Source organism: Arvicola amphibius, chromosome 17, assembly GCF_903992535.2.
Source record: "Arvicola amphibius chromosome 17, mArvAmp1.2, whole genome shotgun sequence".
NCBI classification, from domain to species: domain Eukaryota; kingdom Metazoa; phylum Chordata; class Mammalia; order Rodentia; family Cricetidae; genus Arvicola; species Arvicola amphibius.
Genome location: NC_052063.2, coordinates 40,781,355 through 40,853,443, shown reverse-complemented (window position 1 = coordinate 40,853,443; position 72,089 = coordinate 40,781,355). Strand labels below are relative to the sequence as shown.

At 41.6% G+C, this 72,089-nt stretch overlaps 1 protein-coding gene across 1 annotated transcript; it reads right to left on the bottom strand.

Annotated features, from left to right (window-relative positions):
- Positions 1 to 31,785: 31,785 nt before the first annotated feature.
- Cand1 (cullin associated and neddylation dissociated 1) lies at positions 31,786 to 68,909 on the bottom strand. The gene is given in 23 exon segments (XM_038314539.2): positions 31,786 to 32,283; positions 32,285 to 32,326; positions 32,328 to 32,354; positions 36,747 to 36,854; positions 37,688 to 37,852; positions 37,933 to 38,102; positions 39,900 to 39,995; positions 40,871 to 41,042; positions 41,044 to 41,187; positions 41,189 to 41,263; positions 41,265 to 41,416; positions 41,419 to 41,470; positions 41,473 to 41,525; positions 41,528 to 42,373; positions 42,624 to 42,765; positions 44,700 to 44,998; positions 47,254 to 47,399; positions 48,570 to 48,675; positions 49,206 to 49,462; positions 50,768 to 50,891; positions 51,534 to 51,688; positions 59,037 to 59,180; positions 68,653 to 68,909. Coding segments are annotated over 23 exon segments (3,699 nt in total). The 5' UTR covers positions 68,721 to 68,909; the 3' UTR covers positions 31,786 to 32,127.
- Between the last annotated feature and the right edge of the window lie 3,180 nt (positions 68,910 to 72,089).

Genomic DNA, 72,089 nt, shown 5'->3' with positions numbered 1-72,089 from the left:
CCCCTCCATGAGACGGGAAACACAGAAAGCTAAGAAATGGGCTTTATCCAGCTGCCAAAGCCACAGCTTTAATCCTACCTATATTGCTTGGTAAATTAAAGACTTGTCTGGTCAGAAAAAGAGAGATATACAGTAAAGAGAGATTTTTTTAAAAAAAAAAAAAAGCTCTAAATGGTTTACAATGTTTTAAAAATATATGCAGGCTAAAGGTTAAAGTTCTTAAAAGTAAAACAGAAAAAAAGGAAGTAGCTAGGGTGTGGAGGTACACACCTTTAATCCCAATACTTGGGAGGCAGAGGTAGATTGACCTCTGTGACTTCAAGGTGTGGTAGCATACGCCTTTAATCCCAATGCCTAGAAGGCAGAGGCAGACAGATCTCTGTGAGTTCAAGGACAGCCTGGTCTACAGAGTTATTCTAGGTCAAAGATATACAGAGAACCTGTTTCAAAAAGCAAAAAGTTAAAAATAAAAGTAAATGAACTAGAGGTTAAAATAAAGCCACATAAAGATGGAAAATACACAGAGAATCTTGATACTGTATGCTACTATGCTCTCTTTGAATTGTTTGAGTGCTGAGGAAGGAGCAACAGCAGCTAAAAGATATTTGTTTATAAATGTTGCTGAACTAATCCAACATAGATATTTTGAAAATACCTTGACTTCAGAATTTGGATCAAAGGATATGATACTTTGGAAAAGAGATTCTTTTGTTTTTACAGAAAATGAGACCCTGTGGATTGCTTCTATCCCAATATGGTATGATAGACCACGCCCTCCTGAAAGGTTGCTGTGAACACCCTCAAAATTTACTTTGCTCAACTGCCAACTGAGATGAACATGGGAGACAGGTTATACCATGAAAGACCTAATTAACAGCGCCCCCATTCAGCAGGAAGCAGTTTGGAGAGAAATAACTATGTCCGTATTCCCAAATATTGCTTATAAATGTTCTTTTACATTTAAAGGGGGATATGATATAGATATGAATAATTTGCATTGGTATAGATTTTAAGGTCAATTTTGTTATATGAATATGTATTTCTGCTCTTGATTAAAGTATTGTGATTATGTAATTCATTTAAAAATGTAATGTATAATTAGGAAATATAGGTTGTTAATGGATAATCATTGATAATAGTTAAGCTTGTAGTCATGTTAGATTTTCTAGATATATAGAGATATATTTCAGTTAGATAGGCATTCCTAATATCTTTCAAAGACTACAAAATATGGCATTTAATGTTTTAATAACTTAGGACTGTTCATGACAGTGAGACATGTCTGCTCCTGGCAGCACCAATCACTTCAAGAGGAAGATGGGCATCAAAGAGGCTCCTTATGGAGTTGGTTAGCCATTTGGGCAAGAAACTGCTCTTGCCTGGGCTGTTGCATAAACTGGACACAAGAATCCACAGAAAGAGGACTGCTGAACTTGCCTAAAGGTGAGATGGTCTTTTGGGGTTCCTGATTCATAAAAGAGTCTGTGAGACATTCTGCAAGACACAGCAGATACTGACTGAACTGCCTTTGAAATTTCCTGCTTCATGGAAAAGTATGCTGGATACTATGGGCCTTTAGGCCAAAGATGGATGCCCCAACAGTACAAAAGAACTTTGGGTGACTGTCCAGGCAGCAAGATGTCTCTGTCATGTCTAGAATTTTGGAAGTAGCTTACTTCTTGTTCACCTAGGTAATATTGTGTCCTTCTGGAGTCTTTGATGGAGTTGAAGAATAGATAGATGTTATAGTTTTCCTTAGTTATAATAAAAGATAAAGTAGATATAAATACTATAACTGTAATTCTTACTTGATAACTGTTTTATCATATGTAATTTTGCTATGTTAAAGTTAAAGCCGTTTTTTGTTTAAACAGAAAAAGGGGAAATGATGTGGGAGAGTCTTCTGTTTGTGTTGATTTCATTTGTTAATAAAGAAACTCCCTTGGCCCATTTAATAGGCTAGCCCTTAGGTGGGTGGAGTAGACAGAACAGGAAGAAGCAAGTGAGGTAGATGGCTCAGTCAGATGCCACGCCTCTCCTAAGTGAGACAGATGCCTCAAGCAGATGCCATGCCTCTCCTCTGAGAGAGTCACCATGAAGCCAGCCACCAGGTCAGACATGCTGAATCTTTCCCAGTAAGACACCACTTCATGGTGCTACACAGATTATTAGAAATGGGTTAAAGCAAGATGTGAGAATTAGACAATAAGAGGCTGGAACTAATGGGCCAGGCAGTGTTTAAATGAATACAGTTTGTGTGTTGTTATTTCGGGGCATAAGCTAGCAGGAGGCTGGGAGCCGGACGGGAATGCAGCCCGCAGCTCACCACTACACCCATGTGTTTTAAGGTATTGATAGACTGTGTGGTCTTTTTCAGAGCAGTTTCAATCTGGAGCCAGAAGTCTTACAGATTTTAAACCATACCAAATTAGCAAGATGCACAACAGGACAGGTAAAGGCATTCAAAACAGTCAGAAGCAAATGTATGTGACCACCTTTTTTCCATACATATGAAACAGAAAGGAAACAAAACTCTTCCCAGGAAACCATGTCAGATGACCAATTTAAAAATCCTAAAATAAGGGCTGGAGAGATGGCTCAGAGGTTAAGAGCACTGGCTGTTCTTCCAGAGGTCCTGAGTTCAATGCCCATCAACCACATGGTGGCTCACAACCATCTGTAATGACATCTGGTGCCCTCTTGTGGCCTGCAAGCAGACATACAGGCAGAACACTATACATAAGAAAGAAAAAAAATGGTCCTTTAATTGGGAAAAGTGACCGGGTTGAAGGTTCCAGGATCCCAGTGTGCCTCAAACTGCTGGCTGGCAGGAGAAAATGCCAGGAGAGCCTGCCGAGACTCTTGCAACATTATTGTTATTATCTGGCTTAAGATGGACCTTGGTGGGTGGGTCCAAACCACGGCAGGTGAGCGACAAAGACACCACACAGACAGAGTTTACATGGGGGTTTTATTGGGCGAAGGGAAGGGAGCCAGGGAAGGGAAGAGGAGAGGAGAGAGAGAATGGGAGCACAGAGAGGCATCGTGGGAAGAGGAGAGAGGGAGAGGGCAAGAGAGAAAGGTGCAGAGAGGCAAAGAGCCAAAAAGAGAGAGATGGGTGGGTGAGAGGAGGAGGAACAAGAAGAAGAGAAGGGAGTAAGCAGAATTCCACCTTTTAAAGGGATGGGCACAGCACATGTGCACAGAGACCACACAGCACGCCAAGGTACTGCCTGCTAGGCACACAGGCAATGCACTCTGCCAGATCCCCAGGGGGTGGGACCAGGTGTGCCTGGATGCTAACAGTTACCACTTGACACATTTGTTAATTTGATCATTGCCTCTTTCATCAGATGAAACTATTGCTTTCTTATGATCATGCTATTATTAAGTTCAGTCCTGTGTCCCCATGCTCTGTAAAAGTGCCAGGCTCATAAGGAAGGGCTCAAGGCATTTTGTGAATTGAACAAATTATTTTAAATTGCTATTTTTCCATCTAAAGTTTTTTTTCAGCCTAATTATTTTCAGTATCTTGTCTTTGCACATATAAGCAATGAAACCAATGGTTTCTGCTCTCATAAATCCAAGAGGTTCACCCACAGGAGCCCCATGAAAATAAATTGGAAGAAGAGAAAGTCCCCAAGGAGGAGTTTCCCCTAAACAGATTTCCCCTGGAACTTCAAAACCTCTTCAACAGGAGTCAAAAACCCAGGCAGTACCAGTTCAGAGGCAGTGGCTCCCAACCAAAGAAACAGTCAGAATGTAATGACAGTCCTGAACTTATTATTAGTCTCCCAAGGCTGGTTAGGCAATTAGGCCTAGGTCTGCAACTCTCTATTAACATGTTTAATGCACTATCACTCAGAAGCAATAAAACAGAGCAGGTTTGGTCTGTTTCTAAGGAATTCAAAATTAACCAGTTTTCAAAGCTCTGCTCAGTGTTTCATTGTGTCTTAGTTTTATTGCTGTGAAGAGACACCATGACCGTGGCAACTCCTAAAAAGGAAAATATTTAATTGGGTGGCTTAAAGTTCAGAGATTCAACACATTATCACAAGGTGGGACGCAGTAGTGCGCAGGCAGACATGGTGCTGGAGAAGGAGCTGAGAGTCCTACATCTTGCGCAGGCACCTGAGACACTGGGTGTGGTCTGAGCATATATGAGACCTCAAAGCCCACCTCTACAGTGACACACTTCCTCCAATAAGGCCACATTAACTCCGACAAAGCCACACCTCCTAACAGTGCCACTCCCTATGAGCTTATGGGAGGAATTACATTCAAACGACAGCAGGACGGCATAAGTTTCAAAGATTTAATCTGTTATCGTGGTGGGAAGCATGGTGGCATGCAGGTATGCATGGTGCTGGAGATGGAGCTGAGAATCCTACATCTTGTGCAGCCAACAGGAAGTGAACTGTAACACTGGGCATGGATGAAGTATATGAGACCTCAAAGCCCACCTCCACAGTGACACACTTCCTCCAATAAGGCCACATTAACTCCGACAAAGCCACACCTCCTAACAGTGCCACTCCCTATGAGCTTATGGGAGGAATTACATTCAAACGACAGCAGGGCGGCTTAAGTTTCAAAGATTTAATCTGTTATCGTGGTGGGAAGCATGGTGGCATGCAGGTATGCATGGTGCTGGAGATGAAGCTGAGAATCGTACATCTTGTGCAGCCAACAGGAAGTGAACTGTAACACTGGGCATGGATGAAGTATATGAGACCTCAAAGCCCACCTCCACAGTGACACACTTCCAAAAACAAGGTCACACCCCCCTTCAACAAGGCCACACCTCCTAATAGTGTCACTTCCTGTGGCCAAGCATTCAAACACAAGAGTCTATGGGGAGCCGGGCGGTGGTGGCGCACGCCTTTAATCCCAGCACTTGGGAGGCAGAGGCAGGCGGATCTCTGAGTTCGAGGCCAGCCTGGTCTACAAGAGCTAGCTCCAGGACAGGCTCTAGAAACTACAGGGAAACCCTGTCTCGAAAAACCAAAAAAAAAAAAAAAAAAAAAAGAAAAAAAGAAAGAGTCTATGGGGGCCATACTTATTCAAAGCACCAGAGGTGTTTTGTTTCAACTTACTCACAGTACATACTACTAGAATTAATTTATTTATTAATTAGCCTGTTAAAACTGTGTAAATCTATGAAGTTGTCCCAATTCTATCTCTCCAAATATTTTAACGGAGTTTGAAAACCTGACTACGTAATATGTTTATAGCCTTGAGAAAAGCAGCACATGTCCTGCACATGCCATCTGCACCATCTTGGAGCTCAGAATCCTCACTAATGATGCTCCTTTTCTGACTCTGCCCAGAGCTCTGCTGCAAAATCTTCAGGGAATAGGGAAGCCCACAACAGCATAGCCTTGATTCAGAGGTCTTCAGTCCACCCTCGTGATCGTCACACTGAAAACACAATATTCCACTATTAAGAGCATTGTATTGGGGCTGGAGAGATGGCTCAGTGGTTAAGAATGCTGGCTGTTCTGTCAGAGAACCGGGTTAAGTTCTCAGCACCTTACATGACAGTTCACAACTGTCTGTAACTCCAGTTCCAGGGGATCTGATACCTTCACACCAATGCCCATAAAATGAAATTCAATAAATTTTAAAAAGAGCATTTTGTTGAATAAATTACAATATTACTGTAACCGTAAAGGAAAAAAAAATAGGGTAACAGACTATATATTCCATGCCCACAAATCATAAGAGAATGTACACTTTGCTGAGAACAATTCATGTCAGAACAGAAATTCCTAAACCTATGGATTGCCTGTAGTGTGGTTCTTTTCTTCCTCTCATCTCTGGTGAGGCAGGCAGGGCAGTTGGAGTGCTGGTGTCTTATTCCCTGTTCTATTACTGTACAGACACATGACCAATGCAACTCTTATAAAGAGACACACATTTAATTGGGAACTTGCTTACAGCTTCAGAGGCTTAGTCTATTCTCATCATGGCAGGGAGCATGGTGATACACTTGACACTGAGAAGTGGCTGTGAGCTTTACATCTGAACCCACAGAGGCAGAGAGATAAACGCTGGGCTAGCAATAGAAACCTCAAAGCCTACTCCCTGAGATACACCTCCTCCAACAAGGCCATATCTCTCAATCCTTCCAACCACCCCTGCCAACTGTGGACAAAGCTACAAATGTCTCAGGCTATGGGGGCCACCAATCTCATTCAAACAGCACTACTGGATGGCCTGGATGGCACAGTGCTCCATAGTAAGCAAGAAGTAACTGGGATATATATATATATATATATATATATATATATATATATATATGCCCCATACTCATCTGTTTTATACCCCAGGATTTGTAATGGTGCTGAAACGAGGCTTAATATTTCATACTTCTAATGAGAACATTTCAACATAGTCAAAATTCCAAAAAAAGATAGAAAAGAGCCCATCGAACTTCTTAGAATGGATTATGGAGGTCTTTAGGAAATACTCATCTGTAGATACCGAGGTCAAGGAGAACAGGTCAGCCATGATCATGGCCTTTGTTAATCAGACCAACCCTGATATTAGGCACAAGTTACAGAAGACAGAAGGGCTTGCAGATAAGAGCATCCAGGAGCTGTTAGCAGTAGCTCAGAAAACTGTATAGCAACCAAGAAACCTCAGAAGACAGACAGATGAGGGTCATTGCTGCAGAAAATGCAAAGCAGACTCAAAGTATGGTAAGAATTCTCCTAGCAGCCACTGCAGGAGATCCAGATGAAAATAAGCATCAGCTGAGATGCCTAGTCAGAGACCCCTACTCAAGGGAGCACCTAAGCTGCAAAAAAAACAAAGTGCTTATTGCAAGGGTGTGGGACATTGGGCTAAATAGCACCCAAAGAAGTCAACATTCGGTATTGACCAAACCCCAAGGAAACCTCGCTGAAAAAAAGTCTTGGGTATAGGGAACTACAGGTATGAGTCAACATTCATGAACTACCCAAAGAACAGTGGATCTTGGAATAGGCCAGGTATTCCACACATTCCTGGTTCTACCTAAGTGCCCCTATCCCTTATTAGGAAGAGACTACTAAGGTTGGAGCTCAGATCATATTTAATAAAAATAGAGTCTCAATTACAAGTCAGGAGGGACAACTGATCAAATTCCTCCTCCTCCAGCTTGAGGATGAATATAGATCACACCAGGAGCTGCCACTTGCCCCTTAGGACAAGACCACAAGGATATCCAGTATCCTGAGGCATTTGCAGAGACTGGGAGAATTAACTTGGTGAAACATCGTACCCCAGTACTCACTGAGCTCAAGCCTGATGTCACTCCCATCTGGGCATGACAATAGCTCATATCTCAGGAGGCAAAGGAGGGAATCACCCCTCATATTAGGTGCCTCATAGAACTGAGAATACTGGTCCATTGGAAGTCAGCCTGGAATACTCCCTGCTCCCCATTAAAAAGCCAAACTCAAATGATTACAGGTCTGTGCATGACATTAGGGAGGTCAATCACAGGGTTATGGACATTTGCCCCACTGTGCCAAATCCATACACCTTTTAGAGCTCACTTCCTCCCACCCAAGCCTGGTATAACATACTGGATCTCAAAAATGTTTTCTTCAACCTGCCTTTAGCCCCAAATAGCCAGTCCTTATTTGCATTTGATTGACATGACCCTGAAAAGGGATACAATGGACAGCTGACTTGGGCTGAGTTCCCCTAAGGGTTCGAAAACTCCCTAACCATCTTTGATAAAGCCTTACATGAGAACCTCAGGGAATCCCAGAGGACACATCTACAGGTCACTCTCCTGCAAAATGTGGATGACCTCCTGATAGCAGCAGACACTGAAGAAGACAGCAAGGTAAGCACTGGTGATTGCTTGGTGCAAAACACCATGACCAAAAGCATGTTTAAAGTAAGTGTTTTTCACACCAATATAAACCTTAAATAAGACACACATATACACATACATTATTCTGGGTCAAGGATGTGGATGAATACTCAAAATTAAAACTTTGCAATGGCCTAGGTTTTAAAAGATGATTGCGTGGATATCCAAAACACAGTAAAGCTGATTCTTACATTGTTTTCCTAAAGGCAAATTAGACTTTACCAGGCTGAATACCCAGTAGGACAGCAAGTGAAGTCCTGAGTGAGCTCAAAGTACGGTACTAAAGTGGTTGCAAAGTCTAACAACAGTTCAGTCTTTTGGAGGTCAAGAGACACTTTCATAAAATTGTGTTATTTACCAAATCTTCTCTCATGGTGAGTTTATACTATAGATTACTAGAGTACTTTCAAAACATGAAGCACATGTACTACTGTTGAAGGAAGGCCACTTGTTGGTTCCCAGGCATTTAGCCCCAAAATAATCACACAGAAACTGTATTAATTAAATCATTGCTTGGCCCATTAGCTCTAGCTTTTTATCATCTAATTCTTATATCTTAATTTAATCCATTTCTAGTAATCTGTGTATCACCACGTGGCTGTGGCTTACCGAGTAAAGTTCTGTCTGGTTCTGGCAGGGCTACAAGGCTTCTCTCTAACTCCTCCTTCTTTCTCCCAGCATTCAGTTTAGTTTTCCCTGCTTAGCTCTGTTCTACCTTATCAGGCCAAGCAAGTTTTCTTTATTCATTAATGGTAACCACAGCATACAGAGGGGAATCCCACATCATACTACTAATATGTAAGATTCTTTAAGCTCCATTGATAAATTTTAAAAATCAAGATGACACATGTTACCAAGTAGGTAAGAAAGCATATCTACAGATAAACTTATATATGACTAAGCAATCTTTGGCATGACACATGAGGGCAGTAGTTATCAATCTTCCTAATGCTGTGACCCTTTAATACAGTTCCTTATGCTGTGGTGACCACTTTTATAATTTAAAAAAAAAATGCTGCAAGATCCCCAGTGGCAGTAGGCAGCAGAAATGCTGTAGGTCTCAAATGGTGGTAGTGGGCCATGTGGCCGCCTGGGAACAGCCAGTCCCAGGCAGAGAGAGCTGCCAGTCCCAGAGTGGTGGCCCAAGTGGTGGTGGCAGGCCATGTGGCAGCAGGCAGCAGCCAGTCCCAGGTAGAGACGGCTGCTGGTCCCTGAGAAGTGGCTGGTCCCAGGCAGGGAAACACATGGCAGGCAGGCAGAAGACAGAGACATGGATAGACACGACATACAGAGTGAGGTTGAATATTTATTCAGGGGGCTATGAAGGGGGAAGGGAGAAAGGGGAAGAGAGAGAGAGAGAGAGAGAGAGAGAGAGAGAGAGAGAGAGAGAGAGAGAGAGAGAGAGGAAAAGGAGAGAGGAGAGAGAAATGGGGGAAGCAGAGAAGTGGGGAAAGAGGCAGAAGTGAAGCTTCCTCTCTGAGAGGAAGATGGAAAAGAGAGCCAGCTCAGGATGGAAGCTGAAGATCAGCCTGCCTCAGCGTATGGGGGAGGGAGTGGGCATGGCTTGTTTCTTAAAGGGACCAGGGACCCAAAACCATAACAACCACCAACCATAAAATTATTTTCATTGCTACTTCATGACAGTAACATTTCTACTGTTATGAATTATAATGTAAATATATGATATGCAGGATATCTGATATGCAGGATATCTGATGTATAGCCCCCCCCAAAGAGGTCATGACCCCCAGGTTGAGAACCACTTCACTAAAGTCAAGAGCAACTCCCTAAAGATGAGAGGGGAAATTGGAAATAAATACAGAAGAGAGATTTGTTTTCTATTAGATATCCCTTTTTAAGTTTACTTTTTGAACTTTCTGCTATGAAATGATTACCAATTTAAAAGAACAGTGAATTCCCAAATAAAAATTTCCCTTGTAAAAATAGAGTCTCAAATGGAGCTCCCACAATTCATGTGAAATTAGCACATCTGAGTCCACGAATCACACACATGACACCACCACCTATAACCATCTAGAGATACGGAAGATATTTGTTCATGCTTTCACCCATCTCTTCACTCAACATTTATGGATTTGTGGAGCATATTATCATGCATGTATGTTGATGTTACAACAACTCAGTGCTTAAAACCCTCTGCCCACTTGGAGGTTTTGTGTTGGTATATAGATGGCCTGTAAAGCTTTCAAGGGCAAACCTAAATTTAGGGCAACTGTAACTCAGTTAATCCTCCCCTTGGAGGGCAAATGTCTTTTCAGAAAACTGCAAGCCGAGCTGCTAGCCTGAGGGAAAAAAATGCCTTTAGGTGTGCCTTTTGGGTCAGTATCTTCACAAGGTAGCTTCAAACCTTTATGACCTATAAAGCTCTAGATAAGATTTACCACTCCCAGTAATCCTCCCTTCTTCACCATCCACTACCCTCCCCACACCACCACCCCCTACTCTGTCCTTGAAATACACCAAACTGTAAGGCAAAGTTTCTCTCATTTCTCAGTAAAACAAATTCAGAGTCTGTGTGTCTCCCTGTAATGATTGCTCTTTTCTTCAAGGAGCTGCATGTTTTAGCTTTTGTGCTACTGGACAAAGCAGTTTTGTTTTCTAGGGAAGACACAGGGAAAGTGATATACAATCATAGGTAATATTGTGCATGATAAGGTGGTTAAGGTTGTTGTAGTTGTATAAGACATAGGGTAGTAACAAGATCCAGAAATGAAAAGATTAGCTTGAAAAGATACACATAAATTAGGACAAATGATCAAAGTGGTTATCTGGCTGAGACGTTACACTTTGGAAGACAGTGTTCTAGGCAGAAGGAAGAGCCAGTGCAAATGTCTTGAGGTGGCACCATGGGGTCATAAGGAGGCTAAAGAGATGCAGCCAAGTGGAAAATAGCTGAAGTCAGAAATGTAATGGACAATTAGATCCTGGAGGGTAAAGGCTATGTTATGCCCAGATAATGGAGTCCCCCCCCAAGAAACCAACTAGGAGATCAAGTCCTGTATATAAAAGCAAAGAGCCTTTATTCTTACACAAGCTTGCAAACTCACACTTTCCATATGTCCAATGAATTGCAATGATCATCGAGCCCCAAGCTCAGTTGGGGTGGGGTTTTTATAGTAGCAAAGGTAGGGGTGAGAGATTTCTAAAGTTCAGGACCCCAAATTGGCTGACATTTGTCTGTGGGTGCCCTGTGAAAAGCAATGGGTGTGTGCTAGCAGGTGATCCTATCTACAATGGTTGGAATGTTAGAAATTTTCTTCCGATGGTCTGTTCCTGGGTGGAGCCAGTTTATGACTTGGAACCCAGTGCTGCCTGCTATGGCACCTGTGTGGCCTGGACCCCAAGTGTGACCAGCCTACCCTGGGCCCCACAGCAATATAGAAAGTTCTGCTTTTCTAAGTATAATGAAAAGCTCTAGATTATGTAGTGGTATGATCAGATTCACTTTCTAGAAAACCATTCTAATTTCTTGGCTGAGACCAGTTGTGAGGGGTGAGTTTAAATGACTGAGCTTAAGTGATCTATAAAACAAAAATGCCTCTAATATGTAAAACCCCCCTGCCCAAGGACAAACAGCTTCCTGAAATTCTGGGGATTGTGGCTCATGTAAGACAACAAGCCACATGTTTTCACTTCTGTAAACAAGGTGGGTTGCCCCAACTGCCCAGGATCTGCTTGATCATACATAGGCAGGAAGTACTTCAGGATGTATGCTCCACTCCCCATTGGACAGAGGTAGGAAGTATGTGGCCTTGAAGGTATTGCCTTTATAAGCACCAAGCTAATAGTCATGGCCATTCTCTGGGAATCCTGGGTATGGACTTGGCTAGTGTCCGTCAACCTGGCCAGTGTTTAATAAAGCTTGCTTCAAATTTGGCTCAAAAATTCTTGTACTGGTCTTATATTCTCATCCAGTGTGTTCAACACTCTTATAGGAGAGTGAGCAAAATAACACTAAAAATAATTGGAAAATAATTACCAAAACCCAGGCAAACCAGATGTGGTTAAAACTAACTAGACCGGTGTCAGGAGACATACAGAAAAGCTATCAGAATAGTGGGACATTCCTACAAAAAAAAAGAATGATTCATAAGTTGTATATGCTATGTTAGAGGACAAAGGGACTTGAGGATGACTTGAAGCCTCCAGACTTGTAATTAGAAAATGACGCTATCATATTTACTGTATGAAGGACCCTCTGGGATGAGAAGTTACAAAGGAAGAATCAAGAATTAGTTATATGTCATTAAATTGGAGATGCTTGTAAGATGTTGATATGATAATGTCAAGTAAGCAATTGGATAGACAAGATCAACCGTGTATGAACTGTGTCAGCCTTGGTCAAAGTGATCCACCATTGTGTCCAGACATCTGCTTCCTTCAAACACCCTTGTGGGCATCTGATTAACTGCTGTTTTGAAATTCTTGTCTGCTGACAGTCACTATTTTAAGATTCCCATATACCCCAACCAATGAATGCAAAAATTGTATACTTTTACCCAATCATGACACATCAAGGCTTGTGCCAACCCTGCTGGGTTTTTTTTTTTTCCTTTAAAATTCCCTTACCCTGAAGCCTTGGTGTAATTGTCTGTCCTGTCCCTTTAAGAGACAAGTGCCACCCAGTCCCTCCTCCATCCACTGAGGCAAGCTGATCTTCCTTCCACTTCTAGCCCAAGTTTCTTCCTTTCCCTCTCTCTCTCCACAGAGGCAGAAGCTTTCTCCCCTTCCCCCATCCTCTCTCTCTTCCTCCCTCCCTCCCTCCCTCCCTCCCTCCCTCCCTCCCTCCCTCCCTCCCTCTCTCTCTCTCTCTCTCTCTCTCTCTCTCTCTCTCTCTCTCTCTCTCTCTTTCTGCCTCTCTCTCTGCTCTGCTCTCTTCTCTGCTTCCCCCTTTTCCTTTCTCCTCCATAACCCACCAAATACTCACTTTCTCTGCATGGTGTGCCTAGTAGGTCCCTGCCTGTGACTGGCTGCCTTTGTGGCCCACTGTGGTCTTGTGACTCAGCCAGGCTCTCTCCACATTCCCTCCCACCAACCGGTGGGCTGGAAGAGGACATGTGGAACCCTGAGCTCAAGAATCAGGTTTCTTTACAACAGCTCTGTGTTCTATCTGCCTGAACACTGACCTCTACGCTAACCAGTGGCTTTGGTGGTGAGTTTTCCCCTTCCAGTCAGCCAACCACAGCCTTCACGGCTATGGTTGAGCCCTTCATTCACATTCACCTCTGTTTGCTTCCCATAGCTGAAACATGGCCTGACTACCCAGGGTTGGTCCTCCTGCGCTAGCACTGCACACGCTTTGTGGTGCATTCCATTTGGGGCCCAGGGTCCCTTGGTTTTTCTTTCTCTTTCTCTTTTCTTTTCTTTTCTTTTCTTTTCTTTTCTTTTCTACCACTTGTAAGTGGTCCCCACTGTGTGAGATAACTCACAGCGGCTTCTAGCCTCTGGCTTCCAAGTCACCTGGACCCAGAGTCAGTCAGGCTACATCAACACACTTTTGTAGAGAAGAGATGTTTTCCTATAGGTGTCACTGTTTCAGTAACAACCTACCTTTAGAGAGGAGACATCCTCCTATAAGCCCTGCAGTGATCACTCACTGGTTTTGTAGGTTTTCACATTTTTACCTTCGGTATAAATACTCAAACTATCAGTCACCTGCCTGTAATTGCTCTACCAGTGTCCTGCTGGCTCTGCTTTTCCTATTATCAAACTATTCCTGCCATCACTACCACTGGTCCTGCAGAAACGACAAGATTAGTTGGATCCACGAGGCAGCTGTTTTCAGTTCCAGCCTTCCTGCTGCAGCTTGTGGCATGGTGGCTCAGAGACAGGACGAATAATGCCTCTAGGTCTTTCTTGTTATTATATTTAAAACTTCCACAGCTCAAAAAAAGTGGCTTCTCCATACATTACATGACCGCCACAATTTTGATGAGGTCAGGTGTCCTTACTGCCATCTTAACTGAGGTCAGATGACTTCACTGCCGTCTTAACTGAGGGCCAGATCAGGTGAACAAGTCCTGCCATCTTTACTGAGGTATTCCCTAGCTGGTCACCCGGTGCTGACTCTGTTACATGTGTGTTTTGTGCAATGGCATGCCTTTGGTAGGGTCCACCAAGAGCATCCACTTTGCCCAATTCCTGCTCACTGTGTGTGTGCATACATGAGACTTAAATCCACTTATGTTTACTATTGAATTGATTGTATCTCATTCCAGACTACAAAAACAATAAGTCTCATGTTTTAAACTGGTATGTACTTTTAAGTCTCTTACAAAAATACTTTATATGTAATATAGTAAGCTGTTCTCTACTATCTTCAGTTCCACCTTAAGCTTCATTGCAAACAGTTTTTTCCTTCTTTGTTTTTCATGAGTATAAATATCACCTGTTAAGTTGAGAGCAAGTACAGCCAAGCTTAAACCCAGCTTTCTAGGCAGATTCTATAACTCATCTAAAACTGGTAAACAGCCCTCAATTGCTCAGAGATCTGAGGAATATGACATTTAAATGGTTAATTCTTCACCCACAGGCTCTTCTGAAGCCTGGCAGGCCCTGTGCTAAACAGCAAAAGAAAAGTACAACCCCCAGTGACCATGGAGGACCCTGAGGAGTAGCTTTAGGTGCCAACCAAGTAAGTTCTCTGTTATTTTTTAATCATTAACTCAAGTAAAATTTTATCCTTCTCAAAGATCTCTGATGCAGTTTGATAGCTGAGAGATTTTGTCAGTTTAAAAGAACAACCTCACAAAACAAATTTCAGCAAAATACAAACACAAGTTGTTAAGGTGTGTATCTGCAAGTTATAAAGGTGTGAGGACAAGTGCACGCTATCAAATTTCTCTCTCACGCTGCCTTTCATAGTTTTAAAGATACTTTTCATTATGCAAATATATCTGTGACAGTCATTCTGATATAAATGTGCTACTGTTTAAAACTTATGTTTTCACAAACCCAAAAATTCTTGTAAGCTCCAGGGTGCTAAGTTGAAGGATCCACCTTAAACAGGTCAAATACTCCCCTCTCAATTTCCTGATCCTAAAAAATGTTTTTCCTAAACTTAACTTTGTCTTCTGTTCTGCCAATACCTTAAACAGGTGTAAGAGACACCAGACATTTCCACACCACAAACACTGGATAGGAGCAAAGAGACCAGCTACCCCAGGATGTGACCAGCACCCAACTTTCTCAGGTTCTTCCCCTCAAAGATGATACCCACAAATAAGCAGGAAGCAATCTTGAGAATCTGCCATCCCAATTTCTTTAACCTGTTGTGCCTAACCTCCCACCTTTTTATTATAAAAAGAAATGGGAATGTAATGATCTGTCATGTCCCTTTAAGAGAAAAACCACACCCACTCCCTCCTCTGTCTGCTGAGGCAAGCAGATCTTCCTTCTGCTTCCAGCCTTAGTTTCTCCCTTTTTGTCTTCTGCCTCTCTCCCTTCTCCCCACTTCTCCTCTTCCCCCACCCCTGTGTTTCTTCCTCTGTGTCTCTGCCTCTCTCTGCTCTTCTCTCTTCTCCCCTTCCCCCTTTCTCTTTCCCCTCCAGAACCCACTAAATAAATACCCATTTTCTCTGCATGGCAAGTGTAATGTTCCCTGCCTGGGACTGGCTGCCTTTGTGGCCCACCGTGGTCTCATGGCCCACTGCCCACCTCTGCCAGTGAGGGAATGGTGCCATTTTACTGTTACCAGGTCACTTGGGACCATTCTCTCCCACCCACTTTTATCAGAGTGTTGGATTACAGTTCACGTTAGCTAATTTGTAACCAATAAACCCCATTGTGTTTACAACAGATACCGCCTCCGTGGTGATATTGTTTGGGGGTTCCATGACACAGGCACAGCAAGATATATGTAAATTATTAGGAGGTGAGCAGTCCACAAAGGGAGTGAGTATGAGACCAAAAGCCTTATTCCTGGTACTTAAACACTAATAAGAAAATATTATGAACAACAAGGACCAAGGAAGATCTCTTCTGACCAAAGTGGTGGTATCACAAATGCATTCACTTTTTAATAAACTCATTAACCCATCACACATTTTTTGCTCTCTGCATGTTATTCTCCAATAAAATTTTAGCCCTCTTTTCTATTCCTTTGCTATTTCTTTTCCTCAATTTTCTCTCTTGAATCATAGAAAAATTAACTTTAAAGGGGCCCTACCATTTACGGGAAAGGGGTGAAGGGGGTTGGTCTGGGGGGGCAGAGAATAGCACCTGATCTTCTATTTTAGTCGGTGGTGGGCATGGATTGGCACATAATTGAGGTAATGAGTAGTTGGTAAAATCCCATATTAGGGAGCGAAGATGGGATAACAGTGGCAGGTGATCAGGAAGGGGAGAGGTTTTACGGGAGAAACCAGGAGTTAAAACTGGCCACCCATACATGCATTCAAAGGACAAGATGGAAAGGAGGTTTTTAGGGAGAGCCTTAAGCCTAAGAAGAGCCAGAGGCAAAAGTTTTACCCAGTCAAGGTGAAGTTCCTATGACATCTTAACAAGAACATTTTTTAAGGAGCAGTTAGTTTGTTCTACCTTCCCTGAAGACTGAGTATGGTATGGTGATGTGGGAGAGTCTTCTGTTTGTGTTGATTTCATTGGTTAATAAAGAAACTGCCTTGGCCCATTTGATAGACCAGCCCTTAGGTGGGTGGAGTAGACAGAACAGGAAGAAGGAAGTGAGGCAGATGGCTCAGACAGTCACCATCCCTCTCCTCTCTGAGACAGATGCAGGTTAAGATCTCTCCCAGCAAGCCACCCCTCGTGGTGCTACACAGATTACTAAATATGGGTTAAAGCAAGATGTGAGAATTAGTTAATAAGAGGCTGAAACTAATGGGCCAGGCAGTGTTTAAATGAATACAGTTTGTGTGTTGTTATTTGGGGGCATAAGCTAGCCAGGTGGCTGGGAGCCAGGCAGGAATGCAGTCCGCAGCTCCACGCTACAGAAATATGGGATATGAAAATGTCAGGTAATGTTAAGAGCCTTAGATAATGTTTGAGAGATCTGGGAGGTAAATTCTGGGCCATTATCCAACTGAAGAGAGGTTGGGATTCCAGATGGGGGGATAATTTCTCGGAGAAGAACATTGGAAACTGGGCCCTCTTGTTAGTGGTGGAAAATGCTTCAATCCACCCAGACATTGTGTCCACCAAAACCATGAGATATTTAACTCATCTGACTGTGGGCATATGAGTAAAATCATGCTATTAGTCAGTTCCTGGAAGGGAGCCCCTGGCCTGGTGGGTGGGGAAAGTGAAGCTACAGTATTTGATCTTGGGATCTTTTTTGACAAATTTGACAAGAGGCAGTGATAGCTTTTAAGAACTCTAAGTCCTCAGGGGTGGGTTGGAGGTGAGCCTTAACAAAATGAAACAGAGATTTACTATTAGGATGAAAGAGCTGATGTAGGTAGGACAGAATTTGCTGGGTGTCAGGGGGTGTCTGTGAGAATGCAAGCAGTACTGTATGACCCCCTGAGGTGACTGAGATAGGTTTGGGCTCTGGAATGCTGTTGTTCTAGCTTCTTGGTCAGCCCAGTTATTTCCCTTGGAAATAATGGAACTGTCAGTCCGATGAGACTGACAGTGAATAATTCCTATAGCTTTGGGCAGATGGGAGGCTTTTAATAACTCCATAATGTAGCCTGAGTTAGTTATGGATCCTCCTTTCATTGTAAGAAGCCCACACTCCTTCCAGATAGCTGTGTGGGACAGAAGGATATGAAAGGCATATTTGGAGTCTGTGTAAACATTTAAAGATTGTCCCTTTACTAACTGGAAGGCACAGGTAAGGGCTATAAATTCAGCCTGCTGATTAGTGGTATGGGCAGGGAGTGCCTGTACCTCCACCACCCCAGAATCTGACACTATGGCATAGCCTTCTTATAGGTCCCCTCACATAAAAAGGAGCTACCATTTGTGTACCAGGTATAAGTGGCCTGGGACAGTTTGCCCTCCTGTATATGTGAGGGGTGGGGCAGTAGATCCTCTAAGGTTTCTATGAAGGATTGAGATGGGGAATAATTAATGTGAGGTTGAGGTAGGAGATTTGAGATATTAAGGGGTGGGCAGGATTGGAAAGTGAGTGTGGCATCTTCTGCTAGTGCCACCTGGAGGGAAAGAACTTGGAAAGGAGGTAAGGTTTGTAAGCCTTTGTAAGTTAAGAGATGGGACAGATTGAGAAGACAGTGGTAGGTGACCCAACGGTTAGTTTATTTGACTCATGGATAAGAAGCTCAGCAGCTGCCAAAGTGCATATGCAGGGTGCCCAGGCCTGAGTGGTGAGGTCCAGCTTCTTTGACAGGTACACTACAGGTGCAAACGAAAGTCCCAGCTGATGTCCTAGAACCCCAAGGGCATATCCTTCCTTCTCTGTTACATAGAGGGAGAAAAGACAAGTTAAATCTGGGAGATGAAGAGCTGGAGCCTGGATAAGGGCTTGCTGGAGTCTCTGAAAGGGTTTGGGGGGGCTCATGCAGAGAGCTGAGAGTTGCCTCATATAAGGGGTAGGTGAGGAGAGAAAAAGAGGAAATCCAGGAACGTATGAGGCCAGCTATAACTAGGAATGATAAAACCTCTTCTTTTGTAGAAGAAACTGCAAAGGACTGAATCAGTTTTTTCCTGTTTACAGTAATAGCTTTTGGGGTTGGGGTTCCTGGAGGGATATTGGATAGAAGTGTGTAAGTGAAGGCGTAAATCACAAACAACCCCACACCAGTTTGGAATTATGATTAATAGAATGGGTATTTATTTAAAGGGGAAAAACTTACAGATCACCGTCCCAGACAACAGCCCTCTGCGCAATCAGGAAGGAAGCCTAGTCGCTGGAAGCAGAGCCGGAAGCCAGAGAGCAAGCGGAGGGAAGTGGCCGCATTTTTAAAAAGAGAGACCACGCCCCAATGGGCTGGTATCTCAGCGGCTATTGGCTGAAGTTAATCTCAAGTAAATACCTGAGAGGAAGATAGTTGGACCTTAGAAGGTGAGACTCTATAGTACTTTTTGGACAAGAAATTTAAAAGAGCAAAGATATCAGTTTTCCTAATCTCTAGGGATGGACTGCAAAATAAAATATCTATATACTGTATGAGTTTAGATTTAGGGAAAGACAGTGAGAATAGATCAGAAGCTAAAGCCTGACTAAATAGGTGTGGGCTGTTCCGGAATCCCTGGGGGAAGGACAGTCCAGATGGGATGTGTGGAGAGGTGAGAGTCAGGGTCAGGCCAGGTGAAGGCAAAGGTATTTTGAGATTGAGAGCTGAGAGGAATAGAGAAAAAAGCATCCTTGAGGTCTAGAACTGAGAAGTGGAAGGTTCCTGGAGGGATGTTGGATAGAAGTGTGTAAGTGATGGCGTAAATCACAAACAATCCCACACCAGTTTGGAATTATGATTAATAGAATGGTTATTTATTTAAAGGGGAAAAACTTACAGATCACCGTCCCAGACAACAGCCCTCTGCCCAATCAGGAAGGAAGCCTAGTCGCTGGAAGCAGAGCCGGAAGCCAGAGAGCAAGCGGAGGGAAGTGGCCGCATTTTTAAAAAGAGAGACCACACCCCAATGGGTGGGTATCTCAGCGGCTATTGGCTGAAGGAGCAGAAGGAGCTCCCGCAACATGTAAGGGTTAGGTACTACAGGATGAAGAGGGACCACTGTGGAGTTAATGAGCTGGAGATCTTGAACCAGGCAATAGGTTTCATTAAATTTTTTTAACAGCAAGTATAAGGGTGTTAAAGGGAAAAGGAAGAAGAGGTGGGGCGAAATAGCTATTTTCTTAGAAGCTCAGAGATAATAGACTTAAGTCTCCTAAGGCTCTGAAGAGAGAGGTGGTACTAAGCTTGGGTAATGTGCTTAGTAGGATCTTATAATTGGATAATGATTGGGGAATGGTGTTTAACAACAGAGGGGTTTGGGATGTCCCAGACTTGGGGGGTCCACCTGAAAGGCTGGTAGAGGAAAAGACACATTGGAGCTGGGAGGTTGAGAGGCTAGAAGGAGGAGGAGGGGAGCTTCTGGTGAATCTGGGATAAGGTGAATGGAAGGAACAAACAAAATTGAAGCTCCTACTTTTGCTAAAAAAAAAAATCTCCTCCCATAAGAGGTACCGGGTCGATTGGCATGACTAAAAATGAATGAGTGAGATAAATACCCCTAAAAGCAGAGTTAAGTGGTGGGATCTGCTTAGGTAGATAAGGCTGTCCCCCGACCCCAACAATAGGGAAACTAGAAGGAGAGGCCCCCAGAATTCCCTCAGTACCGAGTATGTGGCTCCAGTGTCCATGAGAAAGAAGATAGGCTATCCCGATACCGTGACGTTTAAGCATGGCTCTCTGTTACAGATGATGGTTGTGTTTGAGTCAAAGGAGGCCGGGCAGCCTCACTCGTCCATGGCCAGACCTAGAAGACCAACTTGGGAATTTTCTGGGTTTGATATCTCTGTGCCATGATGTGCAAGAGGACAATTAACTGCCCAATGTCTTTCCCTATGGCATCTTTGACAAGGTCTCACGGGACCAATAGAGGACTAGGGCATGCTCAAGCCAAATGACTAGTTTTACCACATTTGAAACACAGGTCTGGTAGTTCTTGAGTCCCGGGGGCAAGGGAGCAGCATGGACAGTATGGATCAGGCAGTCTGTCACCTTGGCCAGTTGGGGAGCTATGGCTCACATGTGACAGTGATGATCACAGGCTTTGCCATTCCTTGCATGGTATACCTTAAAAGCCAACTCTAAGACTTCTGCCTATGGGGTTAAGGGGCCTTTCTCCAAACATTTAAGTTTAGCCTTAATGTTGGGGTAGCACAGAAAAAAATGAGTCATGAGTAACTTTACCTTCTGTGGTTTCTGGATCTAAGTTGGTATATTGTAATAGAGCTTTAGTGAGACATTCCAAAATGTGGAAGGATTTTCCTTCATATCCTGAATAACCTCTGAGAGCTTATTATAGTTTACTGGCTTAAGGGCAGCCTTACAAAGACCTGCCAGAAGGCAAGTCAAAAATTGGTTCCTAGCTAAAATTCCACCTGGGGTATTATAGTCCAGTGTGGTTCCTGCTAGGGGACCACCTCTGACCCTGGAGGGTTGGTTGCATGAGTTTAGTGAATCTCATCTGCATGTAGTCTGGGCTGCTCCCAAACTCACCTGCACTCTTCAGAAAGTAGGTTATTAGATAAGATCATATAGATATCATGAAAGGTGAGACTATAAGACTGGGTAAGATATTGGAATTTTTTTGAAAGAGGTAGAATTAGATTTATAGGATCCCAGTTTTTATTCTATATGGGAGAGTTTTGAGAGGGAGAAGGGAACGTGTACCCTAACCAATCTATGCCGGCCACCTCTCACAATGGGAGAACTGCAGCCTGCTTGGCTTGGTTAGGGCTGGGTTCCATAGCAGCATGTGAGCATGTGAGAGGAGGGGTAAAGGTGGGTGCTAGAGCTGGGTGGCTGCTGCAGCCTGGCACCAGAGAGGAGGAATGATCCAGCAGGGATAATGGGGTAGTTAGTGTGGAGGGGAGAGCTGAAGAGGGCAGCGCAGGCTGCATGGCACAGGTGTGAGCAGAGAGAGAGTGGCAAGGCAGGCAGCAAGCTAACAGGAGGTGAAGAGGCGGATGTATCTGTCTGCTGAGGTGGGAAAGGTGGGGATTCATTAGCTGGGTCCAGAGCAGAAGTGGAGTGTTCTTCCATCTCAGATGGCATAGTCAGGAACACGTGAGCGAGTGAACAATTTGCAAAGATAGAGGGCCTAGACATAGAGCTTAGTATAGAAAAAGGCTTGGATATAGGGAAACGCCTTCCATCTGCCTGTGCACTGACAGTAGTTAGAAAGCTCCCATCGATTATTGGAATCAAAGGTGCCATTAGGCCGCCACTTTAGATTGTTACCTAAATGATAATGAGGCCATTTTTTTTAAACAAAGATGGACAAGTGTAAGTCTGTAAGTAGGGCATTAAGTCCTGGGGTTTTAGGGCCTCTAAAAGGCATCCCAAGGGGGAGTTTGGATTGATGGTCTTTGAGGGCTTGTTCCTCATAGCTGAAACAATGAAAATCCCCCAGAACAGTAACACCACAAGGATTATAGGAGAAGTCCCCTCTCTATAGGTGGTGTGTAAAACAGCAACACCACGAAGCCTATAGGAAGACATCTCTTCTCTACAGGCAGGGTGTTGAAGCCTAACTGGCTCTGGTCTGGATGACTCAGAAGCCAGAGAAGCTAGAGACCGCTCTGAGCGGTCTCTCACAGCAGGACCACTGACTGGTGGTCCAAAAAAGAAAAAAGAAAAAGATAAAGAAAGAAAAATCCGAGGACCCTGGGCCCCAAGGTGAATGCACTGCTCAGTGTGTGCAGTGCTAGCATGTGTGGACTACCCTGGGTTGTCCAATAGGGTTTTAGCTGTGGGAAGCAACCAGAGATGAATGTCAGCGAAGGGCCCAACTATAGCCATGATGACCATGGTTGGGGGCTTTCCCCCCATTTCTAGGAACACCAGAAGATTTCCTGGAGCTCAATGGTCAATTTCTCGGGTTTGGAGAAGCTGACGAGAATGGGGAAATCCACCAACTGAAGCTGGTGGTGTGTGTAGAGGTTGCACTCAGGAAGATGGAACACGTGGTTGTCGTGGGGAAAAATACCCGGTTCCAGATTCTGACCCTGGGAGAGGGGCCAGAGGACCTACTGTGTCTCATGGCATCAAAGAAATTACCTGGTGTGAGTGAGAAGAAAGCATGAAACACACAACAAACCTTCTTAGGAGTTTATTAGAGGAGACGTGTACAGGCCTGGTGAAGTCGGTGTGCAGAAAGAGGGAGCTGAAGATGGCTCGTCCAGCTTTTAAATGCTGCCTAGCACATGCACACAGGGGAAGACATAGCCATGCCATATGCAGATGACGGAGCTCACACATGTGTGTAGGGCTTATGTAGCTGTGTCATACATAGGTGATGCAACCATGCTGCACGTGGGTCATGCAGGACTTTTTAAGGTCCCCGGGGCAGCTAGGTATGTTTTCCTGAGGGCTTGTCTGCACATGTGTGGCCCTGGAACCCAGAAGTGCCAGCCATGCTGGTTGGCTAGAATCATAACAAGGAGTACTGTTTCTCATTCTTTGTCCAGGATCATGTTTTCCCATCTCCTGAAAAGCTGAGTAGTCTTTCTTCAAGTCTTGGAAGCCATGGAACTCAGAGTAGACAGAATTCCCAAAGTCTTAGTCATTGTGTGGAAGCACAAATTGCTACCTACTAGCTGTGCATAACTGTCTGTGACGGCTAAATTTAGTTGTCAACTGATGGATCTGGACTCGATTAAGAGGATATACCCATAAGAAGATTCTTCCTTCTTTCCTTCCTTTTTCTTTCTTTCCTTCTCTCCCTCCCTCCCTCCTTCCCTTCTTTCTTTCATTTGAGACAGGGTTTCTCTGTGTATCTTTGGACTCTGTTCTGGAACTCGCTTTGTAGACCAGGTTGACCTCGAACTCATAGAGATCCACCTGCTTCTGTTTCGAGTGCTGGGATTAAAGGCGTGAGCACCACTGCCTGGCAAGATTTTCATAATTAGGTTAACTGAAATAAGAGGTCCTACCTTAAGCACGGGCAGCACTCCCCTGGAGGCCCAACGGAGTTTCATCAGAGCCTCTGAGAGTTTTAGGTTGGTCTGGCTTCACACTCCAGACATAAGAAGGACCAAGGGAAAAGCTTTTGCCTTTTGCCTGTTTACTTCCCATCTGTTGGCAAATTCATCAGTTTCTGCCACTGCTACTGCTTCAATCCTTTGCTTGCATTAGAAAGCAGATGTTGACTTTACAATATAGACCAAAGATCAGTGACTCTTTAGGAATCTTCTGGACCTTCACCACCACATTGATACTGTTGAAGAATCCATCCTCATGGACAGAGCAGTTCCTAAGTTTTCATCCTGTCTAGTGTGAAGCCAGTCATTGTTAGACTACCTAGACCATATCATGAAAGCATACCTAAAATACTTTTCAACATATATTCATTCTATTGGTTCTGTTCCTGTAGAATAGATTAAGAAAGTAACAACACATGGACTGAAAAGAAGGCTCAGAGGTTGAGAGGCACTTGCTGCTCTTGTAGAGGAGCTGGGTTCCCAGTACCCACCTGAACAATAGTCCTTAATTCCAGTTCCAGAGAATCCAACATTCACTTCTGGCTCTGTGGGTACCAGGAACACATATGGTACAATATATGCAAACAAAACACCTAGACACATAAAACTAAATTACTTTTTAAAATCCAGACATGAACTGTAAGAATGGAGATGTGTCTGAGAAACCAATGTAGTGATCAGCAGCATTTATGAGTTTACAACAGACCAAAGAGCATGAACAGATGCTATACTCCAGCAGCAGAAAGTCATTGCCATTGTTGTTCCATGAACAAACCTGATTATAGGCTAGGGTTGGATTTATCAATAGTGCTTCTACCCATCTTTCAGTTCCTTTAGTCATGGTAGATTTGACCATGGAAGGCAGAACTGGTATTATAGATCCAGACCTATTTAGTCAATTCTTAAGCAGGAACCAGTGCCAACCACTCATAAATGGAAACTCAGTGCCTATTTTATTATGTACTGCATAGGTTGGATTGGCAAGTCTTGGTGAGAGGTCTCTATCATGAAGCGGTCTCAGGTTAGCCATGCAGGAGGAAGAAACCACAGTTTTAACTTTTGTACACATCCCTGACCCTGACCTGAGGGAGGCTTTGCCAGTTCCCATGGGTCTTAGGCATTGGGGTCCTTGTCAATAATGCACTCATTCAGGGCATCATCAGCTTCGCGCAGGGCTTCCTTCACTCCCCACAGTAACAGAATTAAGGCTGTAATTGCATTGGTGAAGTGATGAGCTTACTGGGTTTGGCTGAGTATGGAGCAAGGGTTAAGTAGTAACACTTAAGGGAAGCAGCCGAAATCCAGGAAGAGAACAAGGAACTCTGCACAAATAAGTTATCTAAAACATCAGGAAGAAGCTAGGCAGGAAGAGGAAGAGGACCGCAGGTCCGGTGATGTTTCAGTGGACTGATGCTCACACAACTTGAAGGCTAGAACAATGCACTAGTTAAGTCTTTCCTGTTGATACAAAACGTCATGGCAAACTTTCATCAAAACCACTACAAGAAAGATCTTGGAGTTAAACAGTTCAAACAATCAGATGGAAAATTCCAATACAGCTTGTAATGGTCAGTTGAAACTGTGGGTGGTTTCAGTCAGAAGTGTTTGAGATCTACAGTACATGATGACTGTAGTTTGTGAAGACAAAACTTCCCTCCAAGATGTGCTAGCTTTAATCACTTTGATATACATACATACATACATACACACACACATATATTTACACACACACACTTTGTGAAACATTAATATATTCCATTCTATTTTTTCAATTTATGATATAAAATTTACAAAATTAGGAAGAAAGAAATAAGGTAAAGATTTGATGTGGGATTCCTCTCTGTATGCTATGATGTTTTATTACCATTGGTTATTTAAAAAGTTTTGGCCAGTCAGTGGCTTAGTAAAGTCAGGCGGGAAATCCAAAGAGATATAGTGAGAAAGTAGGCAGAGTCAAGGAGATGCCATGTAGCTGCCGAAGGGAAAGACACCAGCTGCCAGTCAGAACATTACCGGTAGGCCACAGCCTTGTGGCAATACACGGATTAATAGATATGGGTTAACTAAGATGTAAGAATTATCTAGAAATATGCACAAGCTATTGGCCAGTATTGTAATTAATATAGTTTTCATGGTGTTATTCAGGTTGGGCATCCGGGGAAACGAATAAGCAATCTGTCTGCTCTTGTAGACAGAGATTAATACAAGAGACATGGGTATGAAATGTAAATGAAGGTACCTAAGCATGCTAGAAACATGTGAAGTGCCAGTCCTCTCAGGGAGACAGTCATTTTGTTTACATAGAAATGAAACTGGTGTGGTTGCCTTGGAAGGAGGGCAGAGGGCAGTTTAGTCTATGGTGATGGAGAGGGAGAGGGAGGGGGGAACGAGGCAAAGCATGAACTGCTAGAGGCAGGGTGATTGGCTGAAAGGGATTTTTGAGGGACACATGACACTCTGCTAGAGTGTACAACTGATCTAACCCTTCTCCCTCACTCAACTGCCATCTGTTTTTAACCAACCTTGAGAATGAGCTATTGGATGTCAGCATGATATGCTCACCTACTAAAATGAGGTCAGACGTGCTGTGTCATTTCAAGTCAAAGTAGAGATTATGTGATTTCTCACTTCCCTCTACTGCAGAAACCAGCATGTCTCAAAATGGCATTTTTGGTTATCCTGGGTCCCAAGTGGGCTGGGAACAGATCCCTCCCTCTTCCACACTGCCAACACCAGTGTTCCTAGAAGAAAGCATGCTTGTTCTGAAGTCCAAACTATATTGGGTTAGCTTATGCTGCCCTACATTACTCCAGCAACGTCCTGCCTCATCAGCAATGCCTTGCATTCTTTCTAGTCCATTTTCTAAATCACAACTCGTCTTGCAAATGCAAATGACTAGCTTTGCATACTTTCCCTAATTTGCCACTGTCCCTGCAAACTCATGGTCTTTAACCTCTGCCCATCCCACTTTCACTACACCCCCATTTAACTAGTCACATTGACCATGCCTCTATGCTTTTGCCAATGTCAGGCTACATGCAATAGATTTCTCTTGTGTATCCCTAGCTCCAGAATAGAGCTTCTCTGCCCTAAACCACACCCAATTTTATACTTGCCCCCACTACCATGCTATTTACTAGCATCTTTTTGTGGCTGAGCCGTTCACCTGACGGTCCACAGGAGTAACAGCAAGGGGGTTTTCTTTCGGAACAGGCCCTTATTTATTTTCGGTGTTGCCTGCTCCCCTGTGATTGTCAGTGTGCACGCAAGCTGTAAGAGCCCCTGCAGCACATTTCTCAGAAGCAGTGCTCATCTGGGCAGCCTTGTAAGCTCATCTAACTTCTGGCTTCTTAACTTTGTAGAGATCTGATGTTGGAAAACAAAGTGTTTAATATTTTAAGTATAGATTTATTTTTATAATTTGTTACATTTATTTTATGGGGGTATCCATGCACACAGGTCATGGTATGCATGTGGGGGCAGAAGACAGTGAGCAGGAACTGTTTCTCTTTCCAACACGTGGACCCATCCCAAGAATCAAACTCAGGTCAGCAGACCTTTACCTAGTGAGCCATCTGGCAGCCCTAAATGTAATTTCAACACAGAAAACCTCTATGCAAAAAGTATTCAAGGTTACCAAGCCCAGTTACCATTCTGCTTGTCAAATTCCTGGATAAATTAACCTCATTAATATTTCATTACTGTGCAAAAAAATCATTAAATTATCATCGTTGCTGATGGTATTTCTTCCAAGCAAACTGAGTTTCAAAACTTACTCACTCAGTGGTCTTATTTCAGAGATAATTTGTGGCAGTTTTTCAGCCATTTTGCCCTACCATCTTCAGTCTTCAAAAATTCCAAGGAATATCAAGATTCATACTAAATCACTTTCTCTCTGATCCTGAGCTAATTCTAGAAAAATAGCAAAAAACCTGTAATAGTCAATTTGACTTGAATAACTGTTGTCAAATATGCTTTGGAAGCATGAAAAAGTTACCAATTTGGCATAAACAGGAAGTTACCCATATTGACTAGGAAGCAAATTAATGAGCAAACTTAGGAAAAAGGTTTTTGATTTTAAATCTTTCTTGGCTGGGCAAATGGTGGCTTAATCCCAGCACTTGGGAGGTAGAGGCAGGTGTACCTCTGCAAGTTTGAGGCCTGGTCTACAAGAGCTAGTTCTAGGACAGGCTCTAAAGCTACAGAGAAACCCTGTCTCGAAAACAAAACAAACAAAAAACAAAAAGAAAACCTATTTCTTGGGCTTGGGTGTTATTAAGAACAAGTGGCATTAGTTCCTTTTGGTCACCAAAGCTTACAATGCTGCACACCAATTGTCAAACACCACATTACACTACCAGCCCTTGATAATTACATTTCTGTTAAATATGCCATGTTATATCCAGAGGAAAGTAATTACAATGACTTCCTGAAGAATCATTGATTTAAAACACTGGACACTGTTGTAAGAGAAAGCTGTTTTCACTGAACCAGGCTAAATGGCACAATCAGTTGATTATAAGCAACAATGACTGTACAGTAAGATGAAAACTCAATACATAGGAAGAACTCTTAGTAAAGACGAGTTTACCCTTTTTCAACAGAGACACCTTCTTAACTGCTGCTGGATATAGTGGCTAGAAATGAGAAAAATTCTTTCTCAGAAAGAATGGATCTCAACTGAGACAATCGTGTCCCCTCATCTGGGGACTTGGAGCAATCTCTGCTGGCCGCCAGAAGGCAGCAGGCAGGATGGGGTTATCTCACAATACACACTCAACAAGTGTAAACTCTTAACAGGTCAACAACCAAAATCTTTATCTAAAGTAACATTTCTGGTCTACTGCGGTATAAATTCTGAAGGAAAACATGGATTTTATTTCTAGAATAAGGAACCAGGAGTTTATTTCCAAATCTCTTAGGAAAGCCTTTCTAGTTTACATATGGCAATGATTGCAAGCAAATACAAGTCTTACACTAGGCGAACAGGCACATACACATTTAGCTGCCTCACCTAAGCAAGCAGTTGCAGTTTTGTTTAAATGTGAAAAAAAATCTGCGAAACAAGCAAAGTAACTTTTCAGAGTAATAGCTGATCACAAGTTAGTAAACACGGGGCTCCAAGGTGTCGCTAGGAGTACAACTCTAGTATGCTTTTCAGCCACGTGCGAGCATCAATGAGCATCAACTATTCCCAAAGTCTCTAAATATGCTAATCCCAACATTCCTTCATTTGTAAAGGATTTGTTTCAAGTAAGTTTTCTTCCTACTCTCTCTCTCTTGAAGACCTGAGCAAAACAAACATTCCAAACCACCCCAGAGACCTGATATTAAAGGTCTGAAGGATCCAACATAGAGCTTCAATCTACTAAATAAACCTTTCAGATTCTGTCTCATTGATACTGTAGGTCTAGCAGAAAACAAGCCACACATCACCTCTTGGTCATTTTCAGAGTTGTTGGTAAAATGCCAAAGGAAACTAAATGTCCTTTTGGGATACCATGCTAGCTTCCAACATAAACAAAACCATGTTAACTGAAACCCGAATGTCCTAACCATGATACAGGTCTTCCCAAAATCGTTATTAGTATTAGCAGAAAAACAAGCTACTCTTGTACTGAAAAGGGAAAAACAAATAATTTCCTTTTGTGTTTTTCCTAAGAAAGCAGCTTTACCTGGTGAGCACTGGGTAGCTGCTGACATACTTCTACTGTTCCATTTTTCAACCGAACATCAATTTTCCACTCCAGAGTTTAAAGACTGTAAACTTCAAAGTGAAATCCAGGAGAAATCTACAATTTGAATTTTTCTTAAAAGCTTTCACATCTAAAATCAAATTTTGACAACTTTAAATTTTCTCCCCCCCACTTTTTTGTTTCTGTTTTTCAAGACAGGGTCTCTCTGAGTATCCTTGGCTGTCCTAGAACTCATTCTGTAAACCAGGCTGACCTCACACTCAGAGATCCACCTGCCTCTGCATCTCAAGTGCTGGGATTAAAGGCGTGCACTTCCAACGCCTTGCTTTCTCAATTAAAGTGAGGCATATACTTGCTCACATAAGCCAAAGTGGCTCTGAAGACTCACGACCAGATTAAAGAAAGCTTCAGCAGCTAAGACTATACACTTGCTCACGTATGCCAAAGTGGCTCTGAAGACTCACGACAGATTAAAGAAAGCTTCAGCAGCTTTTTTATGGATGTCAACAGGTTCAGCTTCAATCAAGACTTCTTATCTGAGGCTGAGCTAGATACAAAAATATTAAAACATCCTATAGAAGTTAACTGTGTATGCCCTTGTGCTGTTATTTTTTATGCAAGGACTGTGTGAATTAAAATGGACTCATTTGGTTGCTCAGTTATGATTAATTTATGTAAATATACAAATATTGAACAAAGCTATCATATTCCAATCTTTTAAGAGTTCTAGCTCCTAGTAAAGCAGCAGCTTTAGATATCACTAATAAAATATGAATAGTAGCAGTCAATCCTACTAAACTTATAATAAACATGTTAGACTTCTTCCTTCCTAAATTTATAAGACAGTCTAAACCCAAAACTCAATACATATTGAGCTTTCTTTTAAAAAATTCCAAATAGATTTAAGCTAACTCCAATATATTCATAAAAATTGCCAACAGCTTACTCTCACACAACTGATGTCTAGGAACCTCCCTGACAGAGAAAGCCAGGCAGAAGCCCTTCCCTCACATCTGGACTCCATTCCCTTCTGCTTCCACCTCAGATGTAGACCACATCACTACATTAGTGTGGCTCAGTACTTCACCCCTGAGCATTCCTGATTCCTCTGCTCTGTATGTATAGGAACTGTGACACTATATATAAAATAGCTATTAAAGCAGTATTTTCTTCAGAAAAGAATTTATCAACGTATGAAAATGAGCTGACTTGCAAGACTCAAAACAGACAAACAAAAACATAACATGTACCTTGAATTTAAGACAAACCAAGGGAAAAAACAATGAAAGCATATAGGCTTAACTTTAGGTAATTAAGACAGTCACAGAACACATGACTCAAAATTATGTTCAGACCTAGAGCCTGAGGAAAGCAATACCCAAATCTTAACTATATCCTCATCTATACCATAGTAATGCATAGTGTATAATCTACTAAATGAGTTTTATGCAAGTTACAATATAAAATTGTTACCTACTCTATTTTGACAGGGCACCAACTTCATATAATGTTCCAAACCAATATAGAATGGAAATCGTACCAATGCCTTCTGCAGCACCTGGCATTCAGAGTGCCAAGTTGTTCCCTTATGTGCATTCCAGCTCTTATAGTACATAGGTCCAATAACTGGAAAAGTGTTTTCATTCACAGCTTTACATCTCACGGTGCAGCCTTCAGGCTGACTGACACTGATCACCCGATCTAAAAACTGCCCCCCTTCAATGCATGTAAACATCATCTGCACGGCATGAAGAGAAGTCTTTATTTCAGAATAGCTCTTCCTGTCAACAAGAGCACCCCGATCTGGAGGAGGCGGCTATAGAGGGAAATGAGCTCGAGGGATGTCAGATAAGACCAACTACAACAGGAAAACTGCAAAAGCTTCGCTCCCCAGCCAACAGCCAACACTCACCAAAGACAATACGGAGCTTAGGACAAGAGACAGGCTGGGGAGGTGGGGCTGTAACTCAACTACAAGAAAGCTCCATCTAACAAAATGAGTAATAGGCAGCTTCAGAATTTCCTAAAAATGAAACTTGAAAGCGCAGGTGAGGTTCTTATCCTTCAGTAACAAAGGCAGAACCCAACAGGAGTGACAGTCTGGCTTCGAGAACTAACTCGGTAGGAACACACCACCAAATGGAACTAAGAAAACTAAGTACGTAAACGTGTAAGATAATTTCAAACAGGATAGGGCTGCAAATTGCTGTGACTTGATTTGCGGAAACAGTTCCGACATTAACTCCCCTCTCAGCACTGCATTGATGCTTATTTGAACTGGCACTGAGAATAATCTGTACATGCTGTGTTACAGATAATACATATTTGTAAACCTGTTCATGCAAGATCAGTGCGCACAAGGGATATTGTTAAGCCTTATACTTAAGAGTGATACTTTATCTTTGCTAAGATGCCAATCTCTGAAATATAACATCTTAAATGGACATTCTTATCTGCCAGTTAAAATCAACTTACGTTGCTGAAAGAAGAGGATATACAAGAAAACAAACATGGTTTTTGTGTTGCAGAACTGATTTTAAATGAGAGAATTTATAAAACAAGAAATCCATGGTCACAAAATTTTAACATTTTAATCCTACACATTACAGGGCAAAGAGATACTGGACCCTATTTCCACATTTCAATAAATCCTAACTTTAGTTCCCATTCAAATGTTGCCCGAACCACTAAAAACATTAGTGTTTTACAACGTCCTGGATTATGGAAATACAGATTTCTGAAGTAAATGCTATAAAACAAAAATGGAAGAAAGCTGAACAAACTCTCCATGGAGGAAAACAAATGGAACATCCCGAAGCTTCTAGACACTTCTCTTCCGTGTCAATGGTCAACTTGTCAACTCAGTGCATTGTGCGGTCAAATGTAATGGTCCCCACGTGAACACACATCTAACTAGTGTCCATTGATTCCAAATTAGTGGATGAAGAATCTTTTTGGATACTTTCAAAGATGGCTGCCAGCTCAGGGTTAGAGCTGATCTGTGACTGGAATTCACTCATTAGCGGGCTCTTCTCTGCCTCTGGAATGGTTAGCAACGCTGCCACTTGCCCTCATAGCGGATCGTTTTAACTCGTCTTGCTTTTCAAAACTCCTGCTTGACAGAGTTTGCCTTTACCTGCAACACAATAGTAAAATCAGGTTACATGCTGTAGCATTAACAAAACGTATACAGACAGGAACTCCTGGTCCATAATGTAAAGCCACGCTCTCATACCCCAGAAGACACACTGCACTTCAGTACAGTACACAACAAATCTTGAGGTACTACCTCTCTCTTAGTATGGGGACACAAGCCCTAATATAAAAAGACTGAAATATCCAGCCCTATAGAAAGAGAGAAGAACTTTGGCCCTACCAAGAAAACAAATACTTAATTTCATCTTCTTGAACACTAAATAACATTTCCATGCATGCCTTTATTTTCACCTTGATTAAAACACTAAACTTGTTTCATCTTCAAGGTTCAAAGTCCTCATTCTCCAAGATTCATTTCATTATGTGTCAGTTATTAATCCCTCTCTAATAAGAACTAAATCGTATCTTATCCCACACTAACATAACTTCAGTCCACTTTTTACTTTTGTATCTTTTTTTGGTATTTTTTCTATGTTTTGTGTTTTTCCTAAATTCACATACAAAACGGAAAAACATTTTTCTGAGTCTAGCTTATTTTGTATACCATGATTATCTCAGGTCTACCCATTTCTCTAGAAATGATATAATTGGCTGGGCAGTGGTGGTGCACGCTTTAATCCCAACACTTGGTTAAGGGGTAGAAGCAGGTGGATCTCTGTGAGTTCAAGGCTAGCCCGGTTTACAAAACTAGTTCTAGGACAGTTAGGGCCAAAAAAAAAAAAACAAACAAACAAACAAAAAAAACCTGTCTCAAAAAATATATACAATACTGCTATTCTGCACTGTGTGTATCTGTATAACACATACATACTACATACCACACTTTAAAAATCCATTCACCTCATCAGCACCTACACTGATTCCATAGTTGGCTACTGTGAACAGTGTTATAATAAACATAGTATGTATGTATTTGTACTATAGGTCACGGAAGTTCATGTCACTTTAATTGTTCTTGAAAATCAGCAAGACTGATTTCCACAGTGGCTGAACTTACTTACATACCTATCAGCACTACCAGAATTCCCTTTTCCTTACACTTACTAGTTTGCTTCTCGTTGTTTGATTTTCTTGAGAATGTGAGATGGAAATCTCAATACAGTTTTGATTTGTATTTCCTTAATGACATTTTTATTACTTATTGATCACTTGTAAAATTTCATCTGTAAAGTACCTGTCCAGTTCATTACTCATTTATATACGGAATTATCTGCTTTGTTGGTTTGTTTATATTCTGGGTACCAAGCCCACATCACGTGAACAAGGAGCAAAGGTTTCCTCCTGTTCTACATGCTATCTCTTCACCCCATTGTTTTGTCTGCTGTGCGCAATGAAGCCTTTTAATTTCATGTAGTCCTATCTGTTAGTTTTTGACTTTAAGAGTCCTACTCAAATAAATCACTGTCCATGTCGATATACTAGAGTATTGCGTTTCCATTCATGGTTTAGGATCTTTGATCATACTGACTAGATCTCTGTACAGAATAAGAGTAAGGGATCTGCTGGACAATGTTCTTCCACGCCTTTAATCCCAGCCCTCCAGGAGGCAGGCAGGTGGATCTCTTTTGAGTTTGAGGCCAGGCTGGTCTACAGAGCGAGTTCAAGGACAGCCAGGGCTGTTAACGAGAAACCCTGTCTCCAAACAAAAACAGAAAGACAAAACAAAAAACCAACCAACCGACCAAAACAACCAAATCCCAAACAAACAAAAGCGAGTGAGGACTCTAATTTCGGCAAGCAAACAAAAATAAAGCCCAGATGGCTGTAGCTGTGCAGGCTTCTTCTATCTGTGTCTGACTGCGGTGCCAATTACCACACTGCTGTTGCTGCTGTGGACTGTTGATTGTTTCCAACGTTGATGCTTTGCTCAGAAGGACTTTGGCGATTGAGGGATTTCTATTTGGTCATCCTGATTCTTTAGTTTTGCACCGAGGCATATGAAAGCCCACTGCGGAATCACTGTTCTCTGCTAATGGTCTAGATCCTTCAAGTGTAAAACCACATCGCCGTCACATAGGGACAACGGAAACTAATACTTTTTGTTCCTGTTTCCTCCCTTTTTGCCTATTATCTAAGATTTCAGGAACTACACTGAGTAAGAATGTTAAGTGTGGAAATCGTGTCTTATTTTTTATTTAGGAGGAAATGCTTTCTTTATGCTTTTTCCAATAAGTGTAATTGCTATCAAGTTGCTACATACTGCCTTATTAGACTGTAGAATGATCTTTGGTTTTCCAGTTCTACAGACTTTTATCACAAGAGATGCTTGGTTTTGTAAAAGACTTTTTCCTGCATCTACTGAAGTAGTTATGTATTTGTTTTTCTTTTTATTTATGTGCAACATTATATTTATTGATCTGTGTATATTACTTGTCTGTACAGTTATAATAAAATCAATTTGACTTTTTTTTAATGTGTTGCTTAATTCTCCCAAGTGGATGAGAATTGCTGGTTCTAGGATCATTGAGAAAACTGTCGACAGTTTTATTTCTGTTGTCTGTATCTGGTTCTAATAGCAGAATTAACACTGCTCTGAGTTAAGAAGGCTTCTACCCTCAACAGCACTTTACTAGGATATGTGGAATACAGCAGAGTCCAATATAAGATACAAATTCATAGCTATGAGTATCTACAATGGAAAAAAAAAACTCAGAAATTTCCGATAAGCTAATGATGTACTCCAAAAATCAAGATGTGGAGGCCAACCTGGGCTACACCATAAGTTTCAGGTCAGTTTGTGCTAAACTTGCGAGTTTACGCCTCAAATATCCAAAAGATTTAGAAAAACAATAATAAACAAAACCTGGAAAAAAAGTAAGAAATAATAAAGGTCAGAGTGAAATCAGTGAGGCAGAAAATCAAGAGATTCCCAACAACACAGAAATTAATAAGCTAGCAGAGATGCTTTTTGAAAAGATAAACAAAACTGACAAAACTATTTTCACGAGGAAGAGATGAGAGCCAAGTTAATTAGACTTGATACAGAATAGAAATATTAAACAGCATTGAAATCCAAAATGAGCATTATGGAATCCTGTAAAAAAATATACAAATAAATGGAAATTCTAAGTTAATGGATGTATTTGACCTATAAAACTGAACCAAGCTGGGCAGTGTATTACATACTTTTAATCCAGCACTTGGGAGGCAGAAAGCAGGCAGATCTCTGTGGGGCGAGGCCAGCTGGGCTGACAAACAAGTTCCAGAACAGCCAAGGGCTACACAGAGAAATCCTGTCACAAACTACCCCCACCCCACCCCCAAATAAAGAAACCGGAACCAAGAAGACATGCAGACCCGTGGGGTTAGCATGTGTCACCTGACATGGTCTGGTGCTGTGGTGGGACAGAGAAGCCTCCGAGTCAACTGTCCGTCAGACTGCACTATAAGCAGCTGTGCAGGCATCAGAAAATGCCTGTGGCTCCTTTTCTTAACTGATACTTAGAAGGGCCCATCCCACTGTGGGTGGTTGGTGCTGTCCCTGAGCAGGGTACTGGAGTAAATAAGAAAGCAAACTGCGCAAGTCAAGAGATGCCGTCAGTAAGCAGCACTCTTCCTTGGCCTCTGCACCATTCCTGCCCTAAACTCCCTGTAATGGTAGTCAACAGCTGTAACATGAAATAAGCCCTTTCATTCCCAAGTTGCTTTTGGCCAGTCTTTATCATCACACAAAAGAAAGCAAATTAAAATGCAACGAGGTTGAAGCAGTAACTAATAAAGAATTTCCCAAGAAAGACCAACCCTAGGACTGAAGTAGATGAACTTCTGATTTCTGAACCAGTTCCTCAAAGGGTGTCATGCAACAGATAAAGGGAACAAAAAGTAAATGTGAAAAGTCAGAGAAAAATAATAAGCTAGGAATCTGGAGTTTTTAAAGTATCAGAAAAAAAAGATAAACACTTTTCTTTAAAAAGGAAAAGTTTTATCTTCTTTTATCTGAGACAAAAGGGTTACTCTGTGTGAGTCCGTGAGTGTTCCTAGAACTCACATAAGTCCAGGCCTGGCCTCAACTCAGACCATCCATCTGCCTCTGCATCCACGAACTACTCCGTATTAAAGGCGTGTGCGCCACACCACCCACTTGACTTTTTTATGTTTTAAAAGTAATTTATGAAACAAAAAGGACAGTAGGCATATGCCTGTAAGCCCAGAACTTAGGAAGCCTAAGATAAGTTACACGAGTGGGAAGCCATCTTAACTAAAACACAGGACTCTGGTCTGCCCCAGAAATACCAACCCACACTATGTAAATTGCAATATATTAAGAATTTAAAAAATTTAATGGTCACAAAATTTTAACATTTTTATCTTAACACAATTCCTTTCCACACCCCTAATTCCTATGCCAAATGTAGCCTAGGGCAACAATTACCTTCGTTGTGCACGTAGCACGCAGTGGCTCAACCAGTCGGTCCAACCTTTGTAGTACTGCACTTGGACAAAGGGTAGAGAGTCGCACCAACATTAAAAACGTTAGCATCTATAAGGAATAAAAAAGATTCAATTTTTCTAATGACACCCTCTGACACACTTTTTAAATAGAAAACTATATACAAATTAAAGCATCATCGTAATTTAGTCTGCCACTCAGAATGAGATTCATGGAACACCTTATCTGAGGTGAATGCAAGGGAAGTGCAGCTTCCATGTGTCCTACAATATAAAACTAGAACGCTGCTCTCAGTTTTGAGTGCAATCTGAATCACCTGGGTGAAAACACCCACTCCTTAGCGAGGGTTATTGCATCTGCAGAAGGCAGCAAACTCGTTCACATGCAATGTAAGTAAAATTCACTGAATTAGATACGTGTTCAACTGGATGCAAAACTTTATAGAAATTTCTACTTTCTCAGTAGAGTTTGGGAGGGCAGATGATTACTTAAATGAGTCCATATAAAACCCGAAAAATCTATATTAAAATATTCTTTCTTCCTTGGACTATAAAGGCCTACGATTGTATAATAAAAGCTGAAATTCAGGTACTATGGCTCAGTAGCCACCTTTGCTCTACCAGGCCAAAGGTCCCTCCCTGTTAAAGAGTATCACGAAAAGAATATGATTCATTTACTTGATTGTTTTTAAAATCACTCATCTACTGACACCGAAAGAGAAACAAACGACTAATGGAATAAATAAGACAAGACACAGAAGCCCTAAACCTAAAAGGCAGCGTGACTCCTCCGAAGACTCCGCGACTGCTGTCTGTGTGTCTTGATAGATGGCTTCATCTTTCTTACTTATATACATCTAAGTAAATTATATACATCAAAGTCGATTAAATAAATCCTTCCATAGATACTCACAAACATCTTACCTTAATATCATAATGGTCCTTCAAACCATCTTCAACATGATTTAGAAATTCAAAGATATCCAGTCTATCAAGACAGCTGTCCAGAAGTGTATACATACACTCAAAAGCCGCTTTTCTGATGTCCAGACCATCATCAACCGTGTGTTTAAATGGACCCATTTCTACCTGTAAGAACAAGAAGGAACATGTAAGCAGGGGACAATTAAAGACACGTGCAGGTAACAGATGTGATCTAGCTCACTCACCTCTCTTATGAGTTCCTTTCTAACTTTTGTCTCATTGTAAAGATGAGGAAGAACAGAGTCCAGAAGGTCCCTTATCAGCGACGGTTTGTTGTGGGCTGCAGAATTGAATGTGACCAAGGCCACTCTTCTTACATTCAAATCTGGGTCTTCCAAAGTTTTTAGAAAATCACCTGAAAAATTGTTAAGAGAAATGACGTATTTGTGGTAAGCTTAGAACACAATTTACACATTATTTTTTTTCTAAACTGCCTTAGCTATTGTGGGTCTCACTGCTATTTCTTCAATGAGGGCCACAGAGAAGCAGATGTAAGATTAAGAGAGGCATTAAGTTTATTTCAGCAGCATGAAAACAAACCATCATGATGAATGTGTGTACATTTTCCACTGATAACTTACGTTTGGCACCTAAAAAGCAGAGTAATATAAAACAGCACCTAAGATCCATCATTCACTACTTTTTATAGAACTTTATAAACAGATGAGTTGTTCAGAAGCAATGGAGCCAGTAGTCAACAAACGTAACCTTTAAATTCCTTACACTTTACTAAAAGCAGCAAGAAAGTAAGCTAACCAGACTCAGCAGAAATACAGATCATCCAAGGACAGAGAACTGCACCTCCTAATGCCATCTGAGTCTTCACTGAGAATTACAGGAATTAACAAAAGCACAAGAGTGTGACCTGCCAGGATAAATGTCAAATATCCAGCTACTACTTACACAGATTTTAAAGTCTGCTATTATGAAAATGTGCAGAAAGAAATTAAGATGAAAACTTCCTTGAGATCACACATGTGCTGTTTCAGATCATTTTACATATTAACTGTGAAGCTCTGGGCAGGTACTTTTAGAGCCCAATTTCCCAATCAATATATGGAGATGATGCTTTCAGGATCCCCGAGCAGAGCGAAAGCATGCAGTGTTGAACGGTGTCCGGCAGATAGTAACTTCCTCTATACAATCCCAACTCTATCGCCAACAATCTTTCAGTATACAGACACCAAGTCAAGTTGATGCGAAACTGCACGATCGATTTCAAGCAGAGCAAACTGATAAGTGAGGGGGACCACAGACTATAGGTCCTGCATCTGGCAGCATCTTCCCCGCATCCTATAGCTCACAACGCAAGTGTCTGAATACATACTTCTATAGGGAGGGAACAGGTATCTTCTAGGTCTTGCAGGACTACTCATTTGTATCTCTATCACCTAACTCTAAACTGACCCCCTTTCCTGCACACTGAGAAATCGACTTAGCCATTCCTTGTGCCACTGTCACCTGTCCTTAAGAAAACACCAAATTACACCCCGAGGAGTTTGAATTACTATTAGCATTGGCATAACCAATGATTAAAACAGAAAAACTATAAAAGTCTAATTCCAGAAACTATCTTAACAAAAATAGGGATGGCTCTAGTGTTTCCTGGGCTTTCCTCTCGATACTTCTGAGAATCAGACCACCCAGCTTTCGCCTTTTTGTTCTTAGGTTTGTGTCATCTCATATGGGAACTTCTCTATGGATCCTGAGTTAGAGGGTTCCAAGAAATCATCAAAAATTGAGGTTCTAACAACACCAGTAAGATTCCTTTATATGGGGCTGGAGAGCTGGCCCACTGGTTAAAAGGACTGGCTGTTCTTCTAGGGCATCTATTTGCTTTATTTGTTACAGCCATTTTAGGCCATCACCAAAATACGGTGATCAAGGAATGTAACTATAGGCTGCCACATTTGGCGACTTCCGTTATAAGCAAATCATTTGGTAGTTCTGATAAAGAAATGCCTATATAAATATAATTGCTAAACTTGTAAAACTATATATTATGAATGATCTTATAATGAAACAATTACCTTGGTGCGCTTTACTTCCCTAGTAATAAAAATGTTCACAGTGATGGCTACTGAAGCAACAGCACCTTCTGAAATGCTGCACTTTCCCAAGTGGCTCAGCAGTATCTGTTGTCCCCACTTACCTATACAGTTCTTCAATAGTGGATCAATAGGCTGAGGGTGATCAGAAATAGTAAACTTCACAGCTGTAACCACTGAGCTCCGGGCATATGATGACCCTAATCAAAAACAAATTGCAAGTCCATCAGCATGCACTCCACTCATGCCCATGAACGACACTGTAAGTCCCCAGAGGTTGTCTTCTCGCTCTCAAGATACGAAATCATGAGTTTCCTACCTTAAAGGAACAATCTTACTGGATTTTAGAAGAAAACTTGTCTGCTATGAAGGAGCGAGCAACAGAGGACCTAGCCCTCACAAAAGGAACTGGTTAAATCCAGGAAGGGACTAGAAAAACCTACAGTCCATGAAGTTTTTTTTTTTTTTTTTTTTTTTTGGTTTTTCGAGACAGGGTTTCTCTGTGGCTTTGGAGCCTGTCCTGGAACTAGCTCTTGTAGACCAGGCTGGTCTCGAACTCACAGAGATCCGCCTGCCTCTGCCTCCCGAGTGCTGGATTAAAGGGCGTGCGCCACCACCCGGCCCGGCTCCATGAAGTTTTTAAGTACAATATTTAAGAATGAATAGCATTATCACTTATTTATTCTAACTAGGTAAACAGTTAGAAGAAATATAATTTCTTGTATTTAAATTCAGTAATTTCTACAATTTTAATAGAATAAGTACTACCAAGGTCTTCATATTAAATTCAAGAGCTGTCTTCTCTATATTCTAATTCCAAATAATAACAATAAAATGTAGTTGGCATAAAGAACTAGATTACACTATTTAAGAAATTGCCCAATCAGGCTTTATCCTTCTCAGAAACAAAGCCCCTTTGAATATCACTTCACATTACAAACATTGCATATGCACACAACACATTTTCATCACAGTACGTGACTTTAACACATTAAAACAAAAAGCAGATGGTTTAGTTCCTAAACTGGCATTGTTCAACAATAAGTCAACAAACTTGGAGGTCTAGACAACCCACCTGATATCAAATATCCTTTCAGGCAGCCGCGGAGGAGCGTTTCAGGATCTATAAGAGTGAGCTTCCCTAGACATTCAGCAACAACGTTTCTGGTGCCTTCCTCCGCACACTCACAGTGCTTTAGCAGCAAGGCCCAGATGTTCTCCACATACGGCTTAAGGCCTGCCACCGTATGCAGAGCTGATGATCTCCTTCAAGGAATGAAGCAGAAGATACTGCCTTTGGGCTGACTGGTTTATTTCCTGTAGTACGAACGGCAGATACTCAGGAAGGTTGCCTACACTAATGCTGCCTAGTGCATAGGATGCAGCTGATTTAAACTTCTTCACTAGGAGATGAGAAAGCCTCTAATATTACAGATTTTAATTCCAACTGCCCACTTAAGTCAATATGAATGTCCAACTTCTCCAAGAGAAAGGAGTGCTAAGAGACGAATGGAATCTGTAGACCTTGAGTTCTTGACATCTTGAATAACTGACCACTACTACTAGCAGGTCCCCTCCTTAGGGCATGCTCGGGTAAGGGCAGCTACACATTTGGCAATGAATAATAAGATTGCTTATGAGTAAGAGCTGTGCTCTGAGAGTAAACTGGACCAGGTCAGCATGCGCAAACAAATCCATGTAGCCCAGGTTGTTTGTTCCAGTGACAACAGAGCTTGGAAGAAGTCCAGCATGGCACTGAGAGCCCCTCCCTGCAGGAGAGGCGATCTCACAAGACCAATCAGTTCGTTGAGGATGGAGCCACTTATCTTTGAAAGGGAGGAGGGGTAGACTTTTGCCAGGGTAGTAAGAAAGCTGATCGCCATCTGTGAAACATGCATATCACTCTCACTGATGAGAGGAGGGAGCTCATCCAGGACCGCGTCAATCATGGCAGCAGTCAAGCTGTCGCTATAGTTTTTAATGAGAATATCTAGGGCAGAAAGGGTACCCAGTTTCAAAGCTCTCTGATTTTTCCTGAGAAACGAAGCAAGAATAGGCACTCCTTCTCCCAGGACAGGCCTCAAATCTATCTTCAACGGTGACCCAGCAATCAGTGTCAAAGCTTTCACTGTAGTTAACCGGGTAATTTCATTCTTGAGTCTCTCCAAGAATATCTGAAGTGTATTTGATAAGTCAGGACCCAAATTGTCTCCAAGGTTGCAAATAATTTGTCCCATACAGGAAATAGCCCTTTCCTTGACTTCCTGATCAATATCAGCTGCTTTTAACCTCTTAATTGTACAGGTAAACAGATCTTTGATGTAAGGAGTTGCATCGAATGAGGAAGGCTGATCTAGAGGCCGGATGACTCTGACCAGCTGCTGAGTGACGAGAAGAGCTTCTGACGTGATCTTGTAAAATGGGTCCCCAACACAAGCTACCACTGGAGGGACCAACGCCTGAACGTGAGGGTGGAAGACTTGAGGAGAGTGGTTACAGAGGATCACATACAGGCACGACAAGGCATCAATCTTCAAATTCGATGAGCTGGATTTATCATTCAGTGAGAAAATAATTCCTGAAAAAGCCAAGAAAAATATCTAATTGTTTCTATGCAGTTTTCAGAAAGACTTAAAATTTTCAGCTGCATATAATCTCTAAAATGGCAGGTGCTTTACAATCTATAGAAAATATTAAATCCCCCTTACAAGGTATAACTTCAGGTGTTCAAACAGATTAAAAAGTTGTAGGTACAAAATTTTCATAAACTTTAAGTGCTAAAAATAAAAGTGCTTAATAAGTATCCAAAGAGATTGTTCCTTACATACCTGGTACAAGTACAGGAATGTGTTGTGTTAGTGCCCCAGGTAATACATTTACCAGTTCAGTTAACATGTTAAAGCAACACTGTCGGGTCTTTACACTTTTTTCTTTCATCTGTTTGTGCAGAGCTTTAACGATGCTGGGGACCTGCAATCATCACACACTCATTAGCTAGCTGATCCAAAGATACGGCCTCCATATACTTTTGCTGTTTTTTGGTGTTTTCAAGACAGGGTTTTTCTATGTGTAGCACTGGCTGTCCTGAAACAAACTCTGTAGAGCAGGCTGACTTTGAATTAAGTGTTGGGATTAAAGACATGCGTCGCCACCACTACCCAGTTAATTTTTTTAATTTAATTTTTAAATTTTATTTATTGTGAGATACAATGTTCTGCCTGCACGCACGCCTGCATGCCAGAAGAGGGCACTGTATCTCATTGTAGACTGTTGTGAGCCACCATGTGGTTGTTGGGAATTGAACTCAGGACCTCTGGAAGAACAGCCAGTGCTCTTAACTTCTAGGCCATCTCTCCAAGTGCCTCCATATACTTAATATGACTTACAAGAAATGAGCAAAAGAATCTACCTTTTCTATCATGTTTCCAATGCAGCTTCCCAAAACTACTAAGACAGGCACTATTATACAGGAGCCAAGATTAGGTACTGTAACTATACTTGCTCAGTAACATCAAAAAAGTAGAGAAAAGTGTCCTAACAAGCAACAAGTCTTCAATGATCAGAATCACTTCCAACCAAAAACTGAAGCATATAATTAAAAAAATAGAAAAATACCATCAAATTGGTGTCCTTTTTCTTTTTTAAGTTTGTTATTACAAAAGACTTCAACACCTCAAAGGTACAGACAGGAGAAGTCAGATTCAGAGACATCCGATCAAAGCTTTCTAATGTTTAGCGAACTTTGGTGTGTTCTTTACAGCCGTAGACAGGGATTTCCTTCCCGGCTGTTCTTTACAGCCGTAGACAGGGATTTCCTTCCCGGCTGTTCTTTACAGCCGTAGACAGGGATTTCCTTCCCGGCTGTTCTTTACAGCCGTAGACAGGGATTTCCTTCCCGGCTGTTCTTTACAGCCGTAGATAGGGATTTCCTTCCCGGCTGTTCTTTATAGCCGTAGACAGGGATTTCCTTTCCGGCCCCCCAAATTCACACAGTAACTAAGTAAAATAAAACACTCTCTCCCTAATATAGACAAAGCTCATAAATAAAACTGATCAAGAAATAAAAACAATAGAGATTCTCAGAATTCCTTATGGTTCTTCTATTATCTGTCTATCTAACTATCTAATTTATCCTCTATTTCAAAATATCCTCTCTCATAGTTAAATCTCCATGTTCACTTCCATTAACAAGTTCAGCTCAAAATGTATTTGCATTACTTAAAGATAGGGTAGATGGCCAGTCAGTGGTGGCATGAGCCATCCCAGCACTTGAGAGGCAGAAGCAGGTGGATACATCTCTCTAAGGCCAGTCTAGTCTACAGAGTGAGTTCCAGGGGAGCCAGGGCTGTATAGTGAGACTTTATCTTAGCACTTAGGGGCACTGGCAAAAGGACTCCGAGCTTGGGCCATAGCATGGGATCATCTAAAAACACACACACACACACAAAAAAACCCAGCAACAAAAACACAAAAATGCCTAGAGCTGCTATAAATTACATACAGATAGGAAAATGCCCAGTATGGACAAATATTCAGTAAATAGAGTGGTGGTGGTGAACGTCACTAGGCAGCAAACCAGATACTAGAACTACACTGGCCATTTCACCCATCACAACCCTGGTAGCTATTTCTAAGTAAACCCTATCACAAAGGACTAAAAGCAAGGCTTAATAAAAATTACTAACTTGTCTAAGGTCACACAAATTACAAGTGAAGCTGGCTATATGATCTCACAGCTTTGATTTCTCCATTAATATCAGAGATAATTTCCTGAATCTTAAGGTCTATTTAAATGACAACCAACGGTTTCAAGTATGAGCACTGCACCCGTTAACTCTGCTTCTCTCAGTCATCCAGGCACTCCCTCTCCCCTGAGACCAGGTAAGCTCCCGCATGACACTGACCTGACTCTGAAGCATTGTTAAGGGGGTTTCTTATTCTCCCTGTTCCATTGCATCAGGGTCACACAGCCAACTCTGCACAGGCCGAGTTTGCTTCAAAAGAGAAAGGTACGCGTGAAAAACATCTGCTTTTACATTCTCTTCACGCTCTTTAAATCTGGATATCAGTGCAGGAGAGACGGTCCTGTAGAATTCTGGAAGCATTTCATGCCGCGTGCTAACCACCGCGTCCAGGCACTTGGCGGCTGCGCGCCTCACTTTCCAGCTCATGTCGTCGTCGTCGCTGTACTCGTCGTCGCTCCCTAGAGGGAAGTGTCAATGGTGAACAGGCTATTGATGGCAGAGAAAGTACAGGGTTAACACAGAACGTCAACTGGAGTTTCAATGAAGACAACTAGTTAACGTGGCTTCTTTAACGTATAAGCAACAGGTGGCTTAGGCAGAGTAGAATGCAAAACAGATACAGACCTCATTACAACCACACCCACTTTAATCTGCCGAGCCCCACCTTGTTATGAAGATGACAAACAGAAGTTTACAACACTTTCATTAATACAGCAAATGTTTAGAAACTCATAAATTTCTCAGTCTTTGAACCAAATTCAAGACTCAGTAGAAGAAAAAAAAATCAATGGGCATTTATCAGATGAACTGTGGCCCAGATTTGGCTATTGATCAGTAGAGGACAGCTATGACCGGTGTTCAGCAAGAAGAAGGCTACTGCTGCGGTCTCACAGAGCTCCTCCCTGAGCCTCCTCTGTGCTATTGGAACAAAGACATGATCTAAGAGATTGGACATCTATCCTTCATAAGAAAATTCAACCAAATAGTGCTAAAATAAAAGGCATTAGATTCATTTAACAATACCTATTTAAAAATTACAAGGTAGCACCAAGGTAAGACTTAATCTATTTAACAGAAAATAAACCAAACTCTTTCTTCTACAACACATCAGGAAAACTGCATCCTAGAAATCCATGTTTAATAGAAAGTTAATAAATGTCTCAATCACGGGAACTGAAACGCTGTGGCTGAGTAATATTTCTTATATTTAGCCCATCTCATTTTAAAGTAGCAGAAGGACTTGGATTATTTAGCATGATAAATACCAACTCAAAACCCGGAACATACATTTTACTCCTGAAGTTTCTCCTCATTAATATAACATATTTATCAAGTGACTACTATGGGCCAAGTATTATCCTAATCACCACACTAAAAGCAAAGCAATCAAGTTTAAATTTTCTAGTCTTCAGGAATACTGCGTTCTAATAGGTGAGTGGTAATCAATTACAATATGCACAAAAATGATTATTGCTAAAATAAAAATGCTAAAGGGGTATAAAGTAGTGTCAAATGAGGGAGAGCTCTGGGGTGCGAGGTATGAAGGAGCCGTTCCAAGATGGAAGAGACTACAGAAGCAGCAGAGGCTGAAGAGGCAGGGATAAGATAGATATTTTAGTTAAACAATCAGTAACATCAATTAAACAGTCATGTACGAAACCAGATTTGCAGGAAAGGTGTAGAGCTGAGCTAATTAATACTGATAGTAAACTCAGAAGACGAGATAAGATCCAAAGGAAAACTAAGAATATAACAGATCAAGTAAAAGATTTAGCCCAGGCACATCTCTATTTAGTGGTTAGAGATGAATAAGAACCAGAAGAGAAGACAGAGAGACGTGATACCCTAGTCATTGGATGCTAGCTAAAAGAGTAAGTAATACACATTTTCGGGGCATTTCAATTTTGTGCATCACTGGAACTGCATTCAAGACAGAAGAGGAAGAAAAGAACTTAACAGCACTGGTTCGAGGAGAACTGCTGCAGAGAAGAAATGGGGCAGTAGCTGCTGGAGGAGGAGATGGAGTTGGGGAGGTTGTACTTGTTTTTTAGATGAGTTAAATCACAGATTTTTAAAGAAAGTTATCGCCTAAGTTCACAAAATATAACTAAAAATTACTATAAAGTAACAGAAAACCCACTAACCCATGGACTTGGTAATTTATTTATTTAAATATCTCTATTATAACTCTTCAAACCAAAAACAAACCAGCCGAAATTCAATCAGAAATATTTACATTATTTATGAACATTAAACAGGATCTCAAACAATATTTACAATTTTTCAATACCAACCAAACTACCCAAATATGTATATACTTAGATTCATTTTTCAAAAACAATTTACTCATCTTGCACAAAAGCTTTGTTTTTGTTTTTTTTTTAAAGTATAAATTGCCTTTAAAATCACTGTGGAGGCAGAGGCAGGCAGATCTCCGAGTTCAATGACAGCCTGGTCTACAGAGGGAAATCTTGTTTCAAAAAAAAAAAAAAAAAAAAAAAAAAAGCAGTATAAACACACTGGACTGGGTTTGAAGAGTGGTAATCCACCACTATGCTTAAGACTCGAGGCTTGAGCACCACAAGGAAACAAAAAAAGAAAAATCTAAGGAACAAAACTATGGTGCAATTTGCAGTTATGAACCAATGTTCCATCTGGGATACTGGCTTCTTCTGAGGTAACACACAGATTCCTTCTATATAATTTGAAATACCTTGATCATCATCATCTCCACCATCAGCATCCATAGCATTTTCATCTTCATCTTCATCATCATAATTGTAATTTGGATCATAGGTAAGATATTTTAGACAAATGTTTATAATGGTAGAAACATGAGGATAGACTTCCTTAGGACATCTGAATATAAAGACAAGAGCTGTTTTAACACACACACACACCATACATTTTTCCCTGCTTCAGTTATTAGCAGTACCAGCAAAATAGTTTCTAACCACTTAAATTTTTGTTCCATGAGCTATATGTTTGAAAATATTTGCCTTTCAAATGATATTTAATTTTAGGATGTGTATCCCCACACAAATTACCATATATATTATATACTAACTACATGGTTCAAGGCGGAGCAGTATAGAGACTTAAGTCAATGGCACTTGTAAAACTGAATATTCACTTAGCATCATGGTCTTCTCTCCCTGTATATTAATTATCAATAAAAAAATACATATGCTCACAAAGTCAAAATTAAAGGAGCAATTCATGGTTCTTAATAAAATGAATCTTACCATTACTAATTTTCAAAATATGGTATGGAGGCTGGAGACAGTTTAGTGGTCAGGAGCCCTAGTGGCTCTTGCAAAGAACCTTTATTCAATCCTAGCATTCACATGGAGGCTCACACCTGCCTGTGAATTCCAGTTCCAGGGAATCTGATACTTCCTTTTGGTTTCCATGAGTGCCAGGCGTACACAGGCATGCACACAGCCCAAACACCCACACAGATTAAAACATCAAAAGACAACAGTAATAATAAATTACTTTTAAATTGGCAGCACTATAAAAGGGCTCCCTAAACCATGAGGCAAAAGGGCAAAGTCCAGACCAAAACTAGTTAGGATCACGACATCCAAACAAACCACATCAGCTGAAGACAAACATTCGGCTAACACTGCTCTCACACAATTTTTAGCCAATACTGTCTGAAACATAAAGGTTGAAAAGTGCAACCTACTTTGCTTCTCTTTGGAAAATCCACCTTGTTATTCTGGAAACAGACTATATTACATGGCATTTCTCCCGGTATGAGTAAGTGAATACTATATAAGTGTTTTAAGTTCTAACAATGATAAACATTTTCAAAGTAAACGGAAATACTAGATTTTATAATAGTAAGATGACATTTGCTACAAATATTCTATTAGCAATCAATTACTATTTATGAAGAATTACATATAAAATCCTATGCTGTTTCTCTTTATTTACCTAATTTTAAAAGTACTATTTCAATCTTAAGGAGAACACTTTTTTAAATATAAAGACTTTAAAAAAATAGAGATCGGAAAAACTTACCTTCTCACAAATGATTCAAAAGCTTGAATACAGTATTCTCTTAATTCATCATCATCTACATTACAAAATTTTACCACCAAAGGAATTATCTTCTCAAGGTATTCACCTAAGAAAAGCATATTGTTTTTTAAAATCAAACACTTTTAAAAAATTTAAAAAACAATTTTAGGAGGGGTGGAAGAGATGGCTCAGAGGTTAAGAGCATTGCCTGCTCTTCCAAAGGTTCTGAGTTCAATTCCCAGCAACCACATGGTGGCTCACAACCATCTGTAATGGGGTCTGGTGCCCTCTTCTGGCCTGCAGGCACACACACAGACAGAATATTGTATACACAATAAACAAACAAATAAATAAATATTTTTTTAAAAAGTCCTAGGGTTTAAAAAAAATTAACAATTTTAGGGGGCCAGCCAGTGAGCAGGCTCAGAGGGTAAAGGTGCCTCCCGCACAGGCTGGGCCCGGCTCTGATCCCCATGTACAGGTGGACAGAGAGAACTGACTGCAGAGTTGCTCTCTGACCTCACATGAGCATTGAGTCACACACACACACACACACACACACACACACACACACACACACCATGCACAAACAAGTGGGGAAAAAAATCAACTTTGAAACATGTAAAAAGGTCTTACCTATCCTATGGCCAGCCTGCCTACTAATAGCAGCAATACATTGGATGTAGGTCCTTGTTGTTGACATGGAGTCATTTTTGGATAGCTCTGACAACAGATGCTCAATGAGGTCCACAAAGACGATATTCCCACAGCTCATTACTAGATGGCCAAGGGCAATGATGGTTCTTTTCCGCACTGCCAGTCGAGGGCTCGTCAGCTGGGGGAGCAGACAGCTCAGAATTGAAGGATGGAAATTTACAAGAAGTCCTCCTTGCCTAAAAAAAAAAAAGAGAGAGAGAGAGAAACAGATAGAAAAATAAATTCAACATGCCAGAGCACTGCTAGTATGTCTAGACTCCGAACTCAATGTATGGATTTGGGGTACAAATTAGGTTGAGACAAACGGAAACTCAGAGTAAAAGAAAAGCTAAATTTCCACTGCCACTATCGATGTATCTGAACCCCAGCTGTATTACCTGCTCCATAAACTATTGCTGGCAAACACCAAACAAGAGGCACAATGATCTTGTCACGTCCCTCCTTCACAGCATTTTATCTACTCAGTTGTGGTTGTTTTGAGTACTCACAACACCAAAAGCCCAGATGTCTCTTCACTTTCTCCCTTCTTTTCTGTCTACCTCATGCTCAGTTTTATTGGTTCATTTGCTCCCAATATTGTGTTTCCCAATCTCTCAACACACACAGACAGCTAAATTATATATTGCATATATATAAACCAAAGTATATATACTATCATGTACCAACAGTGCCAGTCTGCGAATCACACAGGGGACAAAAAGACTGTATGGGTTATCACTGCCTAACAATCAGCATACATTCCCGCCCAGCTCGCAGGCCTCCAGTCCACCAAGGACCCTGCTGCCTTTGTCTTCGCCATCCTTACCGGCATATTCTACACCTCTGCACAGCTCATTCCTCACATTCACCCATAAAAAGCTTCACTGAGCACAGTCCCACTTAGTCTTGGCTCCCTTGGCTTTTCGGCCATTTCCCTTCTCACCTCCTAGATAAAAGCATGAGAGCTGTGTGTAACAGGGCAATCATAGCCTCTCATTACATTATTTAATAAACGCACAATTTTCTCTATCAAAACCCTCAACTATTTTTATATTAAACCAAATTAGCCATAATACTAGTCACAAATAATGAATAACTAATAATTGTTAGAAACAAGGATACACTGAAACTGAAATGCCCTTTAAAGTTCGTTTTCTTAGAAGTGCCTTATTTATTCCTAAGCCTGCCTGCCACAAAAAGTAGGAAAGCAACAAGTGAATAAAATCCACCCCCGGTCGCACAAACATGCCGTGTAAACACGGTTGTTCAATTGCAGACTTGTGACTTCCACTAAAGCATCTCCTCATGTCAGCAGATTACTGAACATGAACACAATAACAAACCGCTAAAAATGTGCAATCACAAACTTAAGATTTTTCAGAATCGTGAAACATCTGTGATGTGTATTCGCCTACATTTCCTTTACCCCCAACCACCGAAATCTAGGCTAAGTTTTATTACAGTTGTAACACACGATACAAATAAATGGTGGGCACGTTTACCTGCTCAGCATATCTGCCATAATATCTAAGGCCTCCAGCTGGACAGAGACATCTTCCTGCTTTGCTATTGCGCTGGTGAGGCGGCCAGTAATCTTCTTACATACATTAGCAGCTAGTGCAGAGCCTAAAGGGGAGTAAATAAAAAATTCAAAAAAGTCAAATCTATCTGATATCTGTACTGGTTACCAAATATTCAACAGACTAACCTTGTTCAAGACATTTAAGAGAGCCCTGCTTAGGGAAAAAAAAAAAATGTGTAGTAATAGCTTATTAAACTTAACCAAGAATCAAAAATCTTAACTGTCAAGGGGTATGGGAAATGTAACAACTATCACTATTCACATTTTGCTGGGCAATTACTGAATCCTGGCTAGAAGCCTGTAGTGCTTGTGGCAAACAAATGTCTAGATTGAAATGTATCAAGGGTTTGCCACTCTTGAAGTCTTTCTAGCAACTGCCATTTATGTTCTGATGCAGTTGCACTGCAATTAAACAGTTTCTAAAAAGAAAAGAGTAACACGTTTAAGCTCCAATGTAGTTACTTCACATGGAGATGTTGCTCATGTACATGTAGACAGACACACACACACCACCTGCTTCAACATAAATACCCTACAGAACTGAGTCTATACATTTAAACTACATTTACTCAAAAGTTACATTTGTGTTTAAGAAAAATAAGGCTTCAAATTAGCTCTTTCCCTTGGAATGCAGGGAAGGTGTATCTCCATGTAGAAAGAAAATAAGAAAAAACATTCTTGCTTACCACTGGAAGCTGGAGGAAGTTCCCCAATTACTGTTTTAAGGCCAATACTGGAAATATCCCGAAGCTGCTCCTTCTCAGAAAGCATGTTTGTGCAGAGGGTGTCTACAATCGTCTCTACTTGGTATTCTTTGACTTTACTCACTAATGGGCCAAGACTGCAACAGAAAGGAAGTTCTTTTAGCAACTAGATAAAAACAAAAATAAACAGGAAAAGTAAGCACAAATAGAAATCTTGCCTAGTAAATGTCAATTTTAACCATGGATGTCTGTATCATAAATGATACATAAATAAAGATGAAGGGGAACTGATAGAACACCTGTAGTTGGTTCCCAATTTCCCCCCACTGATTTCCAGCAGAATAACAAGAAAATGAAGAAGATTTCCATCCTGCATGCTAACCCTTCAAGCACACAAACACAAGCAAACAAAAGCATTAATAGCTAGGGGTCTGCTCCCAACAAGCTTCAGCTGTAAGAAAAGTCCCATATGATGCTACATTGCTAACTGTGACTTTGTTACTGTTCTAGTTTCTTTTAATAGCCTGTCTAAATCCTAAAAGCACAATGAAAACCACTAGTCCTATTATATGCTCTCAAAGCACACTGCACATCTGTTTTATATAGTTGTGTTTCTATTACTCTTGCTGGTTGAACCTCTCCATGAGGATAGAAGTCCTTTCTGTATGTTCTGGAGTATATAGCAGGCATGTTTGGTATATGAATATTCATCAAGAAGTGACTGTTAGACAAGATTCCTGATAAAGAAGACATAAGCCCTAAAATAGAGGATTTACTATGAAGCTTATGCAGTAAGAAATTCATATAACTATGAAATATAAAAAGGCACTAACTATTTTACAGTTTCCAAAAACTTTCACATTCAATATTATTACTGGCAGACTTAAAGTACAATGTTTTTTGGTAGTAGGTTCTCAAGAGATAAACAGAAAGAAAAACTATTTCAAAACTCTCATTTTGGTAAACAATCCTAATCAAATACAAGGCTCACCAAAGTCATGAGACTTAGTCGGGAAAGGATGTTAAAATATAAACAAGGAAAAGAAAAAAAGACAACCATTTCTAATGGAGAAGACCAGAAACTAAAATAAATGGAATGCATACTGAAAGAAATAATGAAATGGAGGCTGGAGAGACGGCTTGACTAGTGAAGACCTTTCCTTAAGTCTGTGCACGCGTGCACGCGCACACACACACAGATGTGCACATACACAAAACATATACAACAAATTATATCCTCAAAAATAGTAAAGAGTACTATTCTGTAAATTTCTTAATGTTTGAAACAGAAAATTTAATTTCTATGTGTAGTTTTGCATTCAATTTGTTGTGGAAGCACATGTCATGTGGTCTCTGGATATTTACTGTGTACTGATGAAAACATCAAAATCCAAGGAAAAAACAAGTCCTCAACAGCATTCAGTGACAATCTGAACCATTCAGTGGACTTTCAGAAGGTACCCAGATCCTTAAGTAATCTAAAGGAGTGGGGTGGGTGGAAATCAAGCAGAAAAAAAGAAAAGCAACTTATACAAATCCAACTATATCAACATTTATAAAACATTAATAAAGACTCCCCTCATGCTATGAAACAGTCAAATATTAGGTGATAGCAATTAAACACGTGTATGCCTAATCACTGATAAAGATGACTCTGCTTCCATCTTCGCTGCATATCTTCGCTGGATAAACATGCAAAGCAAGCAGTAAGTTAAGAATTCCCTCACTCATGTCTCCTCCTGGGTTATTTTCCATTTCCTAATTTCCCCATCTGCTTTTTGGGTATAATTCCCACCTGTCCTTTTATTTAGGTGAATCTAATCTCTCCCTACTCCAGCAATCTTGCACTTATCACAACTAACTGCTGAGTTTGAATGAAGGCTTCCTTAATGTTTAAACACGTATCAATAGTTTCATCTTTAACAATATGCACTTTTAAAATGCATGCAAAGAAAACTGATATTACTAAAAAGAAACAACAAAACAGTATTAGAAATCTTAAGATCCCTCTCAGTCAACAGATTATTCAAACCAAACACCAGGCAAGATCTACCGCCAATAGTTGATGTGGGATTCCCCTCTATATGCTGTGATTACCATTAATGAATAAAGAAACTGCTATGGACCTACACAGGGCAGAACAAAGCTAGGAGGGAAAAACTAAACTGAATGCTGGGAGAAGGAACGAGGAGTGAGGTGAAGCCATGGAGCTGCCAATGGAGACAGACATGCTGAAACTTTGCTGGTAGGCCACAACCTTGTAGTGATGCACAGATTAATGGAGATGGGTTAAATTAAGATGTAAGTTAGCCAATAAGAAGCTAGAGCTAATGGGCCAAGCAGTGATTTAAATAATATAGTTTCTGTGTGATTATTTCAGGAGTCTGGGCAGCCAGGAAAACAAACAAGTGGCTTCCTATTACAAATTGGCAGTCCAATGTGGCCGACTAAATTCACATAAAACGTTAGAGGGCTTGGAAAGGAATTCTAGACACTAAAAAACAAAATTTAGACACATTTTATTAAAAATGGGCTTTGCCTGCTGGCGGTGTGCCACACAGCTCCTTTAACAGAAGTCTTACTGATTCAACTGTAACAGAAAAACAGCCGTGGATTCCTGGACTGCACAGTCAGCACGAACTCTTAACTCTTTCCAGAGTTCTGGTTATGGAGCATTTAAATGGGGTTTGTGAACAGACTGATACAATTTGTTTAATGGCAACAAAGATGCACTGTATGCATAAAAATGGGGCTGTGAGCATGGGTCCTGTTAAACAGACCTCTGCCCCACACCATGCTCAACTGGGTGGAGCCAAAAGACAAAGCAGCCCTAGTCGCTGTCCAACATTTTAAGAAGCACTCTTGGACAGAAAAGAACTGCAGAGGAGCAGTAAGACAAATTCAGACATAAAAGACCTCTAAAAGAGAAACAACATATAGTTATCCTCCTGGATATTGGAAGTAGACAAGATTGCCCGGCAAGCTAGAGCTAATGGGCAAAGCAGTGATTTAATTAATAGTTTCTGTGTCGTTATTTCAGGAATCTGGGCAGCCGGGAAATGAACAAGTGGCCAAGCAGTCTCCCAAAACAAATAGCTCCACTTAATAACGAGGATTTCAACAGATTCACCACTTAAGTGACTGTTAGGTACAAAACTCCAAGGATTTAACACAAATTCATGTAACTAACAGATATGAGAAACTGGCTCATACCTGAAAGATTGAGCACTAGTAGTAGCACGTGGGCTCTTCTCAGACATTCCTCCAGCTTCAGCATAATTATTTTAAACACAGAAATTGACAGTGATTAAAATGATAAGAGCTTTAAAAGAAACAATACAGTCTCAAGAAAGGGAAAAAATTAAGCTAGACGATGTGAGTTAGGTTAATGCAGACCTCCTATACACCACAGCACCAGCCCTCAGGAGGCCGGGACACACTACCACTGTCACCTGGAGAGGAGAGGCGTACTGGCCAGCGGGAGACGCTGCTACGTGGACATAACAGCTCCCCACTCACTTTAGACTCAGGACCAGGGTGGGAAGTTCCCGAACAACGACAATATAACAAGGGAACACTGCTGTAAGACTGATGGGTCGGTAGAGCACAAAAGACTAACACACACACTTTTGTACTCCATTGATTTCTTTTCAAAGATGCCAGGTAAATTCTAAACTCAATTCAGTAGGGGAAAGGAAGGTCTTTTCAACACACAGAACTTGCAACAGCTGCCCAACCATATGGGAAGAAGCCAACAGCTCCAACCTTACACTTTCCACAAAATCAGTTCCACACAGATCATAGAACAAAAAATAAAAACAAAAACCGCAACTAGGAGAAAATCTTTGTAAACCAAATCAAATATTTCTTAGGACCTGAACAATAGCCACAAAGCAGATACTTTATAAGTTAAATCAAAATAAACTCAAAAATTAAAATTAACAACCAAAAATCAAATTAAAAGATATTTACAAAATAAATGCAAAAATGGACTGATATAAAAATATATTTTAGGACAGGAGGGAGAGGGAATTGGGACTGGTATATAAAATAAGATTGTTTTAAAAATAAAAAAAGAATAAAAAACGTACTTTAAAAATCCTATAACTCGATAATAAAGATAAACCCAATTCTAAAAGCTAGAAAAGTCTGTAACTAAATAAATAGCCACACTCCGGCTAACCGGTACGCAAACTTACGATGAAACAGCTCCTAGAATGAGGCGCAGATCGTGAACTCACAGAGACTGAAGCAGCTATCATGGGGCCTGCAGCAGGGCTGTTGCATATATACTACAACTTTCAGTTTCGTTCTTTTATGGGACTCCTGAGTGGGTAAACTAGTGGGTCTTGGATTCTTGTGCCTTCTCCTGAGGCTCTGGTTGGCTTGGCCTGTCCAAGTTTGATATGATAGCTTTCTTTTCTGATTATTGTATTTTATATTGTAAAATAAAATAACCTTTTTACTTTTTTTTGAAAAATGGATCTATACACACTTGAGAAACCCTGATGATACTAAAATGACCACGAAGATCAGCTACAAGAGTGCACGGGTGTTAGAGACTATGGTCTGGTCTCGTATAGGCATACCCAAGAAGCAATTCACAGATGTAGGAATATGTAGTGAACAATTCTACTACTGGTCAGAACATGCGACTCATTTATGACCTCCATTTGTCTTGTGCTACTTCTCCTTTTCCACCTTGCTTCCTAAGGACAAGGAAGCTTTGCTACCCTCTGGAATTAAGACTCCATTCTGAACCTTCTTTTTTCCTTTTCTTCTTGCAGTGTAAATAACCCATAACTTTACTCTCCAAAGGACACTCCACTTGACATCTTCTAACCACACAGGTAATGTCTTTTCTTTTCTTTCTTTCTTTTTTTTTTTTGTGATGTCTTTTCTTTGTTAACATTTTTTTCATAAATATATCAAGATAAAACCAATAACTCCCTATTTTCCACCATAAAAATTCACCTCATAAAGAGTCTCATTCAATTTTCAAATAGGGCCCACACACCCCCCCAGAGAGAACTGAGAATGCAAACCTTCAACTTCAGCATAGTCAGTTTCAGATTCAGGAAGTGAAGCTAGACTTTGAACCCACTGTGGTCTGATTCTAACACCTATATTATAATTTTTTTTAGATTTATTTATTTTTACCTGTTGCTGATATTCTGAGTTATAGACATGGTTCAAATAAAGAGACACTGCAGAATGAATGAAGGCTTTCCAAAAGCAGCAGGGGGAATCAGACTCAATGGACTCGTGGGATATTCCTTTACACTGCAGAAGATACATCACTGTGATTGGTTTTATTACAAGGTACACAGCCAAGAGCTAGGCAGGAAGTACAGCAGGGAATTCTGGACAGAGAATGCTGGGAAGAAGAAGGAGTTGAGAGGAGACACCATGGACTCTTGAGCAAGCAACGTGGGCTTTATAAAGTAAAGGCAACTGTGTCACGTAAAACAATGTAGATTAGAAGATAGGGGTTAATTTAAGTCAAAAGAACTTCGTAGAAACAAGCCTGAGCTATAGGCTGAGAATTCATAGTTAATAGTAAGCTTCTGTCTTATTATTTGTGAGCTGAGGACTGATGAAAAATCTACCTACATGAACTGATCACGTGACTCAGAATGCCGACATTTAGCACCCCAATTTCAACACGAACATTTTATGTTCAGAGAGGTGAACAGTGGAAGAGAGACACTTCAGGATATGCTATGCATGGTTCAGAAGCAGGGGACTCAGTCTCTATGGACTGCACAACTAAGGAACTCCTTTTAGCAGGTTCTTCTTGTACACTAAAATCTCTTACCTGAACTAGGAGTTATCTTAAGGAAACACTTAAGGAAACACAGTCATCATAATAATTCCAGGTTTGCCAGGAATGTCTTATGTCTGAGGCTATGCTAAACTTCTGAAATTTCGAAGAAAGGGCAGCCCATAAATCTCAGATAACAATTACTGGTATTTACAAGAGATGATTTTAAGGCCTAAATGGCCATCCCTTCAGAATAAACGCCAGGCGCAATGGCCCCGTTAATATTCTACTACACTGTGTATGGGTGCTTGGCCTGCATGTACGTACCACGGAGGACAGAAGGTGTCGGAGCCCCTGGAACTGGAGTTAGAGAAGGTTGTGCACCACTATGTAGGTGCTAGGAATCGAGCCTGTGTCCTTTGAAAGAGGAGCCAGTGTTCTTAATGATTAAACAATTTCTCCAGCTCCTTCTAACACATTCGTATTCTTATAAAATGTTGTCTTGTAAGGATAGTAGGAAATAAACTAACTCACTACACAGAAAAAAGAAAAAAACAGCAACAGTGCTTAATATAAATTAATACTGTCAACATCAAATGGAAATTGGAATGGCTGAAACTGACAAGTACAAGATAAGAACTCACCTGCCCGCCTCTCCCAGCCCCATCCCACAGGGCTGACACAGGATATAGCACTTGCAACAACACTACCACTGAGGCCCTTCTCCCTTCTGTAAGTCCTAAGGTCACCACGTTAACACTTCTTGTCCTTTGGTTAAGTAAACCTGCACTCCAAGTCTTTCTAGAAATTCCTATGTCATCCAATGATTTCTCACCTTTTACAGGTTTTTCTTATAGACAGAAATCTAAATGACTAGGCAAAAACTAACTTGAAAGATTTATATAAATCCAGTAAGACAGTAATGGGACAAAGCTGTAAACTGATACTGACTGATGTACACAACGACACAGAATTTCATAGATGACACTGCCTTCTTTTATCCATTAGTGTCTAAGATTTAGCACCCACAAATGAAGCTGACTTACTAACTTGTTTATCGTTTGTGGCACTGAGTAAGAAGGGAGGTTCAAAAAGAATTTACTGAGAACTCAAAATTCTACACTCTAAGAATAATAAATACAACTGCCAACATCCTAACTAGTAAGAAGTGCTTATTAGAGGCACACTAAAAGACAACTGGAATTTCTGCGATTTCAAGCAGATTCTTGTAATCACATGATCACATCAACCTCACTCTGGTTTTAACTGTCTGCCTTTTACTTCCCCTCGCTTCTTTGTCTCCCTGCTCCCTTTTGTGAGAAAGGAGCTCTCTAACTCTTGCTAGTCTACCTCCTGTGACATCAGGCATGCACATGCAGTCTTTATTGCTTTAACTTTCTAAGATTTAAGTTTTGTTTTTCACCTCAACTAGAGTAGAACTTTCAAATGCAGACCAAAAAATCAAAACAAAACAAAAATGGGCAGCGATCACACAAAAAGCAGTGTTTCTTGATTTCTCACCATGCACTTCCTAGCAGTTGTATAATCACATGAAAGTCTACACTTACGAGTTAAGAGTCTGTAATGAAATATCCTGGATTAATCACATGCAAGCACAACAGTTACCAGCAACCTAAAAATTCTAAAAAAAAACTTTCTAGAAAAGGAAGGCAGCATCAGACTTCACTAGCAGTTTCAAGTGAGCAAGCAGGACCACGCACCACTTGACGGCCAGGTTCTGCACCTCCCCGTTCTTGTCCTCCAGCAGCTTCAGGATCATCTTCACCACCTTCCTCTCGCTGTCGTCGTCCAGCTTGATGGAATCCTTCTGCAGCTCTGTCATCAAGTCATTCGTAGCCATAAACCTAGTACAAATGGAAACAATTCTTAATCAAAACAATTTCATCAGGCAGTGGTAGCATACACCTTTAATCCTAGCACTTGGAAAGCAGAGGCAGGTGGATCTCTATGAGTTCAAAGCCAGCCTGACCTGCAGAGTTGAGTTCCAGGAAAGCCAGGGCTACACAGAGAAACCCTATCTCAAAACTCCTCACCCCATGAGGCAAACACTCATACACATAAAAATCAAAAAAATACAGAAACTTTTGAACCACAGACAAAGAAGGTTTAAAATCAAACAGACTGAAAAAAAAAAAACAGATCTATCACTTGATCTCAGATTTAATAAACAGGATGAATATTCAGCAAAGGGAAGTATAAAAAGTGTTAGATTTCCTTCCCCCATATAGGTTAACAAGGAAATTGTTTAAAATTAATGTCACTGGATATAGGTTGATCCCATGCAAATAAAGCATTAAGGGCTGTTTAAAGTCAAATGAACACTTCCCTAATTCCTGGCTCTCAACCATTAAAATAGTTCAACTGAAATAACAAATAGCTAATAGTCTTTTTCCTTTTGTTTGAACAAGACTCAGCAAAAAAAAAAAAAAAAAAAAAAAAAAAAAAAAAAGCTTTTTCACACAGAAATGCCGAGATCTACATTTAAACTGAAAAACATAACTATAATAGCAGTAATCTGGCAATGTGGTTAATAAGCTATGTGGTGAGGGCTTGCATGACAATTTAATGTAGTAAGTGACTAGTATAAGGTAATTTCAAGGATAATTCCAATAATTAGGAATCAATAACCATTTAACATCAATGTCAGTTTTAAACTGCGTAAAAGCACATAATTCAATTTTTATCAAGTTCCATAAAACTGCTAAAGAAAAACTCTTTTTACATCGAGGCAATAGGAGATAAATTAGGCACTTTTTGATGATCCTCCTATTATAAACTATAACAATAATAAAATCAAAGTTTTGATTAATATTCTGAAATGGGGAAATATATTAATGAAGGTATGCAAATGTCTTAGTCACTTTCCATCCCTATGAAGAGACACCATTACGAAAAAAAGCATTTAACTGGGGGCTGGCGTACAGTTTCAGGGGGTGAGTCCCTTATCAGGAAGGGAGCATGGTGGCATGCAGGCAGGCACTGAAGCAGTAACTGAGAGTTTGACTCTAATCCACAAGAGAGAAGGGAGACTGTGACTGGAATGGGCTTTTGCAGCCTCAAAGCTACTCAGGGTGACACAGCAAACAAGGCCTACTCCTCATATGTGAAGTACGTGGAAAATTATGACCTGAGATAAACACTACAAAGCAAAGCAAAATCTCATCAACAAAACTGCAGATGGAGAGATGGTTAAGTAGTTACAAATCCTAAGGAGCAGAGTTTGGATCCCAGCACTCACACTCAGCAGCTCACAACTGTTAACTCTACTTCCATGGGATCTGATTCCTTCTTCTGGCCTCTACAGGACACCCCATTCCAAGATGCTAACATGCTAACACACAATACCCTGATAAGATGCACAGCAAACAGGAACAGGGGCTCCAAATCAGGGAAAAGTGAGGTACGATGAGAAGACACAATTATCCTGGGAAGAGGAAACAGCTGGTGCCAGGAAAGCAGGGGCTGGGGATTAATGAGCCCTGCAGACTGTACCAGGACTTCGGGCTTAGATTAGGAGCACCAGGAAGCTACCAAATACACGTGGGGCAGAGTTAGGCTGAGAAATGACTAGACTTCCCTTCCAGAGAACCATTTCAACACTTCATTCAGAAAGTCACTCACTGGTTGACTGGACTAGAGGCACGTTAGGAAAGCCACCAAAGCGTAAGACAACGCAGACTAAGTGACTAACAAATGGGCAACGGTAACACAGTCAATCTTTATTACTCAAGGCCTACATCTGTCAACTGACTTGTTAAAAAATGAGTAAGCCCAACTCAAATCTTCCCCTTTGAAACCACATGCCCACAGCTGCAAGGTGATAACAAATTCCAGTCCTCCAAAACACACTCTTTATTGCAGTGGGGCTCTGCCTTCTGGTTCCAACCTCATACCATAGGGAACTAATCCTCTGCGGGGTTATTTAGCACTCTGTGATCCACATTTATACTTTCTGCTGATGGTTTGCTGCCTAACGTGGCCCCATGCATAATCTGAAGAATTGTCTAGCATTCCCACATACAAAGGGCTGTGGCGTGCCTTCCGTAAAAACCATATGTTAAATAAGCTTCACTCATGCTTAATCGACCATATTAAATAAAGTGCTTTTAAATGCAAATAGACATAAAACAAATTAACATATCAACTAATAAAAATGCAGGAGTCGGGAATTACAGGAATCAAACTTCATAATATCCTTAAAAGCAATCAATGATTCGGGGTTCAATATCTGCTAATTCAGATTTGAATTTTCCAGAAAAAAATTGCTACAAACAATAAAGGCCAACTCCTTGTACTTGAATTTAAGGGGTAAAATGAACAGTATTTTTAGAATATTACATACAGGAACAGAGAGTAAAGAAAAAGACAGGTGTAGAAGGAGCTGCGAGCAGGCCTGCTTTTCATCCCGCCCGGCTCCTGCATAGCTAGTTTAGCCCCGGAAATAACAACACACAAACTGTATTCATTTAAACATTGCCTGGCCTATTAGTTTTAGCTTCTTATTAGCTAATTTTCATATCTTGCTTTAACCCATATTTAGTAATGTGTGTAGCACCATGAGGTGGTGTCTTACTGGGAAAGATTTAACATGTCTGACCTGGCGTCTGGCTCCATGGCGTCTATCCCAGAGAGGAGAGACATGGCGACTGCCTGAAGCGTCTGCCTAACTTCCCTTCTTCCCAGCATTCTGTTCTGTCTACTCCACCCACCTAAGGGCTGGCCTATCAAATGGGCCAAGCCAGTTTCTTTATTAACCAATAAAATCAACACAAACAGAAGACTCTCCCACATCAGACAGGGATTACAGACAGGGACAGAGCTAGAAGAAAGAAGTGAGAAAAGACAGACCTTGGTCCTGTCTCAAAGTGATGTGCCAGACTTTGTTGACTCCCCATAGGAAACCTTACCCTTTCTGAGTGGTGGATGGTGGGGGTGGAGGGAGCAGGAAAAGGGGAGGGAGTGGAACTGGGATTGGTATGTAAAATGAGAAAAGATTGTTTTAAAAAAATATTAAGCAAAAAAATTTTTCTTTTTCAAATCAAGAGATTAAAGCACTCATCTCACCCCACGACGACAAGGAAGTCGCCCTGGTTTAACTACAAACTGTACTGACTGTGTATGCCTCTAATCTTAAGCAACAGAAGTGAGCAGATATGAGGACATGAACATCACAGATTAATGTTCTATGGTTCAACTTTGCTACTAGCCAGAAGTAGAGGCTGAAAAAATTAAAAAACAAACAAAACGCAGTAGTCCATGCTACTAACCCCAGCACTCAGGAGGCAGAGGCAGGTGGATCTTTCTTTATGAATTCAAGGTCAGACTGGTCTACAGAGCAAGATTCAGGACAGGTTCCTGAGCGAGGGAGGGAGGGAGAGAGGGAGGGAAGGAAGGAAGGAAGGAAGGAAGGAAGGAAGGAAGGAAGGAAGGAAGGAAGGAAGGAAACTAATCTGAGGCCCACACCCAAATCTCAGTTACTACAAACTGATGAGATGCTCCCATCTAAAGCATATTATTTCCTTGAACTTAAACAAGAACATCCAGTGTAGAGAAGGTTCTAAGAACAAAAACTATCATTTATCCCCCTTCTTGTTAAAGGAGTGAACACTTGCTAGTGATCCACTGTTTAGGTATGTTCTCTCCAAAAGATTATTGAGACACAATCATGACTTTCTGACAAGATCCACTTTAAACAAAACTGCTTCCTTACGCCCTTCTAAACACACCTCAAACAGGTTCCTTCCAACAGCCTCTTACTGAGACAGTCACAACTTTTGGAGATATCAAATGACATCAGGGATGCCACTTAAGAAAAATCCAAGTGCGCTAACAATGCTTAAATGCAACACAGACGCACACACTAAAATCTATTACATGGGGAAGACTGTAAGGGATGTTTAATAAGCTGAGATACTAGCTAAGGGCTTTGGAGTTTTTCTTGTCACCAATCAGAATTAAGAAGGGAGTAAAAAAAAAGAACCAGAGATGATTTTTAGGGAAAATTCTAACTGACAGAGTTATCAGAAGGGACTAAGACCAGGAGACTAACTGGGAAGTCTGAAGTCTTTACTAGAAGAAGGCTGGAAAAAGAGTTGCATCCAGGTGCTCTTCTACTTGGCAATTTCCAGCAAACATTAATTTAATAAGCTAAGCTGGGGACAAAGGAGATTTAATATGGAACAGGGAGATAAAATACTCACTGCTAAATTCAGCCTACTATGCAATTCTAAGGTGGACCCAATCTGCAGGCAAGATGCCTTACTCACACAGTCAGCAAGTATTGAAGAACTCAGTTGAAGCTCTTCAGATAGTTACAAGACGGAATCCAGACCCTACACACCTGACTTACTCTTGCTGAGAGCTTCCTGGGGAGAAAATTTATTTATTTCAGGTAAATTCAGCACAGAGGAGCAGAAGTGACGCTAGAAAGTGGCAGCTGTGTTGTGCAATGAGTTAATTTTCCCCACCTCCCCTCATACATAAACACAACTTGACTTTTAACTACAGCAGAAATCTACGTGACTTGGCCAGAATGCACCATTCAGCAATTATCGTTCAAATATTTTATGCACAAACCACCTTTTCCTGCTGCATCTCCTAGAGCTATGAGTAAGCCTGGAATTATCTATCTTCACAGACAAGTTCCTTCTGTGACATTTCTTTCTCTCCCTTTGCAGTGCTGAACTCTCACTGCTGCTGATCTGTCTGCCCACATTGGCTTCAGGGATATCAAGCAAGCTGTAACCACCATCTGCCTTAGAGTTCGCACAAAGTATCCCAAGTTACCTTTTAATCACCACAAACGTCTTTTTAAAGCTGCTCAAGAAAAGCAATGGAGATGGTGATGCTTATGCTTCTTTCTATGTCAATGTGCAAACTCACACTTGCAGCTCAAAGTCTCAACAAACTCTCCAACTCCCTTCCCACTGTGATTTCTTTACAGACTTAGATTTTTACTAATTTTCCAAAGGAAAGCATCCGCTAATATTCAAAGCAAAAATAAACTTTGTAACAAACTATCAACATCATAAAAGATTGTATCAAGCAGCGTGGAATTGTTTTACAAGGGTTTCTTGAGATCTCTCAAAATTCTTGCATGCCTTTTTCCTTCCATGCAATTCAAGTACTACAAGTTCTTGCGGAAGCCAGCTGTCCAATGAACTGAGTAAGAGTAGAAAAGTTAAGACCAGATCTCTGAACAGACAGCTCCAAGGTTAAAGAGTACTGCTGCTCTCAGAACTTGGGTGCACTTCCCAGCACTTAACATAATGGCTCACAAACATCCAGAACTCCAGTTCCTGGGATCCAGTGTCCTCTTCTGACCCAAGAGTCCCAGGCACATACATGGTGCATATACATACATATGGGCAGAAGATTCATACACACAAAGTAAAATAACAGTTATTTTAAAAAATCAGGTTCTTATTCTTAAGGACTCTGTGGAACCAATGACTGTCCAGTTATAGGACAAAATCATCTTCTCCCTTTCCCCCAATGTTTTGTGCTATGTGTTCTCATACTTTTCTCTATCAAGAACTTTATCATCAAGACCTCACTAAGATCACTACAGACATGGCATGTCCTTGCTTTAATCCTCTGTTACTTCTTACCAGACACCTACATAATGCAGAGATTACATACCTCTACAGTAAAGTTTTAACCATCCAAAAGTAGATTTAGCGGGGATAAACAATGGAGCCCACTTCTCAAAACTCTGCTAAAGGAATTAAGCTATCTTCCAGAACAAAATATTCCATGAACCTAGTTTTAGAAGCAACTGAAATTTAAAACTTGAATCAGAATGCCCATAATTTAAAAGCCCAAGAACTAATACAGAACCAGGCACTCACAAATAAAGAGAAATTCCAGCTTTACTAGGTGACTTCCAGCAAATCCTTATTCAGTCAATCCCAGTTTCTGAAAAAGGTTGTTATTATCCACTTTACCAGAAACAAGGATAAATAAAATCAAGTGGATAAAGCTTCTAAGTTATCACAACCACCAAATATCTACTATTAATATTCATAAAGGAGGACTCAGCGTTCATCTACCCTAAAGCTTTCCTTGTTATCTATAGAATCTGCTGACTGCTACTCTATCTGCTCATTTGTACTCTGGTTCTTGAACACACCTCTAAGGGTCTATGAACCCAAGTAACTAGTTTATATTGATATAAAGGTCTTTTGGGGGAGGGGTGTCTGAGCACACTTAAGTGGGTTTTTGGGGGGGGCGCAATAAGTAGTGAGAACTGCTCTAAGGTACACTGGCAATGAGTGATGTCCTTCCATTTTTCTTATAAAGGGTTACTTGAATTAGCAATCATTTTAAAAATCATCTTTCCCCAAATCAGAGTAGGTGACAGGCACTACCCATCCCAGACACTGGGACACGCAAATGTCCCCTCATTAGCGTCCAAGTTCCTATTTCACCTCTTATGCTTGCTTTATCCGCAACACTAGTACCAACCTTCAAAACACTGAAATTAAAGACATAGGATTTTTTTTTAAAAAAATGAGCCTACAATTTAAATTCCACAAATGGATCTTTTAAAATATCCTACAGTTTATGCTCATGTTGTTTACCTTTTCTGCACTGCTGTCTGAAAAGAGCTATCCTTGAAAGTTTGTAACCACACACCCTGAAGGCTTTTGGAAGTGAAAACTGAATCTTAAGTCAGATGGATTTCCCAAGACCTCACAATTTATAGTTAAGAACCTCACAGGACTGGAACCCAGACCTGGTAAGCCATGAGAACACAGCTTTTCTTCCTTCTAGAAACATTGTCTTCCTTCCTTACGAGCATGTCTAAGCTGTTGACACTGTGATACGACATTGTCACTGACTTCATCCTAGAGAGTCGCACAACAGTTTTATCTATAAAACCTCAAAACCTCAGAATAGCTCACCTCACAGTTCTGTTGGGCCAAAACCTATAGCTGTCCTGGAACTCGAAGGTACCAGGGCTTTCTACAAGGCGGGCATTACATAATGCTGCTTAGCCTGCCTTCAAATCTTCTGCTAATTAAGTATTTAAAAATATTTAGCCACAAACCTTGGTACTTACCGAAACAACTAAACTTCTAATGAGAACCAAGCATGACCCTAAAAAGCTAGGTGTTTACATTAATGAGAATATAAAAAACTCTCCAAAAAAGACTTGGGCTCAATGTGTCAACCTTCAAAAATACTCCATATTACTGTATAGAGAGCTTCAGCCCCGAAGATATGTTAAGAAAATGGTTAGAATTTAGTTTAAAAAGGAAAAAAGTCCTTAAAAAAGAGTTAAGAGCTGGGTAGTGGTGGCACAAGTCTTTAATCCTATCACTGGGAGGCAGAGGCAGGTGGATTTCTGTGAGTTCTAGGTCAGCGTCTATAGAGCAAAGTGCAGGACAGCCAGGGCTGTTGCAGAGAAAGCTAGTCTCAACCCCCCCCCCCCCCAAGAGTCCAAAACAAAACAAAACTGTAATATTGTTAAATTAAAGGAAGCTGTTGTTACTAAAGAAAACATCCATCAAATTCTAGAACTATGGCCAATAGTTTTGTCAATGTTTTGATTCACTCCAATCTAAATGCAGAAAATTGGTGAAGCTTTTTTCTCTCATAGCAGTTTTGTTTTCAAAACAAAAGAAAAATCCAAGTATGCACACATCTTTCACAGAAAATTACTTAAGCCAATAGTTGCAGGCTCTGAAGTCTTTCAAAACATATTCATCCATGAGCCTGCAAATTAACAAAATTATATGATCCTAGCAAAAAAACTGCCTTTAAGCAAAGAGAATCAGAGGACGGAACCACACACACACACACACACACCCTCAGAATTGGGTTTGCATGTGTGTTTCATTCATTCATTTAAATCTCAAGACTTCAAAAGTGAACAAGCAAAGATCCAGAAGTAACCAAAGTCATTCTGATCCTAAACAGTCCAAGAACAAGACCTTCAATCTTCAATTTGTGTCCTAGAAACAAACAAATCTAAAAATTCAAAATGCTTCAACGCACTGGCTGCTTCAACACGTCGCTCTCTCTTTTCCCCAAATCAAATCACAACACTGAAATCTTCGGGAAATCTTTATTTTTTTCAAATGGAAATTTAAGACTTAGATCTCAAAGTAGAAAAGGAAAAAAAATTAAGGTATTAGTGGTTTTGGGTCACAGAACCGACCCGGTAGGTCACTGACCACTTTAATGACTTCATCTAGGAACAAAGGCATTACTTTCCCCAGGGTTCTCCTTTCACTGATTGGAAAATTGTCCCTGATAGGATTTGGACAAATCTTCGGGTGTTAAAACAGCTCACACAGTAAAACCCAAGCTCCTAGGCTCGTTTCAACCAAAGACTATTTTTTTCTTTTTAAAAATCCATAAAACTATACCTCCCAAAGCATTGCAGACGAAAGTTACGTATCAATGTATTAGTTTTCTCTTTTCTTTTTGACAGAGGGCTTGCTTGTTTATTTGTGAAGGAATAGTAATCAGGAAAGCCGGAACAATCAGTGTAGCAGTGGAAAAAAAAAAAAAAACAGACTAAGCTAATCCGTAAAACTAACACCTTCAAGTGCACCGGAAAGAAGAACCCATAGTCCAGGTCTCCCAGAACACAACTCCATGATTAAACTTCACGGCTCACCAGCCCCTCTTTCCAAGAAGACTCGTTTGCCTGGCAAGGGTCTCAGCAACTCAGCCCTCTGGCCATGATTTTGTATGAGACTGAAACCAGGCGATCCTGAATGGGGTTTCACCTGACCTGGGAAAGTGACAGCGATGCTGGCGGGAAAAATCCTGCAGGCCAAGTTTTGTTCCCCCCCCCCCTTCCCCGGCTCCCCTCCCTCTTCTTCCCACCTTCTCAAACAAGAATATCCGAAGGGGAAAAAAAAAAAAGTATATAATCCAATCAGCGGAAGCCTCAAAAAAAAATAAATAAAGTTGATCGCTGCACCCATTCCCATCCGCGGGAAAAGAAGGCGGCTGCTGCGTGGCTGGTGAGCAGCGGCTCGGCCCCGGCGGCCGGGGACTAGGCCTGGCCGCTCGCCTCCCGCCCGGAGAGGGTGCCTTCGGCCCACCGCGTTACCTGGGACGCTAGCATCGTGTCCCTAGGGGTGGACAATGGATGCGATAGGGACGCCGAAGGGACCGGGGGCCACAGCGGACAACGGCCTGGAGGAAAGATGGGGGAGGGGGTGGCTGGAGACCCGCCGGACCGAGGGGTGGGGCCGGGCCTGCTGCGAGGCCCGGGCGGCGGCGGCGGCGGCGGCTGTCCCCCCCCCCCCCCACCCAAGTCCCCGAGGCGGCGTGAGGGTCGGATTTCAGTCTCACCTAAAGTCCTTGTCGCTGGATGTCATTTTTTCCAGCAGGTTGGAAATGTGGTACGACGCGCTCGCCATGTTGCCGGCCTCGATGCCGCCTGCTGGCTCGGTGGCTGCTGGGGCCCGCGGCCGGGGCTCCTCCTCTCGTTGGCGGCGGCGGCGGCGCTCGCTTCCAGGGTCGCAGCGCGACGCGGACCGGGGAAGGCGCTCGACGACACGACGTGCGGAGCCCGGGCAGACGGGGCTGGGGGGTGCCGGTCCCGGGGAGGGGGGGGCGGGGGCAGGGCGAGAGACTGGCGGGGACGGGCTAACGACGGAGCTGCTCGCGGAGCGACGAGCTCATGGGCGGCGGGACGGGCGGCTGGGCCTCGCCGGGAAGCCAGACACTCGCGATCGGGGCCGTCTCGCTCCCCAGGGCCGGAGGCCAAAGCCCGCCTCCTTCGCGGGGAGGGCGGGGGCGGCCGACGCGGGGCGCTGCGGGAGGCGGGGGCGGAGGTCACCGAGGCGGGCCCGAGCACTCTGCGCAGGCGCCGCTCCGAGAGCCGCTCCCGTTGGTGGCGTCCGATGTCAGTCTCCGCGCGGACCGCCTTTCGGGGGGGGGGGAAAGGACAACGCCTCTAGGGCCTGGTCTCGCGAGACCTTAGAGCGACGGTTGAAGGACGGGCCGGGAGCCTAACAGGCCGTAATGCTCCTGCAGTAGCTTGCGTGCTCTTCCCCGGAGGACATTGAGAGGAGAGGAAATGACTTATGTGTTTTAAGGCGCTGGAGGCTCGTGAGTGGTGATGCCTACGGTTGACCTGGAGGCCAACGGGAGCACTGTAAAAATGAGCTTTCCTTCCGATCGGTACGCGTGGCCGACCCTGCGCCCTCATAACCATGCTGTGTGATTGCCACGTGAAAACCACAATTCCCACAATTCAACCGGTCACAGGCGAAGGACGGGATTGGCTGCTTGGCCTGAAGGTTGCTCATTGGTTCCCAGGGTCGGAGAGAATGCTGGGATTTGCAGGCAGACAACGCGGTTGTGCTAAATAAAAACCTTTGCACCGGCTCCCTCTACCATTCTTGAGTGTTTATTTCTCTGGAACCCCCACCTGGCCCATCATGTTCTGCTGTCATTGCGGACTAGCGCATCGCATCAGTTAGTGTCTGGGCAGGGTCCTAGTCCAGCCTTCTTAGCTAAAAGGCATCAAGGCCCGGGCACTTGTGGCTGAACACGCTCCCTTCAGTCAGTTTAGAGCCAGCTTCCTGACTCCAGCTAGGTTCTGATAAGAATGCCTTCCTAAGGCTAACTGTGGAGGCGGTGCACGCCTCTAATCCCTGGACTCTAGAGGCAGACCAAGAGAGGCGCTTGGGTCTTCAGTACAAAACCAGCCTGGTCTACAAAGCGAGTCTCAATGAATGAATGAATGAATAACACAACCACCGGAGGTGAAACTATAAATAAATAAATAACACAACCATCAGCGGTCAAAGGTGAAACAGCCCACTGCTTCACTAACTAGCCCTGTCAAAGAGCCCAGTGAAGAACTGAAAGGCTTGGATTTCTGTCTTGACTCAACAACAAATCTTTAAACAGCTCACTGCATCCAAATACTTTAAATCCCAGCCCTGCTACCTGATTTTGTTTTCTTTTTGATACATTCATCAAATAACAGTATCGAATGAACTGTTACAAAATAGTACTTAAGATATTAACTACTATTAGTTTAAATGTGATTTGGGTTCACTGTGCAGGTGTTTATTTCCTCGTGCTGAGTTTGTCGACCCCCATACTTTCTTTCCCGTTAATAGCGTTGGAATCTTTTTTTTTTTTCTTTGCATTACTGCCCTAAGTCTCCTTTTATTTCGTCTAACTACCCCTATTAGGGCTCTTTTCTTCAAACATTACCATTTCAACTCCAGTTTTCTTCATCTATGAGTATCTTTTACACGATAGTTAATGTAAACACAAACAGGTCACTTTTCTCATGTAAAACTGGAAACGTCAGTTATTTGGTAATAGCCCTCCTTTCGGGTGTATCCAGGAAGACACCGGATAATGGTTTGTCTTTAGGTGTGCAACTCTTCCGTTGGTTCCCAACAGACACCATGGATATAGACGCCGTTTCCTGCCGCTAACTATGTATTTTAGGCAATTCATTCTGACCTCTCCAAGCCTCGGTTTCTTTGTGAGAAAAACGATGACCTTTAGAGTATGGATACCATAGAGTTAAAATTTAAATTAGAGTCAGACATGGTGGAACAAGCCCTCGGTCTCACTCAGTCATCTGGGGGTCCTCGGTAGGAGAACCACAGGTTCCAGGTTGGTCTGGACTATGGAGAGCGTGCAAGATAGTGACTAGCGCTCTTGGACGTGGAACAGCTGTGGGCTGGTAGGGAATATGAAGTATCACTGGGGATGCTCTTGAAGACTGGCGTGCTCTCTCTTCCCAACTCTCTCTGATGTAGGAGGGTCTTCGGTTTTAATAAAGAAACTGCCTTGGCCAGCCCTTAGGTGGGTGGAGTAGACAGAACAGGAAGAAGGAAGTGAGGTAGATGGCTCAGTCAGTTGCCCTCCCTCTCCTCTCTGGGGCAGACTGCCATGCCTCTCCTGAGACAGCCAGAGATGCGATGAAGCCAGCCACCAGGTCAGACATGCTGAATATTTCCCGGTAAGACACCGCTCATGGTGTTACATAGATTATTAGATATGGGTTAGTCAAGATGTGAGTAAGAGGCTGGAACTAATGAGCCAGGCAGCGTTTAAAAGAATACAATTTGTGTGTTGTTATTTCGGGTGAAAAGCTAACCATGCGGGAGCCAGGCAGGATGAAAAGCAGGCCCATAGCTCCTCACTACATCTCTCTATCACCATGAGCCAAAATAAATAGTCCTTTACTTTGAAATTGTTTATCGCAGGCATTTTGTCACCAGGATGGTAACTAACACAACTGTTACAAACATGGAATATCTCTTTGGAACAGTATAGAAATGTGTCAAAAAAAATCCCTCTGTCAAATTAACCTTAGCTGCAGAAAGTAAGTCTAGATTAAGCTAAACTCAGAATTTTACTGCTAGACAGTGATCAGAAGAGAAGGTTCTGATGGGAAATCTGAGAAAGTGGGGAGCGTTCTCCAGCACTAAGGGATAGTTTAGCGTAGGTGGCACATGTCTGGCACAGGCGCACTGTGACAAGCTCTGCAGCGGGGAGTGGTAACAGTGGTACACAGACCTGCTCATTAAACCTGAACACGCGTTGTGACGCAAGCATAAATTTCATAGAAAATCCTTATATCCTAGGTTGGTCTTGGCAGCATGGGCTTGTAATCCAGCCCTGGGAAATGGAGACGGGAGGATTCCTGGAGCTCACTACCAGTCAATCTAACTGGGTCTGTGAGCTGCAAATGTGCACCAGCTTCCTCAGATTAAAACATTCAATCCCGAGGGTTGTCAAGAGACTTGACT